Here is a 72,089-nt window from a genome sequence, read left to right as displayed (position 1 = left end):
ATTTAAAAAACGGAAGTTGACCTTCAAATGACCTTGAAAATGATCTTTACTGTCAAATCCAAGGTCACTATTAGATAGCCCCCTTTGTTTCTTACTTTTATTCGAGTCCTTTTCTTTCAAACATTGATCCTGAAATGTTATGAGAGTGGAACTTTTAAAATGGGACACCCTGTATATATATATATATACATCGTATGACGTTGCTGTCACGCGCGCGTCCGCCGGATCCCTCCCCGATCGCTGAGCGCGGGATAAGCGTCCGCGCCACTCTAAAATCGCGAGAACCGTACCGAGATCTCCAGAGCTATTTGCACTATTTAAATTTTAATTCCGATTTGTATTTTTGTCATTACGCCGTAATTTGGGGAGCCTCATCGGAGAGGAGGAGGAGCGGCCGGAGAGCTAACAAATTAATACCATTTGGAAGACAGCAGGCGGGAAGCATTGAGGCAGCCGGAGAGAGCGGAAAATCAACCAAATTCTGGAAAGCGCGCGAGGCGCGAGAGACGCGGGGACGAAAGGATCCACGCACCCGGACAAGGATCCGATCGGACACTGTAGCATGTACTTTGTAAGTTGTAAAGCGAGGTCCACCCTACTTACCGACGGGATGGGTGCGGGAGGGGGGCCAAAGGCCCCCCTTGCACGCCCCCGTGTGTGTGCGCGCGCGCGCTCCTGTCCATGTATGTATTTTGGTATAGCGTCTGTGTCCGATCGGGCCTGTATCCGTTCTAGTCTGTGTCCGATCGAGTCTGTGTCCGATCGGGAAATTTTGTCGTGTCCGATCGGTAATGTACACAATCAAGACTCGCTCAATGGTTTCTCGGGTGTAATTGGGTGTCATTGACGAATGCCATATTCGCATTAGTCTTCCTATTGAACATTCAAATAGTTATATAAATAGGAAAGGATTTCATTTTATAATTACAAGGAATTTGTGATCATAGAATGAAATTCATCGATATTTTTACCGGAATTTGTGGTAGTGTTCATGATGTCCGAGTTTGGCGGTTAAGTAATATAAAACATGACAGAACATGATGTAGAAAGATATTTTCTAGAGCATAATCATTTGTTAGCTGATTCTGCATATTCGCTCTCATATGCTTACCCCATATTGTGATAATGGTCACTTAAATCGCATACAACACAATTATAATACTAAATTAAAAACTCGTATCACAATTGAAATAGCGTTTGTAATGTTAAAAGGACGATTCCGAAAACTAAGATATGTATATATGTATAATATAATACAGATATGATACCATCACACTAAAAAAACCTCACAAAGGTAAAAAAAGTACGCCAAGTACATAAAAAATATTCCTTGTACGCAATAAAATGTTGAAAAGATGTGAAAATTAAAAAAATATTTACTTCTAAAAAATAACTTATAAAAAAATTGTTCCCTAAAAAATAAAGCCTCTAAAAAATAAAAACTAAATGGGAAATCAATAATTAAGCCAAGTAGAAGGAATTTAATTTGTGAAGATTTATAATTTCAAATAATATTTGTCATCAAATCAACGGAACGAAAGGGTTAATATTAAAGTGACATATAAAAACTTGGCGTGCCTGAAATATAAATTTGCAAAAGATTATTAAAAATCATTATCAATATTAATAAAAATGTATGACTTATAATGCAACTCGAGCATGTGTTTTCTCGAGCACTAGTTTTCTTGTACCGAGTGAGAATAGGAGGGATAAATATGTCTCATCTCAGGTCACTAAAGACACCTTGTGCAAGGTCTTAAAACCGGCTGACTGTAGTTTAAAGGTCAGGAGGATATCTTATGCACGAAATAACGGCGTCAGGATTGAGGCATTCTCTCTTGACATTGAGAAGATCAAGGCTCACCCCGGTCTTGCGGGAGCTAAATTGACGGTGCGTGAGAACTTGAAATTGAATCCTTGGCTCATTGTACATGGAGTTCCTGCTGATATGTTGGCTAAAGAAATTGAAGATGAGCTTTTGACTCAAAATCAGTGATGTATCTGCGAATGACGTGAAGATTGTTTATATTTTTACGTCAAAACAAGACAGGCGCATTACCAGCTGTATAGTGGAAGTCACACCAGCGGTACGCAGGATCTTACTCGGAAGTAGACGGATTTATCTGCGCTACTCTGCCTGCTCATTTGCGGATCATGTGAGAATTGTGCAGTGTTATAGATATCTCTCGTTTGATCATATTGCTAAAGATTGCAAAGATAAATCTTCTTGCGGACATTGTGCTAGGGCTCATGAGATGAAGGACTGCAAGAATAAAGATCAACCACTTAAGTGTCTGAACTGTGAGCGTCATTATGTATCTCATGGTGACTTGGCTCACTCCACTATGGATGCTGCAAAATGCTCGATACTGGGTAGGAGAGTTAAGGACAAAATAGCCAATACCAGCTATGAATGATATAGCAAATGATTTTGAGGACCTTAAAATTTACCATGTTAATTGCCAATCGCTATTTGCGCATTTGAAGGAATTTCGTCACTACTTCTGCGGTGCTGGCTTTCACATCATCTGAATGTCGAAGACATGGCTTCGATCTGCTATTACTGATGCTATGATCAGACTGCCTGGATATTTTCTCTTTAGGTGCATAGAGTTGGAAGATCGAGTGGTGGAGTTAAATTTTATTTGGCGGATCATTTACGCGCCTCCATTCTTTGTTGCTCTGATGGGTCTGTTACGGGTAGACCAGAATTTATTATGGCGGAGATCTTATTTAATGATATATCTAAACTCTTGCTAGCTGTGGTATATTGACCTCCAAACTCAGGTTATCTGAACAAGTTTTTTCAGTCATTCTTGGAATTCCAGGTAGGGTACAGGCACTCGGTCATCCTAGGAAACTTCAATGTTGACATGAATCAAATCATCTTTGATAGCTAGCAGCTTGGCTCCTTTATCTTTGCGTCGAGCTTATATCTGGTACCGTTCATGTCCACTCATCTTAGAAATTCCAGCATGTTGTTAGATCTGTGCATTATTGATGACAGGGATAAGCTTAAGGAATTTAGTCAGCATGGAATAGCATTTCTATCAGTTCATGATCTTATCTTTAAAGTACGGAATCAAACTTCAGCGTCGTCATGGGAGGCTTGTAGTTTGCAGGGATTGGAGTGGTTTTGATGCAACATCGTTCCAATCTGATGTTGGTGACATCGACTGAACTGACGTGTCAGTCTCGAATAATATGGATGAAAAAATTGAAATATTTGGCACTAAATTACTCAACATATTTAATGTGCATGTGTCTTTGAAACGATGATACTTCAAGAATTTGCCCGCTCCATGGTTAACTGATGAGATTTGTTTGGTGATGCGCAATAAAGATTTGGCTAGAAGAACTTGGCGCAGACATAAAAATGACGTATTTTATGATCGATACAAAACATTGCCCAACAAGGCACAGTATCTTGTGCGTTCTGCAAAGCGTGAGTATTATGCCAACATCTTCAATCAGAAGGACAAGGCATCTGAGGTTTGGAGCAGGCTGAGACATCTTGGTCTGATTAAGCCCAGGGATACTGGAGTGCGTCTTTCGCACTCTGTTGAAGAGCTTAATGCATTCTTTGGACATATGCTGATTGTGTGAAGGGTGGCTTTCTGGGGGAAATGCTTGCAAGTGATTTTGATGATAGAAACTTCCACTGGAATTATGTCGTGCCGCGAGATATAGTGAGGGTGACTTCCAGAGCCAAATCAAATGCGGATGGAGGGGATGGCATCTCATTGAGATTGTTGAAACTGACAATCCACGGTATACTACCTATTTTGGAGCATCTATTCAATTTCTCCTTGATGAATGGAGTGTTCCCAGTGAAGTGGAAATCGCTTTTTATCTGCTCGATTTCCTTAAAGTCAAGAATCCTACATTGGTGCAACATTATCGACCAATATCGATACTTCCTACTTTGTCAAAGGCGTTGGAGCGGATAGTTTGCGCGCAGATTCGTGTCAGTCTGCTTATCGAAAGAACCACTCTACGCAAACTTGTCTGATTAGGATGCTGGACGAAGTGAGACACGCGGGCAGACCGTAGGATGATTACTGTGTCTGTATTCTTCGATTTTTCGAAGGCTTTTGATAGAGTGGATCATCTCCTGCTAATCGAGAAGTTAAAGAGCTTGAACTTTTCTGAGAGTGTCGTTTCACTGATCTATCCGCATGTTGATTATTGCTGTGCAGCTTATACGGAATGACAACTGAACATAATCTGAGACTTCATAGAGCAGTGAATGCTTGTGTCAGATTCATCTTTAACGTGTGGGCCGATGAGCACATTACACTTTATTATGTAAGACTACGTTGGCTTAAGGTCGATACTAGAAGAGTTTACTTTGTTGGATGCCTATTGTATAAGATATTAGAAACTAAACAACCAAGTCTTCTACACTCCAATTTTAACTGCAGGATTACAACAACTGATCGTGCCAGGGCTCCGAGGGATATGCTATTTCTGACACAATGTAGGTCAGAACTGTATAAACGTTCGTTTAGACTCACATCGGCTAGATTTTGAAATGGTCTCTCTTAGTCTATTTGGAGTGCGACGACACTGATAGATTTTAAACAAAGACTCTATTCGCATTTGCTCGCTTGTGCCTCTTCATGATGAGGGTTTAATTCGGAATGTTTCTTAGAATGCTCAGTATACTCTTACATCTCTCTCTGGCATGCCTTAGGAATGAAAATTATCAGTCATAATGTACACTTCACACATAAGCATATTCTTTGCTTGTTTATGCTCATTGAGTACACTCATATTTGTACATTTATACATACACATATATACATACATACATACTCACCCACACATTTTTTTTTGTATATAGCACTATTATATTACTTTTAATGTATTTTTATTTACGGCGCTTGAGGGGATTTTATCCCAAAATGCTTAATAAATGAAGCTCTCTCTCTCTCTCTCTCTCTCTCTCTCTCTCTCTCTCTCTCTCTCTCTCTCCCGTTTTCTCTTTCTCTCTCCCTCCCACTCTTTATTTTGGCGATACTACTGTCAACTGCGTCGCTTGATACTACATACATATTGTCTCTCAAGGCGTATTTGCACAAGCGAATAATCGTACATGAGCGCTGTAAACGCCTTGAGGGACAAAATCACTTTGTATGTGTGCGTGCGGGCATACGTACGTGAGAAGTCTGAAAGTTGAAGAAATTTTTTTCACATTTCTGAACCTAACGATGATCTTACCTCAAGATTGACAGCACCAATCTTATTGAAACCGGTTGCAATCGAAAGCTTGCATCCACATTATATGATAAAAGTGCCATTAGATTTTTTATTACAGCTTTAGTTCCTAAGGTATTTTAATCAAAAGTTTATCAAAACTATTATAGACGTAAAACTCCGGACAAGCTACTTGGCAGCGCCGTGGCCCCTGTACATTGGCAAACTCTTTACATGCCAGAAAATTTTTGTCATGTATTTGACGATTTTTTTTTATGAACTTGGCGTCGCGACGCTACCGTGTCACTTGATACTTATATGTGTTACTTATACTTGAGTGTTGCGTTTTACATTTGTATTGATAATGAGGACAATGAACATGAGTCATTTGACATTTTCGAGTCACCGGACAATGAAAACAATAATCTTAATTATGCATTTATACAAGCCAATGAAAAAATTGAACTTTTTGCGCAATTACTTTAATTTCTAACAAAAAAAATGTGATACAAATAGTGCACAATAATGCAAGAATTACATCAATTAAAAACATTAATTTTTATTCCCTGTATAATGGCCTTATATACATGTATATAAGGCCATCATACAGGGAATAAAAATTTATACATATATATATATATATATATATATATATATATATAAGTTATATATAAGATATATATAAGTTTTTGCTAATATGTATATATATTATTATATGTATATATATTATTACCACATATTATTAACACATAATATTATGTAACTGATTTTATAATGTTTTCACTGTGCTTTTACTGACAATGTCTAAAAGCTAAGAAAAATTTTAACTACAACTGATTGCTCTATGTTTCATAATAAATAATTACTGAACTATAATTATTGTAATTTTTTTATTACAAAACAATGTTTGACTTTTATTTATAATTTATTTATTATTTTTTTTAGTTTTTTTTATATTAATAAAGTTTTTATTAGATATACAAATATAATTTAAAAATATGTTTGTATGTGCATATAAAGTACAAAATTATAATTATATTTTTTAAAAGTATATAGGTAATAAATGATATAAGTATATTATTAAATAAAATATATTTAATAAATTTGTAGCATACATTAAATAAAAAACATTTATTCTGTAAATAAATAATTTTTTTTAAACATGAAATTGACACATCATCTTTCTCTCTTTCTTTTTATCTATTTATCCAGCTTTAAACTATAAAAAATAAAATAAATAAATTGTAACTTATATATGAGATATTTAAAATACAGATATTTAAAATACAGATTAAGTAATATCACTTTTTATTTAATACTTATTACTTAATAATCACAATTTTAAATTTAAGATCATTTTTCTTGTGAATATAAACTCAGAACAATTTCTTATGATATAAACTCAAAAAATAAAAAATAAATCATATTTTTATAACATTACGTTGTACTTATAAACTTATAAATTGCAAAAAACTTATATGTGAGACATTTAAAACACAGATTAGGTAATATCACATAATATCACTTTTCATTTAACTTATTACTTAATAATCACATTTTTTAATTTAAGAAACATTTTTTTTGTGAATATAAAGTCAGAACATTTTTCTTGTTATATAAATACAATGTGTTTAACAATTTATTTCTTTCTAGAATTTTACTAGTAAAACGTATATACTTCTATTATTAATAAATATTTTAGAAAAAGTAAAGTATTAATATTTAGAATAATATAGTTTAAAATAATAATGAGGTACATATCTATTTCTTTACTTTTATTAAACTTATATTCTTCTTTTGCGACTTGTATTCTTCACGATTTATTTCAAATCTAATCCGATTATTTTTGAGACAGCACAAACACGATTCGATTAATCTAGGGGATTTTTTGATATGAACTGATTGGGTTCCACTGCTCGATCCGATTGGAAATCCCATTACTTGTCGTAAACACCCCAAGCGATAAGAGGTAGACTTTATTATATGTTGTAACGTCCTACCAATTTAAAAAAACTATATTTTAGCTAGTAATTAAGTATCGCTTTTACCCCTGCAAAATATCTTTGGAATATAGAACAATTATTTAATACATTTGCTTTTATTTCAATTGTTAACTAATCTCATTAATCGCTCATCGTTCTAGTTCCATATGATTATTTAACTTAAAACCGAATATATTTTAATTCTTTTAGTAATAATAATCGATTGAGCAAGGAATTGAGAATTCATTAGATCGACGAATCAGGAAGCATTATTAGAAGTAGCTAGCTGTACAGTAGTGATTTTCTAGAACTAACCTGCTGATTACTTTAAGAACGGACTTGCGAGCGAGTTTCGCATTCGATAATATCGATACTAATATCTAACTTTTAAGATTTTAATAATTAATCATACAGACAAATACAAAATAATTATTCACTCTTAAATTAAGGAATAAATGCGCCGCACTTTATGGAATCTTAAAACGTATACAATAATAACTTGTTGAAAATATTTATAATTCTTTTATATACTTATCCAAAACATCACATACAAAATTTTCGATACTATATCCAATACAATTTAATCTTATAAATAATCAAAATTATAATAATTAAAACAGATTACTATATAATGCTTCCACAAAGAAATGATCTTTATAAAATTAATATGCTTTATTGTAGTATCGATCAAGCGACCATAAATATAAGAGAGTTATATTCTATGGAATCATAAATTATATACATTACATATATATAATAGTTATTTAAAATATAGAACTATTTTTTAAATTATAGAATGTTGTAATTTTACAATTACCAACTTATTATCAGAACTGAAATAAATAGAACAAATGATTCCATAAATAAATAAGCATAAATATTAACCATATTATTAAAGATTTTATATCATAAAATATTAATTAAGTTGAAAGGAATGCATAAAAAGCCTCATATCGGTGATACCTGATATTGCGAGCGATAAGTTGAAAGGATTCGCGACGACTACGACCCCGCCGAAACTTAAATGGCAGATAAGCATATCGATCGACAATTCTCAGAAGAATTGTTGCTAAAAATCTTTCTTCTCGGAAGTTTTCTACTAAATCAGCCTAAGAACATTCCAGAGCGGAACGCATAATCTGCACACGGCCCGAAAGCCCTTCGTTTCGACAGTATGTAAGCCGGCGATTTCGAATCTCATGAACCTCAGGAGCATTATTCAATATTTCATAAGCATTATTATTTTACGAGCATTCAGTAGTCGCGCTTTATTACTATTTCACTATTCCGATTCATTACTATTTCATGACTATTTCGTACATTATTGTTCAAGTATTTGCTTCGTATTATTCATTCATATTAAACTCATTCATTCACGAACTCATTTTCGAATCATTCATCCGCTCTGCATCTGGTCATTGTTTGCGTATTCGTTACTATTCGCTATACAATTTCGATTAACACATTAATTGCTATTACTGTCGATTCAGTGTTAAGTTGTGTAAAAATTAAAGAAATAATAAAAGACTTTGTGCATACGTCTGTGTACTTTTATCCGGCCTCATCCATGACCGAGGTCTTGAAGGACGAAAGAAGGGACTAGCAGAGTACGACCAGGACTTGAATAGAAGGAAGGATTTTCCTGCCACATCACGGTAAGTACTTACAATTACTATAAACCCCCGTCTTTCCATAAAAATTAGAAATTTTATTTCAATTGACTGACAACCCCCTAATATCATTCAATTACCTTTTCATCCTCTAAATAATAAGAAATCCCCTGTCAAACGTTAGCAAGTTGCTGACAGTTTCCAGTCAATCAACTTTAATCTATTATCCTACTATTATTTGAAACACCCCATAATATCAATACTAAGTAAGATTTATAAATTCTATGCCAAATATACACTACTGTTGTCATTTGAACCTGACTTAATCTTGCAACATTTTGTTCTTTTCCCCGAAAATCCAAAGTTGCCGAGCGCTTATTGTGCCCTTGGCGATCCCCTCCTTTCCTTCTGAATTCTTGATATAACCTTTAAACCTAGTTGCCGAGCGCTGATCAAGATGCCCTGGCGACATTTCCTATCGATTTAAAAACTTCCCACAAGAAATGACAACAGGAGATTAAATTGAAATCAAAATTTATTATCTAACTTTCTGAGCACAACCCAATCTTTGAATCTAGTTGCCGAGCGCTGATTACGGTGCCCTGGCGACATTAGCCGTTCTCTTTAAAATTCCATCGTTGCCGAGTGCTCATTACGGTGCCCCTGGCGACATTTGACCTCTTTTCTAAACCTTTTCTTTCTATCAGAAATTTAGAGTCATAATATAATCAAGTATTGATATTAAATAAAAGACTTTATTCCTTAGACAATTCTCATAATAAATTAATTTGATCTAACTCTCTATTATTTAGTGTCCACAATTTATTAGTCACCCTTAATTTCTATTATAATGTTTCTTTTTAAATCTTAATTCTCTAACTCTTATACGGCTTTTAATTACATATATATATATATATATATATATATATATATATATATATATATATCTTAAATAACAAGCCCCTTGCATATAGTGAACCCGCAATATAAGCGGGCTTGCCGTAAATAACGGAACCATAGATCCGGCATAAAGAAACGCGTCAAATGCATTTCTAATCTGTCTCAGTTTAAACATTCTACTAGTAGATCAAAACCTTGTATAATATCTTGCAAAAGGGTTTCTTTTTCTTTAACCACTATAAATCGCTTGAAATTTTCTCATAGATTTCATAAAGACATTCAAAAGCATTCACAAATAAAACTTTGTAATAAAACTGACTTAATTAATAACGGTTTCTATCTAATAAGTGATCCTACTGGTCTATCCATGTATATGCCAGAATTTATATTACTAAATCAATTATATCAAAATATAACACATTTTAAGGAAAGTTATCAACATAATTTAACAGTTCCTCCTCGTGAGCTAAGCTCCCAATTAAAATATCAATTAACTGAAAATCATTTGAACATAGACGAATATATTAGATATTTTGATACATAATCGATATCTTTCTTTTATTATAATATTAAAATCTAATTCTTTAAATTCTATTAATCTTCGAATTACGTAGTAATATACATTGCGTTTATATCCCTAAGATACCTAAATCCTCTAATAACTAACTAGTTCGCGTACGTCATTCCCCTAGATCCACTAGGTTAGTCCTTGCTCTTGGCGTCTCTGGAGTATAGCGGGTGGAAGCAGGTTGCGCTATAAAAGTAGATGTTACGTCTCAGCGACGCTCTTTTTCTCTCTATACCTCAGTGAGAAAAAGATTGCTCTTGTAACGTCCTGCCAATTTTAAAAACTATATTTTAGCTAGTAATTAAGTACCGCTTTTATCCCTACAAAATACCTATAGAATAATTATGTAATCCATTTGCTTTTATTTTAATTGTTAACTAATTTCATTAATCGCTTATTATTTTAGTTCCATATGGTTATTTAGCCTAAAACCTGAATATATTTTAATCCTTTTAGTAATAATAATCGATGGCGCAAGGAATTGAGAATTCCTTGGATTGACGAATCAGGAAGCATTATTTAGAACTAGCTAGTTGTACAGCAGTGACTTTCTAGAACTAACCTGCTGATTACTTTAAGAACGAACTTGCGAGCGAGTTTCATACTCGATAATATCGATACTAATATCTAACTTTTAAGATTTTAATATTTAATCATACAGACAAATATATATATATATAATAATTACTCACTCTTAAATTGAGGAGTAAATGCGCCATACTTTATGGAATCATAAAACGTATATAATAATAATTTGTTAACTATAATTTGTTGAATATTTATAATTATTTTATCCAAAACATCACATATAAAACTTTCAATACTATATCCAATACAATTATACTTTATAAATAATTAAAATCATATTAATTAAAACAGGTTATTATATAATGCGCGAATGCTTCCATAAAGAAATGATTTTAATAAAATTAATATGCTTTATTGTAGTATCGATCAAGCGACCATAAATATAAATTTAAGAGGCTTATATTCTATGGAATCATAAATTATATACACTACATATAATACATATAAGTTATCTAAAATATCTATATTTTTAAACTATAGAATGCCATAACTTTATTTAAATTGCCAACTTATTATCAGAACTGAAATAAATAGAACAAATGATTCCATAAATTAATAAGCATAAATATTAACCATATTATTAAGGATTTTATATTATAAAATATTAACTAAGCTTAAGAAGAGAATGCGCATAAGAGGCCTCATATCAGTGAAACCTGATATTGCGAGCGATAAGTCGAACGGACATGCGACGGCTACGACCACGAGCGCCGAAACTCAATAGTCAGATAAACATATCGATCGACAATTCTCAGAAGAATTGTTGTTAAAAATCTTTCTCAGAAGTCCTCCACTGAATCATTCTAAGAACCTTCCAGAGCGCGACGCGTGTGCTGCGCACAGCCCGAAGACCCTTTGTTTCGACAGTATATAAGCCGGCGATTTCGAACCTTCGGGACAGTCAATTCGGAGCATTACGTTCAGATCATTCAGTCATAGCATTACATTCAGATCATTCAGCATTGCATTGCAGTCAATTCGGAGCATTCAGTTCGGCAGTAAAATCGGGGCAGTCAGTTCGGTCAGTCAATTAAGAGATCTTCAAGCATTCGAATCATTTATTCTTAGCTAACATTATTCATTACTAATTCCTTACTATTTCGTACAAGTATTCGCTCCGTATTATTCGTTCATTGTTCGCGTACTATTCACTATTCCATTTCGATTAATATAATTGTCGATTCAGTGTTAAGTTGTGTAAAACTAAGGAAATAATAAAAAACTTTGTGCATACATCTGTGTATTTTTATCCGGCCTACTTCATCCACGACCGAGGTCTTAAAGGACGAGAGAAGGGCCTAACAGAGTACGACCAGAACTTGAACAGAAGGAAGGATTTTCCTGCCACATCACGGTAAGTACTTACAATTACTATAAATCCCCATCTTTCCATAAATATTAGAAACTTTATTTGAATTGACTGACAACCCCTAATATCATTTAATTACCTTTTCATCCTCTAAATAATAAGAAATCCTCTGTCAAGCATTAGCATGTGGCTGACAGTTTCCAGTCAGTCAACTTTAATCTATTATCCTACTATTATGTAAAACACACCCATAATATCAATACTAAGTAAGATTTATAAATTCCATGCAAAATATATACTACTGTTGTCATTTGAACCTGACTCAATCTTGCAACACTTTGCTCTTTTTCCCGAAAATCCATCGTTGCCGAGCGCTTATGGTGCCCCTGGCGACTCCCTCCTTTCTTCCTAAATTCTGAATATAATCCTTAAACCTCGTTGCCGAGCGCTTATGGTGCCCCTGGCGACTCCCTTTTTCCTAAATTTTGACCTCGTTGCCGAGCGTTTATGGTGCCCCTGGCGACTTCCTCCTTTCTTCTTGAATTCTTTATATAACCCTTAAACCTAGTTGCCGAACGCTGATCGAGGTGCCCTGGCGGCGTTTCCTATCAATTTAAAAACCTCCCACAAGAAATGACAACAGGAGATTAAATTGAAATCAAATTTATTATCTAATTTTCTGAACACGACCCAATCCTTGAACCTAGTTGCCGAGCGCTAATTACGATGCCCTGGCGACATTACACATTCTCCCTAAAATTCCATCGTTGCCGAGCGCTTATTACGGTGCCCCTGGCGACATTCGACCTCTTTTCTAAACCTTCCCTTTCTATCAGAAATTTAGAGTCATAATATAATCAAGTATTGATATTAAATAAAAGACCTTATTCCTTAGACAATTTTCATAATAAATTAATTCGATCTAACTAACTCTCTATTATTTAGTGTCCACGATTTATTAATTACTCTTAATTTCTATTATAATATTCCTTTCCGAATCTTAATTCCCTAACTCTTGTACTGTTTCTAATTAATATATATTTATATATATCTTAAGGAATAAGCCCCTTGCATATGGTGCACCCGCAATACAAGCGGACTTGCCGTAAAAAACGGAACCATAGATCCGGCATAAAGAAACGCGTCAAAAGCATTTCTAATCTATTTAAGTTTAAATGTTCTACTAATAAATCAAAACCTCGTATAATATCTTGTAAAAGAGTTTTTTCCTCTCTAGCTCTTATAAATCGCCTGAAATTCTCACATAGATTTCATAAAGACATTCAAAAACATTCACGAACGAAACTTCATAATGAAATCAACTTAACTAATAACGGTCTCTATTTAATAAGTGACCCTACTGGCCTACTTACGTATACGCCAGAATTTATATTACTAAACCAACTATATCAAAATATAACACATGTTAAGAGCAGTTATCAACATAATTTAACAATTCCTTCTCGTGATCTAAGCTCTCAATTAAAATATCAATTAACTGAAAATCATTTGAACATAGATGAATATATTAGGTGTTTAGATACATAATCGATATATTTCTTTTATTATAATATTAAAATTCTATTCTTTAAACCTGATTAACCTTCGAATTACATATACCTAGTTGCGTCCATATCCCTAAAATACCTAGTGAAACTTCCTAGTAACCAACTAGTTCCGCGCCTACATCATTCCCCTAGATCCACTAGATTAGTCCTAGCTCTCGGGCGTCCCTGGGGTATAGCCGGTGGAAGCAGGTTGCCCTATAAAAGTAGAGAGCAATCTTTTTCTCACTAACTGAGGTATAGAGAGAGAAAGAGCGTCGCTGAGACGTAACACTCTCTACTTTTATAGGGCAACCTGCTTCAACCGGCTATACCCCAGGGACGCCGAGAACTAGGACTAACCTAGTGGATCTAAGGGAATGATGTAGCGCGGAACTGGGTTGGTTACTAGGAAGTTTCACTAGGTATTTTAGGGATATGGACGCAACTAGGTATATGTAATTCGAAGGTTAATCAGGTTTAAAGAATAGAATTTTAGTATTATAATAAAAGAAATATATCGATTATGTATCTAAATATATCTAATATATTCATCTATGTTCAAATGATTTTCAGTTAATTGATATTTTAATTGGGAGCTTAGATCACGAGAAGGAATTGTTAAATTATGTTCATAACTTTCCTTAACATGTGTTATATTTTGATATAATTGGTTTAGTAATATAAATTCTGGCGTATACGTAAATAGGCCAGTAAAGTCACTTATTAGATAGAGACCGTTATTAGTTAAGTCGATTTTATTACGAAGTTTTATTTGTGAATGTTTTTGAATGTCTTTATGATCATATCTATGAGAGAATTTCAGGCGATTTATAAGAGCTAAAGAGAAAAAAACTCTTTTACAAGATATTATACGAGATTTTGATTTATTAGTAGAATGTTTAAACTGAGATAGATTAGAAATGCATTTGACGCGTTTCTTTATGCCGGATCTATGGTTCCGTTTTTTACGGCAAGCCCGCTTGTATTGCGGGTATACCATATGCAAGGGGCTTATTACATAAGATATATATATATATATATATATATATATATATATATATATATATATATATAATTAGAAAATAGGTACAAGAGTTAGGGAATTAAGATTTGGAAAGGAATATTATAATAGAAATTAAGAGTAATTAATAAATTGTAGACACTAAATAATAGAGAATTAGTTAGATCAAATTAATTTATTATGAGAATTGTCTAAAGAATAAAGTCTTTTATTTAATATCAATACTTGATTATATTATGACTCTAAATTTCTGATAGAAAGAGAAGGTTTAGAAAAGTGTCGAATGTCGCCAGGGGCACCGTAATAAGCGCTCGGCAACGATGAAATCTTAGGAAGAATGAGTAATGTCGCCAGGGCACCGTAATCAGCGCTCGGCAACTAGGTTCAAAGATTGGATTGTGTTCCGAAAATTAGATAATAAATTTGATTTCAATTTAATCTCCTGTTGTCATTTCTTGTGGGAGGTTTTTAAATCGATAGGAAACGCCGCCAGGGCACCTTGATCAGCGCTCGGCAACTAGGTTTAAGGGTTATATAAAGAATTCAAAAAGAAAGGAGAAGTTCGCTAGGGCACCATAAGCGCTCGGCAACGAGGTTTAAGGATTATATTCAAAATTTAAAAAGAAAGGAGGGAGTCGCCAGGGACACCATAAGCGCTCGGCAACAATGGATTTCCGGAAAAAAGAACAAAATGTTGCAAGATTAAGTCGGGTTTAAATGACAACAGTAGTGTATATTTTGCATGGAATTTATAAATCTTACTTAGTATTGATATTATGGGGGTGTTTTAAATAATAGTAGGATAATAGATTAAAGTTGGCTGACTGGAAACTGTCAGCAACTTGCTAATACTTGACAGGGGATTTCTTATTATTTAGAGGATGAAAAGGTAATTGAATGATATTAGGGGTTGTCGATCAATTGAAATAAAGTTTCTAATATTTATGGAAAGACGGGGATTTATAATAATTGTAAGTACTTACCGTGATGTGGCAGGAAAATCCTTCCTTCTGCTCAAGTTCTGGTCGTACTCTGTTAGGCCTTTCTCTCGTCCTTTAAGACCTCGGTCGTGGATGAGGTAGGCCGGATAAAAGTATATACAGACGTATGCACACAAAGTTTTTTATTATTTCCTTAGTTTTACACAACTTAACACTGAATCGACAGTAATAACAATTAATATGTTAATCGAAATTGTATAACGAATAGTACGCGAACAATAACCAGAAGCAGAGCGGATGAATGATTCGAAAATGAGTTCGTGAGTGAATGAATGAACGAATAATACGGAGCGAATACTTGTACGAAATAGTAATGAAATAATAATGAATAATGCTGACTAAAAATGAATGCTTGAAGACTTTTCAATTGAATAACTCGAATGCTTGAATGTAAGAATTGAATAACTCAAATGCTTGAAGACCTTTTAATTGAATGACCCGAATGCTTGAAGACCTTTTAATTGAATGCTTCTGAGGTTCGAAATAGCCGGCTTATATACTGTCGAAACAAAGGGTTTTCGGGCCGTGTGCAGATCACGCGTTGCGCTCTGGAATGTTCTTAGGATGATTCAGTGGAGGACTTCCGAGAAGAAAGATTTATAACAACAATTTTTCTGAGAATTGTCGATCGATATGTATTTGCCTATTAAGTTTCGGCGCTCGTGGTCGTAGCCGTCGCGAGTCCGTTCGACTTATCGCTCGCAATATCAGGTTTCACTGCTATGAGGCCTCTTATGCGCATTCTTTTCAGCTTAATTAATATTTTATAATATAAAATCCTTAATAATATGGTTAATATTTATGCTTATTAATTTATGGAATCATTTGTTCTATTTATTTCAGTTCTGATAATAAGTTGACAATTTATATAAAGTTATGGCATTCTATAATTTAGAAAATAGATATTTTAGATAACTTATATGTATGTAATGTATATAATTTATGATTCCATAGAATATAAGCCTCTTAAATTTATATTTATGGCCGCTTGATCGATACTACAATAAAACATATTAATTTTATTAAGATCATTTTTTTATGGAAGCATTCGCACATTATATAATAATCTGTTTTAATTAATATAATTTTAATTATTTATAAAGTTAATTGTTGTATTGAATATAGTATTGAAAGTTTTGTGTGTGATGTTTTGGATAAAATAATTATAAATATTTTCAACAAATTATTATTATATACGTTTTATGATTCCATAAAGTACGGTGCATTTACTCCTCAATTTAAGAGTGAGTTATTTTTATATATATTTGTCTGTGTGATTAAATATTAAAATCTTAAAAGCTAAGTATTAAGCGGGGAGCACACACTTTTGCATAAGCGCATAACCATAAACATAAAGAAATTGATTGGTCCACAAATGTATGCATAAGAAAATGAACCAATCAATTTTCTTATGCTTATTGTTATGCGCTTATGCAAAAGTGTGTGCTCCCCGCTTTAGTATTGATATTATCGAGTGTGAAATTCACTCGCAAGTCCGTTCTTAAAGTCTTAAATCTTAAATCAGCAGATTAGTTCTAGAAAGTCACTGCTGTACAGCTAGCTAGTTCTAAATAATGCTTTCTGATTCGTCGATCTAAGGAATTCTCAATTCCTTGCGTCATCGATTATTATTATTAAAAGGATTAAAATATATTCGGTTTTTAGGCTAAATAATCATATGGAACTAGAATGATAAGCGATTAATGAAATTAGTTAACAATTAAAATAAAAGCAAATGGATTACATAATTATTCCATAGGTATTTTGTAGTGATAAAAGCAGTACTTAATTACTAGCTAAAATATAGTTTTTAAAATTGGCAGGACGTTACATAGAGAGCAATCTTTTTATCACTAACTGATGTATAGAGAGAAAAAGAGCGTCGCTGACGTACACCAATCAAAAGCCAAATTTGCTAGATCCGTGTTGCGTCTGGCTCTTGATTGGTCATCGCAGTATTTGTCGGAGCCTTATCGCATGTATAGAGCAGAGCTGTATCTTTGCTGAATGTAGTCAATACTTTTAATTGCTTTCCTATTTCCGTCAGCACACTTGGCAACGTCTTTCCTTTGCTACTTTCGACTAACAGAATTATTGCGTCAATTTGACATAATTCAAGGTACCTAAAAATATTTAATTCGTATCCAATCTTTCTTTAGTTCGTGCTAACATACATTGACTAATATCGCTATAAGAAATATATGTAAATTTAAGGATATTAACTTGCAGTTCGCGATGTATTGCACATGGTTCAGATCAAGATGACATAATAATTGCTTTCCATTTATATGAAAATTTAGATAATTCTCACTTATAACAACGTCATAACTTAGTTTAATGCACGTTCCTTTTGATGCTGATAAAGTGAGATTCAACTGAGTTTCTGCACACGATCGAGACCGTGTGCTTTAGTGAGTCTAACAGACTCACATACAAAAGTAAGGTTATGAACCTGCAATATCGCGCGTTCTTTTTATTCATTGAACATTTGACATTTTATCTGAATGTGAAATACTCACATAACTGAGTGACTCAGTATCACTTGAGTGCAAATGGAAAACAACTAATGTATAGTACGTCCAAGTTTTGAGAAACTATCAGTTTGTCGAATTCAAGATATTAAAATTTATCGATCTAATTAATCAAATAGCTATAAAATTATATATATATATATTAATTTTAGCGAATTTCCAAACATTTTGGCATTTCTATAGAATTACTAGTTGTTTTTTGAAGTAAAATATATATATCGTTTTACATAACTATTTAAATTACTAATAATTTTATAAAATAATTGATTAATGCTAGTTCATAACTTTCACTATATATAATATTGTCATTTTATTCAAATATAATTATGGAAATAGTTGTTTTAGGAAAATTTATGATTTTTTGTAAAATACCTAGTATGTAGTATCTCAAAAAACATTTATTTTGATACTATAAAGTCAAGTTTGCAAAAAGAAATATACAATTAAAGATCTTTATTTATATAATATCACATTTTACACGCAACATTTAGTGTTGTTTAGTTTGAATCAATTACGAAAATAATTAAAATTGTTGCTCAACATTAAAAGAATTATGACTTGTTAAAACTATTTTTTTTTAAGATTAAGAAATTAGTTGTCATAGATAAACATGCACAGAGTTATAATATAATTAATATTCTTAAATCAGTATCAGACTACAATATGAAGAATTTGACCAATAATAATGAACAAAATCGCTGTTCCGATTGATTAAATTAAACTTCAATTATGTATGAATATATAATCTCATACTTTATGCATTATTAATATAATGATTTATTTGAAAGATAATTTATATTAAATATATTAAAATTTATATTAAAAAGATAGGTATCAAATTTTCAAAATATTACAAATTTTGTAATGTAGAAAATTAGAATAGAATTCTATGCAAAGTTTCTAATTAAGTAGAAAAATTATATAAATAAAAAAATAATTACAAACTAATAACATACTTAGGAATCTATGCTGATCCACACAATCTAATTTTATTATACAGTAGTGTCACATATGTAGTGCATATGTGTACATCCTTATCGCTTTAAAGAGACAAAAAGAAGTTTTTACTAATATATCACTTTGTGAATATAGCATATGATATTTAATATTGTTGCTCTATAATATTAAAAAAAAAAAAATTAAAAAGATCTTAAAGTAATTTTTCTTAGAAAAAAAATATTTTACAAGAATATAAATAATTAAGTATGATAAATGTAAATATATATAATATGCTTGCATAGGATTGGTTGATGCCTGGTTTCTTCATTACAGGGATTCTTTTTATCAGAATGTCAACGTTTTTCGGACTTATCGAAGAAATACCAGGCATCTCAGTGGATCGTTTTGATGGAGAGAATTCAAACTCCTCTGCATATTTTCTTAGTCATTGTCACACTGATCATATGCAAGGCTTAAATTATAAATTTTTCAAACATTTGCAACAATGCAATAAATATCTTTATTGCAGTCATATTAGTAAAACTATCTTAGAAGCAAAATTTAAATATTGCCACATAGAAACCTGTGTGAAAGATATTGCTCTTGATAAGAAAGTTTTTATAGAATATAAAAACAAAGATAATGATAAAAATACTGACATTCTTTTTGTAACATGTATTTCTGCTGGTCATTGCCCTGGCTCTGTGATGTTTCTTTTTGAAACTGATAAATTAATATTATACACTGGAGATTTTAGAATTAATCCAGAAGATTTCGCAAAGATAGCTTCATTACATTCATACAAAAATTTAAATATGTATCCAAAAAAGCTAGCAAAAATGTATTTAGATACAACATTTTTAGATCCTAATTTTGCCTTTTTCCCAACAAGAGAAGAAAGTCTAAATTTGATGCGTAAAGTTGTCAAGGAATGGCTAGAGAAAAGTTCAAGAAATGTTGTTGTTTTAGAATGTTCCGCTCTGTATGGATCTGAGTTTCTCTATGTAGAGCTATCAAAATTTTTGAAAACATGTATTCATATTAAGGATCTTGTATGCGAGAAATATAATTGTATCTCAAGTATAGCAGATTATATTACAGATAATCCACTGGCTACACGTATACATGCATGTATGAATAAGTTTGATCGTTCAGGTTTAAAATGTCGCAGTGATATCTTAAAAAAAAACATCTTAACTATTGTAGCATCTGCATTCAAATGGAAGGGGAAAGATACAAGTGTAATCGGAGAGTGGGATAATGTTAGAGAAAGGACATTTAATGTATGTTATTCTACACATGCATCTTTTGACGAACTTAAGAAGTTTATACAATATTTTAAGCCAAAAGAAATATATCCCTGTGTTTGTTCAGAAGAATTAAAACATAGAATATATTATTTGCTAAATGAAATTAAAAACAAAACTGAAACAAAAGGGAATGATGCAATTAATAATCATGAAAGATATACATTACAAGTCCTTAAGCAAGAAATTATAAATAAATCGTAAATTAAGTATTATTATTCCAATAATTTTCTCTAACGATTGTGTTAATCTCTAATAATTTTTGTATTTGCATTGCACAGATGATATGTCGTTATATTATACTCAAATAATTTTGTATTTTTACATAATAAATATATATGAACTATATATAAATATATATTTTATTAATTTGTCTTTATTCTCTTTTAAACTGATTCTTAACTATAAAGACTGGTTTGAAGAATATTTTTATTATGCAAATTAGCCTTTTTTTTATGCTTCTTTCATCTTCTTTGCAGAAATTTATAGCATTTTGCTTCACTCAAAAAATAAACCAAAACAATGGCAACTGCTACTTTGGTAACTGCTGCACTGGCTAAGGAAAAGGTATGGTTTGATAAGCCATCCTACGACAAAGCAGAACGACTATATTTTGAAAAAATGGCTAAGGTAAGAAATATACTCATCTATTACTTACTTAAATAGAGTTATGACTAAGTGAAATAAAGTAAAAATGTTTCAATATTTCTGTTTTTGAGAATATTTATATGTACATATACATGCATACGTATGTATATATATATGTACATGCATATACATGTATATATACATAATATACATAATATATATTCTCAAAAAATATAAACAGAGAGAGAAAATCTTTTAGTATGTTATCTGAAATTGTAATTATATATTAAAGATGGATTTAAAGAATCATTGAATTTATTAAATGTTTGTATGTATATATGTTATTTGATAAAATCAATTATAATTTTTTTCAAATTCTTCAATATAACTACAAATTAAATATAAAAATAACATTTTTTTTTATTTATATTTTGCAAAATATATTTATAATTCTTTTGTCAAATAAATTTACTCTTGAATTTACTAGTCTTCATAGTCTTTATAGAAAGAATTGGTATTATAGCTAGAGTATTGTTCTCTTATATTTGCAACATATTTGTATTATACTATCTATAAGTATTACTATTTACTAACATATTCATATTTCTAACACACACGGGAATATCTGGTATTAACCAAATTATTTTTATTGCTTACTCATGCTTTTATTCATGCTTGTTGGGAAAAATTCTGTACAATGAGAATGCTTCCCTGATTTTATATCTCACAAACTTATTTCTATATTTTTCTAACATAAAACAAGCTTATAAAATAATAATGATAGGTAATGGTAGTTTTTTTGTATCATATGTACACACACACACACACACATATATAATATAATATAAGTCATGTTTTATTCATATTTTTTGAAAACACTTCTCACAAATATTCTAAAATTATATAATATAAAATATGTAATACTTATACGTCCTATTTGAACATTATGTATTACATAAATATTTAGTTAGTTATAAATTATACACATATACACACATCTAGTAGATATTTTACATATATTGATTATAATAGAAGAGAAAGATTATTTTTTACTTTTTATGTTATTGAATATATTAGTATATATCTGCATAGCTTGAACTATACATTTCAAGGTAATGTCTCATAAAATTGCGGGAACCTGTATGCTTAAGATTGACAGTTCTATAACTGATATGTATCAAGATGTAATCAATACTAAGACATTGAAATTTAAAGCTGAAAAATTAAAAGATAACAAGCTAGCTGTCGAGAACGAATTAAACATGAAACGTTCTACATGTCAAAGAAGAAATATAAAAGCTAATAAACAAACTGTAGATGTATGTAATATGCAGAAAAAGGAAAATATAATAAAAACAAGCGAAAAATTTGATAACACAAATGATAACGCGAGGGAAAAAGAGATTATTTTTCCGAATGAGAATTCTATAAGATATAACGCGAAAGAAAATAAAGAAAAAAAAAATAAAGAAGATACGAAAAATAGAAATAGGGGAAATAAAGAAAACGATATTGGAGAAAATAAAGAAACTGCAATGGCATTCACAAGGACTAAAGAACAATATTCCGATCAGGTACATGTTTTACTGTATAGTTTTTTGGTTACTACAGTATTAAGTGTATCGATATAGAAATAATTATATTCGGCTGTTAATTTAATTTTCCCACGCTCTTTTTCTTTCTTTCTTTTTTTTTTTTTTACAGAAAAAGAATTTATTATATTTTTTAATCAGAAGAATGGCATTTTTGTTTCTTTGTTCCATTTTGTATTATTATTTTGTATTGAAAATTTTTCTTTCTTTGTATAATAATATCAATTTATTAGTAACTTCAGCTAAAAGCTAAGAAGGTTTACATGAATTCCTTAACATATTCATTCCAATTTTTTTTTCACATTTATACCTCATACCTTTACAAATTATCTTTACAATTTATATTATTATCTATCTCCTCCCTTCGCATCTTATCCTATGTCATTCTGTTCTATTCTCTACGTACTTCTTTATACAAATTATACAGATCATACAAATTATTACTACTATCCTCGCTTTTATACTCGCATACTTAAACATTTATCTTCTCCCTTCATATCTCATCCTATATTACCTTATCCTCTATGCATTTCTTTATACAATTTATACAACTTATACAATTCATACAATTTATTAATGCTACAATTTACTAATCCTCGTCTTTATAATCAAATACATAAAATACAAAAAGTACAAAGAATACACAAAATACATACAAAAATACATATAAATACACCTTAATAAAAATATACCTTCTTCCCATCTTTACTTATTTCCTTATCTTACTTATATCTAACTTATCCTTCCTCTTTAATTCTTATATTCTTAAATATCTGTTTCACCATTTCCATCTTTACCTTAACATATAATACAGTCTAATATAATTACTCCTTACAACTCTTCTTCCTATAGTTAAATACTTATTATCCTAATTTTACAAATTTATACTTATCTCATATTTTACCTATGTATTTACCTTCCTCTGTTTTTATATAATAATATCATAACAAAATGTGTCAGCATCATATTGGCAGTATGATAACAGATTCAATCATGACTTTATAGATTCCTATCCACTGGATTTGCAGTTGTTTATTTTCTACTAGCATAAACTGTTAGCCTAATATGAAAACACAAAACAATTGCCATCACAATGCGATAGGAAAAGCAGAAATCAAGTATAACCTATTCTTATAATGTGGTACAGACAAAACATATCTGATAAACACAATTACATTAATATAAATATAACAAAACTAAATATTACAGCTATTATTGCATAAATGTTATTGATAAGTCGTCAATTACTTGTAGTTTTCCAGTTATAAATATAATATTTAATGTATAACATATATGTTCTATTGCGTAATTATTTTCTACATAATATGAATAATTATAGTTAAATAATTAACAAAATAACATTATAACAATCAGTTTAACATTTTGAATCTTTTATTGGAGTCGTATCAGAAATTAAACCAATAAAAATAAATACTTTTTTAATCTTCTTAGCCTTGCTTTGCAGTTTTTATATTTGATAATGATAGAAATTTTAGGAGATATATGTAGCAGTAACTGAAAGAACTATAACTTAATATAATATATTTTATCGCTGTTTTGCCATTATTTCGTCATCTTCTTCTTCATAAATTATAATAACACTGATGAATACTCATTCAAACGACCAACAATTGACAAGAGTTTGTTCTTATTCTTTTATGGTTTTCTTATATTGGCATCAACAAACAAAATCACATTCATCTTACTGTCATCAAGTGATTGAAAGAATGAGAGAGAGTGTGCTTAGACCCTCTTAAGAAAATCCTATTTTTTGGCTTTTTCTGAAGATAAGTAAGTGAAAGAAAGAAGTAAATAAAAAAGAAAATGAAGAGTGAAGGAAAAATAAGTAAGTGAATATTGTAAAAAAAAGACTGAGAAATATTGGGAAAAGTCTAGATTTAAATTTTACAGGATCTGAAAAAAAATGTATTGCCAGAAGAAAATTTAAGCAATTTTGATGTATTAAGCGAGACTGGAGAGAAAGCTCGAGAAGATATCTCGAGCTTTCTCAACGAATCTATATAGATTTTCTTTGTTCATTAAAAAAGAGCATAATTCAGAGAATGTGATTTTGACGCAGAGTTCTGTAGGAACTTCTCAGATCTGGAAGCAGATTGCACCGATATAATCAGTGATTGAGTTCGTAATGATCGCCACTTATTTTTATTTTGTTGTGATGCATTTCCAATTCAAATATTTGAATTATTTATATGGTTTAGGATTAAGGTCTTTAAAAGGCTAAAAATATTTAAATCTTTTGGGTCTAGTTTAAGATTTTATTCAAATTAATAATATAGTTCTGTCTCAGAATCGAAAAGAGATCCGAGAAAGGGAGCGATCTTATTGACATTGACTCTATGACTTCATCTTTTAGAAACTAAATCTGCAGTTTTATTATCCAGAATATGGTGAGCGAAAAACAATCGAAACGATTGTATTCTCCAATCCAGCGAGTTTAATATCAATTAATATCAATTATAATAAATATAAAATCAATTATAAAATTTAACATAATTTTTTCTTAATATTAAATGGGTTATCTAATTGTAAGAATGGAGAATAAAAGATGAGAGAGATCTTCAATCACAAAAAAATCTATGAAGATGATAGGTTTCTGAATGGATGAGTGAGAATATATTCCAGAGAATGAGGAATCGCGAGAGTTTTGTTGAGACGATTAAAAGCAGCAAAATGGATTTTATATCGTAATTATATGTTAAGAAAAATGACAAATCCTATAAATATATACCTGAATCAATCTTGGAGGCATATTTAAAAAAGGGAATATGATCCTGTAGGAATTAATATAAATTAGAATCATATAAATTAGAAAAAAATTAATTGAGAGATGGGAAAGTCTTAGTAATATTTTTAACTTCAAAAAAGTCTGTAATTTTTATTGCAATTTTTATCATTCGTGAAAGAAATAATCAATAATAATCAATGAAGTAGACTGAAGAATAAACAAGTGTTGCTTTCCAGCAACGAAACACAGTGATATACAGAGATACATTGTGTTATACATATCAACTTGTAGTTGAAACGCTGTTTAGATTTTTACTCGCTGCCAGAATGCAGAGCAGTTAATTTACGTACATTTGTCACTAGATATTTTAGTGTACATACTTAATATATAAATATATATGTCAATTAATTGTAATAATTTAATATCGCAGAACATACTTTTGTTGCAAAAGTTAATATTTTTTAACAAAAATTTTATCGGAATTTTATTTCGTAGAAAAAAAATGATTAAAATGTTGGTATCTATGGAGCGACGACACAATCTAAGCATTTTAGCTATGGATGATTGTATCGACTTGTGTCATAGTTTGAAAATACTGGATTGTACATATGTTACACAGTGTCGCTTGTGTTGCTGGAAAACACCCAAGATTAACAATCAGTTTCTTATATTTTGAGTAGATATAGAATGAAAGACATTGTAATAGGAAATAGTCCGATATGTCTCTTGCGAAAACCGTGGATACCATTGGAGATAATATAATTTATCCACTAGGATAGGTGTCTAAAGAGAACATTTTAAAAATGTATCTGGAGAAGAAGATAAGAAAATCTCATTTTAATCGGATCCTCTCCGGCTTCAGTTAATAAACACTAGTGAGAGTGGTTCTTTTGAATCCCAAGCAGAATCAGAATGCTTTAAATTTAAATTGAATGTTATAAGAGAATATTAAGCATTTATATTCCATCGAGTTTTTAATAAAGGCTTTATAGATATTTAATAAAAGGCGAGGACAAGCTTCCCACCAAGTATTCTTTAATACTCCAAAATATTGAATAATTAAAATACATTCTTCCAAAGAGGCGAAAATATGCCTAAATATTTGCATGAAGAGAAGAAATTTATGTTATGAATATATGATGAACTCTGATGAAATAGAAAAACGGATCAACACGTTTCCTTGAAAATAATCGAGGAGGATTTAGAAGGAGAAACTGTGAAATTTTTGAAAGGGGAATTTATGGAGTAATTTATGAGCAGGATTACTAATTTTATTTCCGAGAGATTGTTTTACTTAAAAAGAGCTATAGTACATTGCTATGTCATCTGCGAATTAACTCGCAATCTTTTTTTTTTTTGGTAAATGTTTACCTTCACACACTCCACGCCAAATGATTTCCGGTTGACCTTGACTTCTAAAGAGTTCAAGACCTTTTCCGTCGCTTGATTAGTAAAAAAAAATTAAGGATAAATGCATTAAAGAAAATCAAAATTAATGTTACAGGAAAATTTCACAATTTATTCATCAATTAATACAGGATTAACTAACGGATACAGAGAGCTCTTATAAAACTGAACAAAAAAAGTTATGTACATCTTTTACATAAACCTATTATTTTAGATGTTATGCGATAAAAATGCGAAGTGAGGTTCCACATGGGTTTATAAGAAGAAATTGATTTGGAAATCTACAACTAAAGAAAATCTATTAATATATTTCCCTATGAATCAGGTCCGATAGATTGTATTAACACGATAGCGTTAAAATTATTTTTATCGCGTAATTCCTAAAATAATGAGTTTATGTGAAACATGTGTAAACTTTTTTTGTAGAGTTTTTTGAGAGCTTCATTTTTTGTCTGAAACTTTTTTCTTTAAAATCAAATATTTTCGAAGATATACAGAAAAAAATGTTTGGAACTTTGACGAGTCATAGGGGGGCAAACGAGACAAAAAACCTTCAAGGTGCTTTATGCTCAAGTCAAGGACAAGCTTTGCTTAAAAATTCAGCGCAATCGGAGGTTTTTGGAACTTTATTCAAAGTTCCAAACGTCTGTGAATCCATGTGAAAACGTATAATTATAAACTTTGTTTTATAACGTCTGAAGCATGTGTGATATGGATTAAACCTTGCTTTGCGCAGAAAGTTGCAAACTCATATGTAATTATAAACTTTGTTTAAGTAGCCAGATTTTTTTTTTACTAATCGAGTGACGGGAAAAGTCAATGACCTTGAACTCCTTAGAGGTCAAGGTCAATGTCAAAGTCAACAGAAAGTCATTTGGAGGTGAGGTGTGTAAAGGAAAACATTTACTCTTTTTTTTCTTTTTTTAAATTTATATTTGTAAATATTTGAAAAAGTGGAGCTTAGGACACTCTTGTGGTACTGTTTTTAAAGGAATGAAATTTTTTAGATAAATCTAAATCAATGTTATCAAATAATGTTAATGGAAAAATAAATTTTTTTAAAAGAAATAAAATAAATTGTAAATAAATTGACATGATATCGGGGAGAGTCCAATCTCTCAGATCCTGTTAGGATTTATTACATCATCGTTGGAAAAATCTAGCAAAAGATAATGACTTCTCGAACAAAATTAGTGTGAATTTTCGTAATAAGAGCAAACATTATCCTTTCAGACATGATCTAAACTTTCTGAAACCAAATTTAGTAACAGGCTTATGATTATGTTCCAGCCACCTATCTATTCTACGAGCAATTAGTTTTTAGAGGTAGTTTTAGATATCAGGAAGTCTAGAGAACAATGTTTCTATTCTGAAAATGAAAGAGAATGAACTATTCTAAAAAAAATTCTGAAAGGATTATTTGATTGAAATAATAGTAATATTGAAGAATAGTAATAAATGATACTTATGTGAACAATATTTAGCATCTCGAACGGTTTCGAACCTTGCGACGGGATTAAAAATCTTTTCAAAATCCCCTTCTTTTTTCTAAAAATAATCTTTAACGACAAGTCTCACCTTATAATTATTGATAGTTCTATCTTAGTTCGTAAAATCTAGTAATTTTCTAATTTTTTTACCAATTAACAGATCTACGAGATCAAAGACTTTATTTTCCTTAAAAAAAAATTTCTTTATTCATTGCACGGCACTATTGTGCGGATTTCAATGCTTTTTGGATATTCGGGATTTTTTCAGTAACATATAAGCATTTAAATATTTTGGTTTTATCTTTATTCTCTAAGATCTTTTCGTCAATTTTGAATCTTTTCAAATTTTCCTAATTTTTATTTCCAAGAGATACATTTTCTACGAAATCTTTCTCTTTTTTAGCATTTTCAAATCCCTCAGCAGTGATGTCTCATTTGTTTATTTTATTTTAAGAGCAGGCAACTTAGAGGAAACAGTCTTCAGTGTCTATATCATCAGTAAAATATTTTGTGGATTGCACATTCAACTTCTTAGTCTTGAATACTACATTGCACGACGTAATTATTTTGTTACGAGTAAATATAAGATAATCATCTTTTTTTTTTAATTATCTATTAAAATTTTTTGTAGCTTTTGGAGATCATTTTTCTCGTTTCTGCTTCGGTAAATACATATAGATTCAAATATTCGGAAGTAATTAATTTGACATGAAGTCATAAATCAATAGATACTTTTCGTTAATTGCTGATGGACTTGTATGGTTGATAATATGGCTCGCAGTGTTTATTATTTCTGCCCTACAAGCCTTTTTGGAAGTTTATCTGCAACATCAACCGTACATTCTCCACCAAAATTAGCATTTTCTTCTCCGTTCCTATATTTTTTTTAAGTGTGTATGGCATTACGGTTTTCATATTGATGTCCCATCTACTTAGAATCATCTTTATAGTACAATTAACAAATTCCGTTCTATCATCACACATTAAAGTTTTTAATGATGTGACTAACTGTTTTCTTAGTAAGAAACGTTCCGAGACATTTTGCAACTCCAGACTTATGTTTAGAAAAAAAATATTCGACAATCTTGAATTATCATCTTTGAAAAATACAAAGTAGTCTGATCCACCGATTGATTCATTTTCCATAGGTCCATAAACATTTTTGCTGTATTGATAGATTATGCTGTACTCTTGCGGCGTTTTTGCTGCAACATGAAAGCATGTCATATTTGATTTCTGTTATTTCTCTACCATCACTATTCATTATGAGAGGTCTTGCTCGATATTTGCTATATATTTGTTGACATATATGATATGATAGCAGATAATGCTCGGTTTTTGTTGCATTTCTATATTATATCGACAAGCTATACTGTCGGAATTTGATGAGTTTATTGAGAAGACAAAAATAAAGTTTGTTGTAAAATCATGATTGAATTTACTGGCACATTATTAGTATGCTATCTTGATACATGCACATCTATCAAGAAGTCTTGTATATTTAATAATTATGTTATGATAGTATCTCAATTTCTAATTGATTATGTATTCTCGTCCAAGAGTATTTGTTGAAATAGATGACATAAAAAGTTCATAACCATTTCGAAAAAGTCGATACTAGGTATAAGCAATAGAATATGCAATAGAAATTTTGAATTTTAATTCAAATATTTTAAATTAACATTGAAATAATCTTGTTATCTGTATTGACTTGTATCTATACTGACTTATAAAAAATACGATGTTAAACTTAGCTAAACAGATCCTGTCTATACAGCAAATGCTGTCTTGTACTCTGACCTCCGACCTCTGACCTCGTCCCTCCTTTGTTTTCCGTTGTAGAGGCGCTGATTAGTTAACATAGTATAACAACGAAAAGAAAGCTCAGATCAAAAAATGGTAAAAGACTTTTCTGTTTAGTTTACTGTGCTCTACCCGCTTACGAGCGTTGTAATAGATGCTCTCAGACACTCTGTATATATTTATAATAATATTTTACTAAAATCTAAACATTTTATTGGATTTTTTAACATGTCTGCTTTTAAAGAGCTTAAATAATTAAAAAAAATTGTATATATTGAATTGTTTATTGAAAAATTGTTTATTAAATTATTTTGTATTTTATTTGATTATTAATGATAAGTAATGATTATTTATATTTGATCTTTACTAAAATATCTAGATATAAAAATATACTTTGATCTTTTTTTTTCAGTAGGCAATGTTTAGTATTTTTTGAATGCTTATATCCAATAATAACAATAATTGCATGTTTATTCGTAATTAACTGCTTTAATAATTCAATAATTTTCTTGGATTTTTTTGTGAAAACTAATAAAGTATAATAATAACTATACTTTTTTTATGTTAATTGGGTTTGTATATACATTTAATCTTTTAGTTTTTGTAGAGAAAGAAAATAATCACACTATTTTGGTGTTAAAAAATATAATGGTACTCTTATTAATATTGCGAATTTAGTATCTCATTGCACAATATATATCTCTACATGTATTACAGCTTACCAAGTTTCTGATTAGAATTACATACATTTAACCAGTCCAAATATATATGATTAAATTTAATATATATAGGGTGTATCATAAAGTAAAAAAAGGTGCCAAGTTCATGGATCCGCTCAAAAAATGTTGTTATATAAAAAAATGTTAGTTTATAATATATTTGTTGTTGGTTATATATTTATTGCTTTTTCTATAAAAGCAATGTAAATATCAAAAAATTGTGTCAATTGATAATAGAAATTATGCATTATATAGAAAATTTAATTGTTTAATTGTTTCATTATTATGTCTTAATATTCAAATTGTTTTATTAAATTTGTTTTATTAAATAAAGTGCAATATATATATATATATATATATATATATATATATATATATATGTACAGGTGTTCTGCAAAGATTGTGCCAACGCTCGTGAGCGAGTAGAGCCTTTGTAGGACACCTGTATACTTATATATACAGAGTGTCCGGTCTCAATCGCATCACTCGTCGTATGCAGATAGAGCAGGTAAAACTGAGAAGAAAAATCATGTACCATTTTTTTATAACGCTTAATAAGAGAGTTATTATTGAGTAAAGTCTGGCCAATCATCGCCGATTTTTAGACGCACGTCAGTGAGGTACTGTAAATAGTTGAACGCTCACGCACACATATCAGGCACGCGGCTCATTGACGTGCGTCCAGCTAAAAGTCTGCGCTGAATTGCCAGACTTCACTCAATAATAACTTTTTTATTAAGCGTTATCGAAAAAATACAGGACTTTTCTTCTCAGTTTTATCTGCTCTATCTGCACACGACGGGTGATGCGATTGACACTTTGTATATTATATATATATATATATATATATATATATATATATATATATATACTGGAAGTCCGGAAACTTTTGATACACCCGAAATGTGAAGGTAGATTGGCACAAACTGAGTCGAAAAGTCCTGTACCATTTTGCAAAATTCGCAATATTGCGTTATTATTGCGTTATTAATTAAAATATGAGAACACATCCAATGAGCGCATTGGAAAGCGGTAGGCCGGTATCATCAGGCATGTACGATGAATTACTTGTATACATCTCTTAGTATCGAAAGCATCATCTAAAATTTTAAATCTAAGCGATAGGTGGAATCACGCAGTTACCTCTTGCTTAAATGATGCTTTCGTTGCTAAGAAACATACACACGTAATCGTCATACATGTCTGCTGATACCGGCTTACTGCTTTCCAACGCTCATTAGCTCACATATTTTACTTAATAACGCAACAATTATTGCGAATTTTATAAAATGGTACAAGACTTTTTGACTCAATTTGGTCCAATCTTCACATTTCGGGTGTGTCAAAAATTTCCGGACACCCTGTATATTTTATTATTAGCTTTATTAATATTTATAAGCATATTATTTATAATAATACTTGATATAATATTAAACGATGCAATTGATATTCTATTGATTCAATTGACTAATCATATTGATCAGTAATATTAGTTATTACTATTACTATTTTTGTTATACAGGGTGTCCTGCAAAGATTGTGCCAATGCTCGTGAGCAAGTAGAGGACAGTAAACTGAACAGAAAAGTCCTTTACCATTCTGCAATTTTCGCAATAATTAGTTGAAATATTAATTAAAAAGTATTAACGAATGAGCACGTGCTTTGCGCGGCTATCGCGCTAGACGTACGCTTTAGGCGTGACAGCGGCAAATTTCAGTGTCGCACGGCAACGAAAAGTTTGGCTTCGCGACACAGAGTGATACACGTAAGAACAAACACTTTTCGTTGCCGTGCGATACGATGAAGCTCGCCGCTGGCACGCCTAGAGCGTACGTCCCATGGTCTAGCCATGCGATAGCCGCGCGAAACGCGTGCTCATTTGCTAATATTTTTTAATTAATATTTCAATAATTATTACGAAAATTGAAAAATGGTAAAGGACTTTTCTGTTCAGTTTACTGTCCTCTATCCGCTCACGAGCGTTGGCACAATCTTTGCAGGACACCCTGTATAATTATAACTGCGAGCATGCTATAATATGGCAGAAACTAGAAACGTATGTTTTTTTTGCTGTCGCTAATGTCCAAGAGGACGAAAATATTTATATTTTTTAATCAGAAATTTTTCTGTGTTTTAGACTTTGCATCATATCATCGTTTAGAGAACATATAAAAGGAAAATAGACATTTTTCTGATATATTAGATCCAAGATAATTGAGATCCAAACTATCGATTAAACTTATTAATAATTTGATTGATTCGGTCGTTATTGAGATTCCGATTATTTATTCGTAATTGAGTTTGCGTATAGATATATAGGCCGCCTTGCTGCTGTTGCGCGTGACTTTTGACTATATGTAGCTTGGCGCTATACACTGTCGTGTATCTTGATTTGTCCACAAACTATATAACTACATAACGCTGTTTTTCAATGGAAAATAAATAAAAAAGAACTGAATTTTTTTCTGGGATGCTTAACGAAAGAAGAAAAATTATATAAGTCATCCAATCAACGCCGTTTTTTAGGCGGATATACATTTCCAATCCAAAATGTAATCGAATAATATGCACTCATATTCAACTCGATATGCGGTTAACAAACAGATGTTTATCTAAAAAGCTGATAAGGTGACATTTATTTAATAATTTTTCTTTTTTTAAACATTGCAGAAAAATGGTTTAGAACTTTGTACCTACTTTTTCATTAAGAAATAATATTACATAATAATGTTGGCACAAATAATGATACGCTCTATATATACATATACGCGCGCAAGCGCGCATATATACACACAGGGTGTCCCATTTTAATGAAAACAAATGTATATCTCTTAAAATGTAGAAAAAAAATGTTTTAGATAAAATTTAAAGAGTTTAGGGAGAAATAAGTTGATAATCTTATTTTAATTATGGTCATTTTTCAAGATTATGTGAAGGTTAATCTAGTTTTTTAAATTATTTGAATTTCTTTATATAAATTGATTTGTTACAATATTTGGCAAAAAAATAAGAAGAATAACCAAGTAAGTAGAATAGCCAATAATTGAAAAGCTTACAAGATATTTTATACTTTAATTTTATACTTTATTTAACTTTATTATAATTTATACTTAATTTTATATTTTGACATAATTTGATATAAACTAAATGTAGCTTGGCACAATACACTATCTTGATTCCCACAAACTATATAACGCTGTTTGTCAATGGAAAATAAATAATATCGTAAAATATATCGTAAAATTCATGCATAAAATAATGAGAAGAATCAATTGGTATACAGAAAACAATTGTTTTTAAGAGAAAGTATGTAATTTGTAACAAGTAGTTACATATTAATATTTAGAAAATATTAAAAAAAAAACAGGCTTTATTAGAAAATTTTAAAAACATTTTAACATATATCAACTTTAAGAATGTGTAATAAAAAATGGAAATTTTTATTTAAAAAAATCTGTGTTTTGAATTTTTAAAAGATCACAAAACTAAGATCAGCATCATATGTCATTCTTGAAATCAAGTAATGTCAGACATTTTTTCAAAATAATGCATTTTTTTCAAAATATTTAACATTAAACTAAAATGGAACACTTTGTATAGACCCATACATCTTTTGCATATATACATAATAAAATTAGTAACAAAATTTAATTTTATTTGCGTAAATGCATTTGTATATTTGCATCTATCATTTTGTTAATATTAATGCAACGTTATGGAGATATGGCATGTAATTATTTTGAAATAATCAAATTATGGTGTGGAGCTTATCCTTTAATCTCAATGTGTGGTGGATGCAGGGAATTCAACAGTCTACTTGCCCAATCTTGCCTGCTGTTGGAAGTTTAGCCAATGAGGTCGCCAAGGCTCGGCAGCATATTAAACAATCTTTACAGTGTGTGAGTACTGCACTGTCCTTGCTTACTCTTTATGTAATTTTCATTCAGCTTACTACTAATTTAATGTTTAACTTTATAAAAATTTATTTTTCTATCATTTTTTATCACTTTTTAAATATTTTAGAACAAAACAAATATAAAAAAGATTTTTACAATAAATATTACATAGAATAATTACAGCGGTTTAAATATTTTACCCAGATAGCCAAATGTGCCAAGACATGTATCACAAATGTGAGTTACATATATTATTATATGTTGGCAAAATTCTGGTAGCAGCCAATAGTTTGCCGTTTTGCCAAATAATGTCTGAAATGCTGCGCAAAAATTAGCAGTCCTTGTGTCATGGTATGCCATAAAAAATTCTGCAAAAATTAAAAGCGGAAATTTTTTGATATAAAAGCAGTAAAATTTACACATTGCATTTTAGCAGAAATACATAAATTACGTAAATAGAAACTAAATGAAAATTAAATATAACATGATGTTATGCTATAGTGGTTGAATATAGTCAGAAATCGAACATATCTGCAAACACGGCATGATGAAAAAAAATGCGACAAAAATTAAGGCTAAGTTATCTTAATATTTAGATAACAGCAAAAACATAGTAGAAACCTAACCTGATTTGTTATAATAAAATAACAAGATAAGAGACAGGATGGCTGACAATAATCGCCCCACCCGTAATGTGATAGAGGGGATTAAACTAAGCAGAAAAATCCTTTACTTTACTGTATAACATTTAATAAAAGAATTATTATTGAATAAAGTCTGGCCAATCATCGCCGATCTTTAGCCTGGCGCACGTCAGTGAGCCGCGCTGTGACAGCTGAACGCTCACGCACACCACTAGACGTTCTATATGCACATTACGTGTGTGTGTGTGTGTGTGTGTGTGTGTGTGTGTGTGTGTGTGTGTGTGTGTGTGTGTGTGTGGTGGTGGGTGGCGGAGGTGTGTAGTGATGGTTGAGTGTGGATGTGTTGTGCATTGTAGAACGTATAGTATTTGGAAAGTCTGATCAATCAGACTTAAAAGATGCAGTTGATGTCAGATGAATTTGACCATAGGTGGCATTCAAAGTCAATCAGGTCAACTTAATTCTTAATGGAAACCCTGTTTTATGATATTCATGTAGCTATCTTGAGTTTCAAACACGAATAGTATTTTTATCTTTTGAGTTATTTTGTATTTTAATCTGGCATATTTTAAAATAATATTTTAATATCTCGAAAATTATTTAGTTTTCGATAATTGTATCGTAATACTTTTATATACAGAATAATAAAATGAATCAAAATGTACAAAAAATAATTGTTTTTAAAAAAAAGTATGCAATTATTTGCAATAAATTTTTTATAATTATTTATTTTTTTTACACCATTTGATTTATCTTATTATTCTGTACACAAAAGTATTACGATACAATTATCGAACATTAAATAATTTTCGAGATATTTTATATTTTATATTAAAATATGCCCGATTAAGATACAAAATAACTCAAAAAGTTCTCAATGAAAAAATACTTTATTACAGTGTTTTGAAAAACTCTCAAGATAAGCTACATGAATATGCAATAAAAAATAGGGGTTTCCATTTAAAAATTTTAAGTTGACCTTGACCTGACTTTGGCAACCTATGGTCAAATTAATACTGACATTAAATGCATCTTTTTAAGCTTTACAACTTTTGTCTGAAATATTTTTTTCTAAAATGTAACGTTTACGAAATATTTAAGTGTATTCAGTCTTTTGACACACCCTGTATATATATATATATATATATATATATATATATATATATATATAAAATTAATGCATTAAATTTTATTAAATGTTACAAATTTCATGCTAAATTATATATATCTATGAGTAATAAAACGTATCTATAATATTATTTATTTATTCAGTTACATTGATTATACAATACTACAATTTTTATATTAGACAAACACATATAATGCATAATATTTTCAAAAAATTGAATTATATTTTTTAGATGGACGATATTGCTGTACTTGCACATATTGCAAATCAAGATGTTACACCTCGTGTTGTCAAACTTGAAAAAGAAAATCAAGATCTGCGAAATAGTATGTATAATATATTATTATAATTAATAACAAATGGTATATCTATATGAAATAATATGAACTATAACGAAAAAAAAATAACGTAAAATGTACAAAAAATAATTTAATATTTATTATACTTATTCATTCTTTAAATTAATCCTGTTTAATCTAACTTTTCTACAAATATATTTTTGATCTTGATATATGTTGATATACATATGTTGATATACATATGTTAAGATTAATGACTTTCAGTAACATCCAGAAGAATCCAAACTTAATTTCACTTTTAAATTAGAAATAAGTTTTATTTAAGTTAGAATTTCTTAGAGTGGGAATGCAGAAGAAAGGGTTTCTTTTCTACTCATGCATGCATATGTTTTCACTTAAATACTTAAATATACAACTAATATAGAATTTATGTTCGGAAAAATTTAGATTGTCACATTTAAGGATGTTTTGGCTATACAATAATAGCAAAATCTGTCAAAATTAAAAGAAAAGTATTTTATACTGTTTGAAAAATCAAATAAATAAATCCGGATTATGAAAAAAATTAAAGTATCAAAATTATGTGATTTTGATATCGTTGTAAAAGAAAATAGTTGTGATTAATTTTCCTAATTTATGGTAAAAACTTTTGATTATGAAAATAAAAATGTGAAATCAAGTGCAAGAAACAACAAAAACGAATAATTTGCAGAAAGAGAGGAAGAGATAGATAATATTTTTCTACAATTTTTAGTAAATAACTTTTAAACGAATAAGTGGATTTATATTTTTTATAAGAATCAATAATAATTTTAAATTTAAATAATTTCCAAACGGTTAAGAGAATTGTGCTCAGATTTTGCACAGATATTCAGAAGAAACAGAAATCTACGAAATGCTGTTGTCGTATTTCGACATATTACACACATGTCCTTAATACTTGTTCTTATTATTAATACTTTAATTATCAATAACTTTTTAATAAACAACGAACGATTAGTTAATATCTTTTGGATGTTATTCATGTTCATGTACTTGACAAAACATATGTCAAGATTGGATACCTGTCAATTGGACATTTTTTTAAGATAGAATATTATGTGCGCATGCGTGCGATTATGTCTTAAATATGTACATAGAGTCATATATAGAAAATTACATTCTATTCATTAGACTTATTTTGTTAATAATTTTTTAATGAACAATGAGTGACGACTAAAACTTTTTAAAATCTTCTCAAATATATGAATTAAAAATGAAATAGTTATTGTAACGGTGAAATTAAATCTGGAAAAAATAGACTTTTAAATAAAGCACTTTATTACGCTTCTTAAATTTGTACTGCATGGTGCCCGCCCACTACGCCACATTATTGATCAAATTTTTAATTTATATCTCAATATTATACGTCAGAGAAAACAATGATAAAGTTTTCAGCTCAGTTAAGTCTCATAAATATGTTAGAATAATGTCTCATTTTTTTCTTTTTTTAATAATTAATCCAAGTTTTACTGATATCTGTGTTATATTAATATTTTTATGTTTATTTAAAAAATAAATGTTTTTGACTTATATTTTTGATTTTTTTACTCAGTATGGTGTGTTCTATCTATCGTATAAATATCGATTAGTTTTTTTAATACCTTATATCAATAAACATTTTGATGGTTTTTTGTAATACTCTATATCAATAAACATTTCAAAGATTTTAAAGATTATAATAGATAACGATAAATATATAATTAAAAGAATCTATAAAACCTAAAAAATATTTTTAAATAGATATTTTTAATAGATATTTTTAAATAGATATTTTTTTTAATAGTGATTCAGGATTTGAAGAGTTCCTTTGAAAAATTGGTACAACATGCGAAAAGTTTTGAAACATTGGAGCAACGTGTGGAGAGTCTTGAAGTACGCATGCCCTACTTAGCAATTTGTCCTGCGAAACCCAAGGAATTATTGGATACAGAACAAGAATCAGAACGTAACAAACATCAGAAGCAAAACAAAGACAAAGATGATGATAATGATGATGTTGATCTATTTGCTTCAGATTCAGAGGTAAAATAATATAAATAATATAAAATTGGTATTAATAATATAAATATAAATAATTGGTATTAATCGGTTTCTTTATTTAAGATGAATATTTAAGTTTAATTTTATATAACATTAATAATTTAATATTTCTGATATTTCATAATTAGTGAATGCTAGGAGATGTGCGAATATATTATATATTATATATTATATACATTTATTATTTGGCATACACCAGATATTCCCATAATACTGATTCATCTCATACTGAGTATATATGATATTAGTATATTCTCTGATACTAATACACTGACAGAAATAAAAAAAAAGAACTTTTTATAGATGTTATACAAGATGAAACACAGACTTATATATATATTGCGACGATTTTTCCCTCCGCGAACTCTGCGCGCGCCGTCGCGATCTCTCCGGCGAATGTTCGGTTGCGCCGATGAATGGGAGTATGATTCGCCGGATAGGAGATGCGGGAAAAGGGATCGTCGTTAAAAAAGAGAGATTCGGGATATAATTACACGCCGAGAGGGAACGTGGTGGAAGGTGTTTCGCGATATAGGCGCGAAAAAGACGCGAAAGAAAGAAATAGATTTCGTCGCTAGCTCACCTAACGGTAGAGGGGCAGAGCGTATGTTGAACGAACGCGATATAGAGGCAAGAGACGACAAAGACAGAGCGACAAATACACTAAAATGAGAGTAAACTCGTGAGGTAACAAGAAAATAACAAATTTATTACTGTGAAAGATTCGTGTCCAGATGGATAAACCATAAAGAAGCGGTGAATTCGCGCGGTTATTCGGCGATGACAAATTCGCGGAAGCGAGACTGGATATGAGATCGATAATATATCGCTCGCTATTTTAATATGCCGTACGTTCACCACATGCATCCAGTGCACTCCTAAGCATGCACCGCGCAAATATAGCTCGCAACGGTCTGTATTTTACGTACCAACCGCGAAATCACTCTATCGCTCATCCATTTCACGCATAATATAATTTGACAAAATAATAAACAGAGATATATTCGCACGAAACACACTCACACGCGACGGCTAACAAAAGAAATACATAATCGCGAGACACACTCACACTCGGCGACAGACTACTCACGCATACCGGATTTAGACGCTAGACGGGCGAGAAATTTCGCGACTACTATACTACGTCGTATTACCGATCCGCGATCTCCAGAGAGACGACCTATGCGGTATATAACGCGCAATATTAATTGAATCCGCAAAACCAATACGCAGGACGCTTCGGGGCTCGAATCGCTTGCCAACGTGGCCGTGTCGCAGTCGCAATTACGCTAAGGACGACGCAATAAACACTAAAATTCCGAGCGGAGCTCGAACGCAAAAATAACACAAAATTGCGGTCACGACGGCAGAACGACGCAATTCCGATATCGTTAACGCGCGTGGCTAGGATACAGTGGGACCTCACCGGCAACGCTGCTCTCTTCTTGACAGTTCGGGAGTCTGGCGGCTTCTCCACGTCTGGCCTCGTCTTCGGGATCCATCGGGATCCAGCCGCAAACTCTCGCTCTCGTCCGGGATCTTTCCACCCTCGCTCACGCTTGTCTTGTTCTCGATAATTGTCCTCGCCACACACACGTCTATCGCACGCTAACGTCCGCGCCAATCTGATCAGGAATCGTCGCGATCTAGAATCGGTAACGCCGGGCCAGCCGGGGATGCGCAATCGGAGTGCGTGTTATCACGACCAATCGCGTGATAACACGCGAGGCAGCCGCTGGGCGATATGCTCATGATCATACTGGGGGCGCGCACACCCCAAGATCGCGATCAATAATTTTCGCAGGGCCCATCTGAGGGGGCATCGGCGAGTCCCGTCGGAATCTCGGGATCGAGGTACGCACTGGCAGTTCTTGGCGACCCCTTTTTCTCTCGCCGCGCCACGCGGCGGTGACGCTCCTTCGGAGTCCTTCGGGGACACGTCTTCGTACAGTCCTGCATCCAGGCGCGAAGATCCCCTTGTCCTCTCGCGCTCCTCACCTCACGCTTCCGAATTCGGCTGTTGATAATTCCCTTCCGTCTCACGTCCTCTCGAAGGTCTTCCCCTCGTCTTCTGAGCTGTTTTGATGGTTGTTTTCCCGGCTGCTTTCGCGCTCCTTCGATAAGGCTTCCATATCGTATAGAAATAATAAAACAATAATTGAAATTAAAAATAACGAAATAAATCCAACAAATAACGCCCCTCTGGAGATTTCGGTACGGCTCTCGCGATTTTCGATTGGCGCGGGCGTATATTCCGCGCTCAGCGATCGGGGAGAGATCCGGTGGACGCGCGCGGGACGGCAACGTCACAATATATATATATATATATATATATATATATATATATATATATATACACAGGGTGTCCCATAATTCGCGGATCACCTCTCGGGTGCATATAAAGCATGTTAACCTGCATAGAAAAGTTCTCTACTGTTTTGCGATTTTCACGACAATTAATGAGAAATTAATTAAAAAAGATAGGCCAATCCGCGTCTTGCAAGAGCACAAGCGCGCGACGAAAAGAGACGTCCTACTGTAATGTGATACTAGGCGCGCGACGAAGCGGTGGGAGGGACGCTCTATGAAGGCTACGTATGAGCGTGAACACTCTTCTCACCGCTTCATCGCGCGCCAAATATTGCATTACAGTAGGACGTCTCTTCTCGTCGCACGCTTGTATAAGGCGTGGATTGGCCGATTTTTTAAATGAATATCTCAATAATTATTAGGAAAATCGTAAAATGTTAAAGGACTTTCCTATTCACTTTGACATCCTTTATATGCACATAACGGGTGATCCGCGAATTATGGGACACCTTGTATATATATATATATATATATATATATATATATATATATATATTGCGACGACTTTTCTCTTCGCGAACTCTTCATCGAACGCGGCGCGCGTCCGCCGTCGCGATTTCTCCGTCGCACGGATGTTAGGTTGCGCCGACAAACGGGAGTGAAATTCGCCGTGCGGAAAATGATCGTTGCGGGAAAAGGATCGTTGTCAAAAACACGAGGCAGAAGGAAAAGATATACATGGTGGGAAGGTACGGGGTGGAAGGTGTTCCGCGCGTGATGAAATCTTTAATAATTTGCGAAAACGTTAATTGGGCGCCAGATATGGTTTTTTATGTATTAAGTCGATAGCGGGAAGCGAATAAACTATATTATTTCAATATATTATGAATGTTAAAAGCTGCAGATTCTGCTTGTTTCTACTGCCAATTTGTCATCAGATTGTGCGCGTGCAAATCTTGCTCGATTCTGCCGATAATCGGACATCAAGTCATATTAGCAAATCTTGCTTGATTTCAGCTAACAATCTGTCGTCAGATTGCGCGCGCGCAGATTCTGCTCGGTTTCTGTTATCTGATATCAATTTATGCAGATCCTCTTTGGTTTCTACTTGAGTCATTTCAAAAGTAATGTACGTTGTAATAACGCCGCTGGATGGTGCATCCCAATGAAATTTTTGGACACTTGTAGTGGAGAACGTAGTCTAACTTTTATAGTGCGTGTCATGAATTGACAAGTGTTAGAAATGGCTTTTGCAGATGCTTCAGATACTGTGACGCATGAAGATCAAAAATCGTAGATAAAGATTGAAATTTTATGTGGTCAAAAATTCAACAGACATTTACAGCGCTGTAGTGAACTTTGAGATGCTCAGATAGTATTCCATATCTTGATGAACAATTTACAGAAAAAAAAAATTTTGGCCCAATGTACGATAGTTGATCTTGTTGCGTCACAGAATCGTTTGCAAAGACCATTTCTAATACTCATGAATTTATAATGACACGCACTATGGAAGTTTTTTAGATTAGGTATTGCTTCCTCAAGTTCTCCACTACACAACTGTCCAAAAATTTCGTTCAGATTGCGTCATCTAGTTCACGGCATTACTGCAATGTGCATTACTTGCGAAATGACTCATATATTTCCAATCTATTATGACAATTCTATCGTGCTCGGTTTTTGAAGTGAGTCTCTATTGCGCACATTACCGATCGGACACGACAAAATTTCCCGATCGGACATAGACCCGATCGGACACAAGGCCCGATAGGACACCGGTTGCAATTGGATACAGGCCCAATCGGACACAGATGCTATATCAAAGTATATGCATGGACAGGAAGCACGAGCGCGCGCGCACACACATACACAGGGGGGAGGGGAGTGCAAAGGGGGCCTGTGTCCGATCGGACCGGTGTCCGATAAAGCGAGCCTGTGTCCGATCGGGAAATTTTGTCGTATCTGATCCGTAATGTGCGCAAACGGGACGATCCCGGTTTTTGCTACTCTTCTGCTCTCAAATTATGTCAGCAGGTTTTATAACATTTTTGCTGACATTCTGCTATCATTATCTGATATAACAGATTTTGTATACAATCTAGAATCTTTCTGCTGACAAAAATTTGTAAGACGTTTGGCAAAATATGTTCGAACAGACTTGGCTATCTAGGTGTGAAATCTTAATCCAAGATACTTTTAACCATTGAACTATAACCATACTGGAACATGCACAGCTCTGCTGATTGGCGATCATAAATGTGGGATTGCGAGAGTTGTAACTTTTCAGACCTTTTCTTGTCTAACTACGTCGACCATGTGATCAGATGTACTATCCGTTCTTTATCTGTGAAAACTAAGTCCTATGTTTTTATCATCGACATATAGTACTGGACAGAGCAAGCGGCAAGATTTCTTTGATTTTTCATGTTGAGAGACCTAGAAAGAGAAAAATAGATGTGGGGGCACGGATCTCTCACTCTATTCTCTTCTCATTGACTGAGTTTTATCTAAAGAAAAGAGGAGCAGTACTTATAATTATCCTTATAAGAAACAATCTTATTGCTACTTATGTATATATAACGTATATAAATGTTTTTATCATAGCTTAATGTGTAATTTTTTAAGATACACTTTACCATTTTTCATATTTATTTTAATTCTCTGCTTCTTAATGTTTTCAACCATAAAAATAAATGGTCGCATGGCATCAAAGATCGTGTGTAATTGTAGGACGATGTTTTCAGTCATAGTAGTTCACGGGTAAAAAGAGACAGGTTTGAAAGGTTACAGCTATCCTTTAGTGACCGCGGATAGTAGTAGTGGGGGCATGGCCGTGCGCGTTCAGTATGGTATAGAGTTTAGTGATTTTAACTGAACAGCTGGCGTATAAATATACAGCACTATCTCGCTATTAAGTTATGAACTGATTATGAATTATACTGCACATAATTTGGGGTGAGATATTATTGTATCTTTTAATTCTAGAATGGTCTTCCGCAACGATATTCTTTATAATGTTCTTTTTTTCAATATCTGTGAGTGTATTCTCATATTTATATAAATCTAGTACATTCAATCTTCTTCCGTGACTTATTAATTTTCCTTTGAATTATTACTATTTTCGATAAAAAGTTTTACTGTATTTTTGTAGGGAGAGGATACTGAAGCTGCTAAAATTAGAGAAGAGCGACTTGCCGAATACGCTGCCAAGAAATCCAAAAGTATGTAGTATAAATCAGTATCATTTTCAAAATATATTATTATTGGTTTTTTATATTACAGAACCAGTTTTAATAGCCAAATCAAACATTATTTTGGATGTGAAACCATGGGATGATGAGACAAATATGAAAGAAATGGAAAATGCAGTGCGAAAGATCGAAACTGATGGTCTTCTTTGGGGTGCTTGTAAGTTTTTGTCAATATATAATTCAATTTTACATGCGAACAATATGAATGATACTTATATGTATTTTGTAGCTAAACTTGTACCACTTGCATTTGGAATTCATAAGCTACAGATTTCGTGTGTTGTGGAAGATGACAAAGTATCGGTGGATTGGTTGGTGGAACAGATTCAAGAATTAGAAGATTATGTGCAAAGCGTCGATATTGCAGCTTTTAATAAAGTGTAAAAATATTACATGAGTTAAATTATAAAGATATCGGAAATAAGCATAAGTTTCTGTGCCATTTCTGCATTCCATTAGTAGTATTTATAATTGAAAATTATCTTACAGTCGTAACTTGTTCTATTGTTTGAATTAAAAGATAATGATATTCTAAGAAAATTCAATATATTACAATTTAGCTATTTAAAAGTTAAGCGGCATATAACAGATTCAATAAATAAATAAATTAAAAAATGCATTATAGTATTTGATAGTATTTTAAATATCAAAGTTGAAGTTTACTTTTTCCCTCAAGATTAAAAAATTTTTTTTTTATTTATACATATTTCTGATAAACTAAAGTGGATTATATATATTAAAAATAAAATTATTTAATTATAATTTTTTCATATTATAAATAAATATTTGTTGAATATAATTTTTATGCATTCGCACATGTACATATGCAGAAGATCCTGCTGTCAAATTATGTTAATTTTATAACATCAAACTATCATATGTTTATATTCATATAAATGTATATCCATACATGCATCAAACAGCATATTTTTGAGTACATTGAAAGGTGACTGAAAGGTTACATTATCTTTAATACTATTAAGAAACTTTTGTATACAACTAGCACTTCAATCGTTTAATGCGTATTTAAAAAATCAATAGATGTGTAACGCGACGTCACATTTCGGAAATTGATATAATTATAGTCTCAATTTGTGTAAATCAACGTATTTACAGAATTCCAAAGAATATTTTTGTAGAATATTATAGAATTTTGAAATTCAAAGTTTACATTTTAAAAGTTTGAATTCTTGGTGTGACTAAGTGAAAAGACATAAGCACATAAATATATTTTTTTATTAAATTAAATTTTGTGATTATATATAATAGTGTTCTTGATTGAACGGATTTTGATCATACTAAAGTTAATGACATCATTGCATCATCTCTGTCAATAAAAGACTTGAGTTTTTGGTAACATAGTGATTCAAAATGGATCAAAATCTATTTACTTAAAAATGCTATAAAAAAATAAATAAGTATAAAATATATACTTGATAGACTAAAAATCTGAATTATCTTGATAAATTTTAAAATAGAAACAGAGGATTAAAATTTTGAAATATGTTAAAATTTTGAATTATGGTTTTATTTATTTAAAAGCTATTTTTTGACCAGAGTAGACCCTTAATTTTCAGCAAAAGAATGAGAATATCTTTAAAACCTAAAAAGCCCAGTTTATTTTAGACTTAAAAAAGTTGATTTTTTATTTTTACATTTTTTGAAAGAATCATGTATGAAAAATATATCTTTTAAATTTTATTAAAAAATTTGCAGAATTGATGGAATTATAAGATTTTAAATAAAATAAGTTTATTTATAAACACGTTTTTTTGAAAACACTTTTTAAGGATGTTTTTGTATGTACAATAATAATGTAAATAATTAACAAAATTTAAAAGAAAACATATTTCTTACATTTATATTGTTTAAAAAATCAAACAAATAAATTGGAATTATGAAAAGAATTAAAGTATCACAAAATAAGTATCACAAAATAATATGGAATTTTAACATCTTCCTAAAAGAAAATAGTTATAATTAATATTTTTCTTAATTTATAGTCAAATCTTTCGATCGTGAATATTTCCTGAAATCTGCAAGAAACAATGAAAAACGTGTAATTTGCAGAAAGAGAGATAAATAATATTTTTCTACAATTTTTAGTAAATAACTTTCAACGAATAAGTGGATATTAAGTTTTGCATAAATATTTATTAGAGCTTTCGTAATATATGTGAAAATTTTTATTTTCACATATTGGTAATATTTTTTCCTTGTCAAATTTGTCAATTAGTGCGATTTTTCATAAGAATTGTAACTTTAAAACAACATATTTAAATATAAATGCGTGCAATACGAGTCAAGCGCGGATATTGTTAGCGCGTAAAAATTTTTTATTTATTATTGTAAAACAATATATTTTATTTATTATTGTAAAACAATTTAGCGGACGTTTCAGCCCTTTTTGGGCCATCCTCAGCGCAAGTATTAAATAACTAAAGACGTAGTATTACGTTTAAAACGCATAATAAATTAACTTTAAAAAAGTAACTTTACACTTAAATAATTTCCAAACCGTTCAGAGAATTGTGCTGAGAGTTTTTGCACAGAAGATATATAGAATATTCAGAAGAATAGTAGAACAGTTTATGAAATTTTCATGCTTTTAATATTTCGATGTATGACATCCTTAATTCGCTGCAAATTAAAATCCTCATAACTTTTGATCACTTCAGTGAATCGACTCAGAATTTTTTTATAAGTTTCTGAACATTTGTAAGAACATTCTGTACAATTTTGATTAAATTTCTAATATTTCAAAAATAGATACGAAACATCCTTAAACTTAGCAAAATATTAATAGCATGCCAGCAAATTCAATTATGACTTTGTCAGATTCCGCTCTGTTGCATCTTCATTAAGTTTAATTTCTGGCTGCACGGTTTGCCGATATAATATAATAGAGAAAATTGGAGCAAAAATCGAGTATTATTTGCTATTACGTTGTGACAGCAGAAATGTAACAAAAATCGAGCATAGCCTGCTGTCACAATGACAAAAAATTTTTCAATGAAAAATATAATATCCCAGATAATAAAATGTTAGCAACATGCGCGCAGATTTGCAGCAAATTTAATCACATATTAAAATCATAACTATCTATGTCCGCATTAAGCTCATGTTTTATCAACAAAGCTTGCTGACAAACAATATAAGCAGATTGGCAGCAGAAGCCACGTAGTGCCTGTTTGCTGATAAATTAGGTTTCATGAGACTCGAAAATAATAATAGTTGATTATTGAACATCAACATTTATGGGACGTCATTTTCTGATGTTTGCATTAATAAGATATAAATATATGATATTAATAACAACAATATATATCGAAAAATTTGAATAATTTATTTTATAATATTGAAGATTATTTATATGGAAATTAATTTCTAAAGGGCACAGTATACATATAACCAGTAGTAGCACTCCGTATCGATCTTTTTGTTGTTTCGAAGTATTCGAAATCACCTGTCATGCCGCCATGTTCTTGGTGATTAAGCGCACTAATATTTAAATTGTGAGAAGAAAAGAGACAACTATAAAAAATAATTCTTATATTGTATAAGCAACCGCAATTTATATTTCTTTAAATCATAAATATCGCAAATTTGCAAATGTAACATTAAAGTAATGCAAGTAATCATATAAAAATAAGTAAAAAATGAAATTTTGAAGGCTCCTGAGTAGTAGCCACGGAACTCTGAGGTGGCGACAGAATAGATAGATAGAAATAAAAATGTTGCGATAGGAATAAGTCCTGGTCCACAATAGATGTAGTAAGCTTTAAGCCGTAAGAAATTAATCAATCACAATTGAAAGTGAGAAAAATAATCGAATATGATTACTAGACCTATTGTGGACCCGGGCTAAGAACTCTATCCAACGACTTATCATATAAGTGAAGTGTGTTGGGAGCTTACTAACACAAACATAACGCTACGTCATCTATTTTTCCGCGATTATTACCTTATTATGCATCATATACGTATACACACACATACACAACATTGTCTCTCGAGGCGTATTTACACACTCAAGCGAATATCGTACATGAGCGCTGCAACTCACAAAATCGCTTTGCATGTGTGCGTACGAACATATGTACATGAGCATCTGAAATCAAAGAACAACGAAAAATGTCACAGTTCCGATACTGATTAATATTATACCTCAAGATTGACTGCATCAATCTTATTCAAACTGGTCGCAATCCAAAGTTTGCATCTATATTGCATCTATATTGTAGTTATATATATATATATATATATATATATATATATATATATATATATATATAACTAATATACTTTACTTACTTGATAGCACCAAATATATCTTCTGACATATATGATAGTTATCATAATATAATGTAATTTGATATTTTTATTTATGTTCTGTATTTTTCCGTGATTATCTTTATTATATATTATAATTTTATTATATATTATATATGTCTCTATTCATTAATTCTACTTAAATAAAACTGTACTGTATTATATTGTATAAATAAAATTATACTGTGTGTTTCTACATAAATAAAACTTTATTATTATAATATTTTAAAATAAAAAAAAAAAACTATTAAACTTAAAATAAACATAAAAATAAAAATATAAAACTCAAAATATTAAATTAAATATAAATATTTAACTATTAAATTGAAAATAAAAAACTTAAATTAAAAATATTAAACATGAATAATTTAAACTATAATAATTATAATCCCTTTAAAAAAACCTGATAAAGATAAAAAAGTACAACTTGTAGTCGCGCTTGCAACACAAGTCGCAACTTGTATGTAACAAAAAGTTTAAATATAATTTTAACAAAAAGTAGTGATATTCCTTAAAGAAAACCTTATAAAGGTAAAAAAAAGTACGCCAAATAAAAAATAATTTCAACAAAAATTAAAAATAACTTTAAAAATAAAAATTAAAATTAAATAATGAAATCAGTTAACTAGTCAAGTACTTAGAAGCAATTCAGTTTGTGAGGATTTGTAATTTGAAATATTGTCATAAAATCAATCTTTATAAAAGTATTTTAGATTTAGACAGATTCTCTCTTTAAAATTAAAACGCATTTTTATTAACAGAATGATTTTCAAAATAAAAGTTAATTTTGAATAGTATATCACAAATTACATTGTTAATGTTAAGAGCAATTAGAATTCTTTTAATTTACAAAGTATATTTTATAGAATATATAATTCAAAAGAAAATTTTTCGTAAACTCTAAGTCGGAGCGCGCGTATAAAACAAACTTACAAAGCAAAATATAAAAGCTTGATGTGCCCGGATGTAAAAATTACTTGCATCATTTATCATTATTAGTGCAATTAGAATTCTTTTGATTCGCAAAATATATCTAATAAAGTTTATATAGTTATATTAGGATTCCTTTGATTTGCAAAATATTTTTTATAAAATATATATAATTATATTAAGATTCCTTTGATTTGCAAAATATTTCTTATAAAATATATATAATTATATTAGGATTCTTTTCATTTTGCAAAATATATCTTATAAAATATATACATATAATTATATTAGGATTCTTTTGATTTGTAAAATATATCTTATGAAATATATATAATTATATAAAAATATGTGATATGACATGCAAATAATTTTCATATAACATGCAATATTATATATTGCATGTTATATGAAAATTATTTGCATGTCATACAATATTGTATATACAACACAAAACTGGGTCCATATGTTTACGATCCGGGCACGCCAAGTTTTTATATTTTGCTTTGTAAGTTTGTTTTATGTGCGCATCCCGACTTAGAGTTTACGAAAAATTTTCTTTCGAATTACATATTTTGTAAAATATACTTTGTAAATTAAAAGAATTCTAATTGCTCTTAACATTAATAATGTAATTTGTGATACATTATTCAAAATTAAACTTTTATTTTGGAAATCATTTTGTTAATAAAAATAAAATGCGTTTTAATTTTAAAGAGAGAATCTGTCTAAATCTAAAATATTTTTATAAAGATTGATTTTATGACAAATACTACTTCAAATTACAAATCTTCACAAACTGAATTGTTTCTAAGTATTTGGCTAGTTAACTACTGATTTCATATTTAGTTTTAATTTTTTATTTCTTAAAGTTATTTTTACTTTTTGTTGAAATTTTCTTTATATACTTAGCGTATTTTTTACCTTAGAGAAAGATTTAAAGTAAGATTTTTTTAAAGAAATCCCCCTTCTATTTTCTTGCAATATATGCATTTTCACGTAATATAACAGAATATATGCAAATAGTTAGAACAAATTAGAATAAAAATATTTATATTATCTACAATAAAATAAATAAAATTTATCTTCTATTTTTTTATATTAGAGAAATAATTTAATAATAAAATAAAATAAATATAACAATAATTATAATTTTAAATAAAAATACGGGGTTTATAACTTTTATTATTTAGATATATTTAATACGCATTACACAGAGAGTAATTGAACATGCATGGAGCACATTAGATATAAGACAACAATCCAGATCGAAAAGTTCTAAACATTTTTTGATCTGAGTTTTCTTTTTGTTGTTATATAATATTAAAATTAACTAATCAACCTCTACAAAGGAAAACAAGAAAGATATGGCAAGTGTTGAAGTATCGAGATGGCTTTTTGCTAGTGTAGGCGCTAATTAGCTAACTTTAATATATAACAACGAAAAGAAAGCTGATTGGAAAAGTAAAAAATAATTCAGGACTTTTCAATTTGGATTATTGTTCTGCATTTGATAGTGTGCTCCATGTATATTTGTTCAGTTACATTCTGTATATGACTGACATGTTAGATAATAATTATTTAATTTCTAAAAAATACATAAATTAATAGAACAATAAATTCAGATAAACACAGTTTTATAACGGAATAAAAAAATTATTAAAAATTGATACAAAAAGATTTAAGAAGCAAATTGCGGATTTATGTGCATATATTTAAATTATAATCAATACATTTAAATTATAAACAAATCTCAAAAATTTTTAAGATTAGAATAAAAAAGAATAATAAATTTCAAGAAATTCTAAACATTAAATGTTTCGGTCTGGACTGTCTACAATAAGAACAAATTAAAAGAAGGAGAAAAGATTCTTGTTAAGATTATTGTTGAAACGCATTTTAACAGCCAGCGTAAATAAATTAAAAATAAAGAGAAAAAACTATATTAATCATCGATTGATATAATAATATTATGTGATATATTATATTATGTGATATATTATTATGTGATATAATATTATGTGATATATATTACTGTGATATTATTGTTATAATATTATTGTTGCATTTCTTCTTCATCGTCATGAATGCAATGTTAAGCTGCTTTTTCGCTCAAGTAAAGATTTTTTATGTTCTATCGTCATGAGGGTTAGAAGTTTACACGTCATTGCTAGCAATTTTAGTGCGAGCAATTTTATAATTAACTCCTAAAGCATATTTTATAACATAAATTGAATTTAATGTGTCAATGAACATATATTATTTCTTTTTCTCATTTTAGAATTATTGAAAATGCACGTTCAGCGTTTGAAAAATTCTTACAATGCTTAAAAATGATCGCAAATTTGGAAAACGAATTTTTTCGTCGTCTGTAGAATATAAACCAATTTACATCTATATGTTATCGAAGATCAGTCAAACTTTCTGTAGGTAGATCGACTTTATATAAAGATTTCATGAATCATTTGTAAAAATTCACATCTGACATAACATTTTCAATAATTTTAAATACGAAAAAAGAAAAGTAATATATCCATTGAGACATTAAATTCAATTTGCGTTATAAAATACGCTTCGAGAGTTAATAATATAAAACTGCTCGTACTATGACATTGAGTACGTTTACACGGCAACGTCTGGTTTAATAACAATCGTAGTTATCTCCTAAACTCCTTAAGGGTCGATAAGAGACATAATGGAAACCTCTCGCGGGTAGCCGTGAATTACAAATTCATAGTTTACGTTTTACGTCCAAAATAAAGAGAAAATCGCACTTTAATTATGATATTTGTAATCAGCATCGTTTTCTTAGACGTACAGAACGTTTTTTTGGAAAAATGAAAATAAAAATAAAAATTGACAAACTACATATAGCTGATCGCTGATCAAGTGTAGCTGCTCCCGAATTTATATTGTATTTATTATAAATTTTTAAGAGCTACATTGCAAAATCTAGCTCTGTACGATTAATTCTGATGTAAGGAATATGTCAAAACAAGTAAGACTAATTTCACATCTGTATCTAAGGTGCAGCTAACAGCAGAACATGGGAAATATTTCGTGGTAACACACTGAACGCCTGACAAAGAAAGATGATTACGTCATCTTTCTCTCTCTTTCATCGCGTATATGTAGCATCCATGAAGATAAACACTGATATGTTGAGCGCACGGATATGAGATCGGAAGATCGGATGCGATGTTGAAAGATAATATCAGACAAGGAGTCAATCGCGCGCTATGTTCCTCTAGCTCTAGCGTATCGCATTACGGCTGAGATACAGCCTGAAAATGCTTTCTGACATCTCGTGGCAGAAAGCAGTAATGCAACACGACTAACGGGCACCCATTCTTTGAGAATTTTATATTTGCGTATATACATATGTGCATATGTATTTAAATTATAGTTAAAATTATATATGCAATTAAATATTGTATGATGACCAATAAAAATAATAGGATAATAAATAATAAAGTGAACAAATATACAATATATAAATCGCGGGGCCTGTTAGACTTGATGATTTTTGTTGCTTTATTACTGTTGATATTTTGTGTATCATACTAATGGAATAAAGAAATTAATTGACATTATTTTTAACAGTCGTAATTGCATGCTGTAGTTGATGAGTACTGGTAGCATGATCGAAAGCGTAAATAATACATGTAATAGCTATGTGCAATATGTTCAAGTTTATCACGCAGTAGACAGTCAAGTTCAATTTCACTGACGTCTCAACAAAACTTTTTTATATATTTTGGTATATAAATATTCCATTTTGTGTAAGAATTATATTTAGAACAATTATTAAATTTTTTTAAATATGTTAATACTAATATATGTATTATATTTAAGATAATAATATTTTTCCTTTTAAGTTATTATTGGTTTATTACAAGATATTAATGTATACATAAAATAAATTTTTTATATGTATACATACATATATACATGTGCAATATGTGCAGTTACAAAATAGCCAATACATTTTCAAAATTTTAACAATTGTTTTAAATATAATTTTCACACAAAAAGATAATAATAACGTTTATACAGGGTGTCCTGCAAAGATTGTACCAACGATCGTGAGCGGGTAGAGGACAGTAAACTGAATAGAAAAGTCCTTTACCATTTTGCAATTCTTGCAATAATTATTAAAATATTAATTAAAAAGTATTGGCAAATGAGCACGCGTTTCGCGATAAACGAAAAGTTTAACCTCGCAACGAGAGAAATACGCAAGAGACCAAACTTTTTCGTTGCCGTGCGACACTATGAAACTCGGCGCTGTCACGCCTAAAGCTACGTCCCATGGTTTAGCCGCGCGATAGCCGCGCGTAACGCGTGCTTATTCGCCAATACCTTTTAATTAATATTTCAATAATTATTGCGAAAAATTGCAAAATGGTAAAGGACTTTTCTGTTCAGGTTACTGTCCTCTACCCGCTCACGAGCGTTGGCACAATCTTTGCAGGACACCCTGTAACAAAAAAAATTAAAAAATTAAAAAATTCTTTGAGATGTCTGTAGATTTGAATTTACTGCGTCATAACCTGAACACTTTTGCACTGAGCCATTACACATTTCTTGTTATCAATATTTATGCAACAGATGTTTGTACATGATAACATTGTTATAACGAAAAGAAGTCAAGATAATATATTTGTCGGCCTTTAAATCTATAATTGTTGAAAGATAATGTCAATCAAGAATTAACATTTGTGTTTTCTTTGTGTCGCTCTATCGTATTGACCATATATAAAAATAAAATATCGATAAAAAAGCAACAAGTAAAAAAGCAATAAATTACAAATCTAATAAAAGTGCCCGTGCTTTATATACTGTATACTGGTTTACTTTATGAACTGTTCCACTGTTATTATTTTTGTAATTACTACTGTTATTATTATTATTACTATCATCATACAATTTTTAATCATATATGTCATTTTTACATATTATTAATATATGTTATTGATGCATTATGTGCATGAACAAATATAAAATTTTCAAAAAGTAAGCGCTTGTTTGCCACGAGAAGCCGAAAAGCATTTTCAGATCGTATCTCGATCGTAACAATATCAACAATACGTTAGAATGCTAGAGAAACAAGGATCGCATCACAGTATAAGAAAGAACAGTAGGCTCACTCATTGTCGGCACCTTTGATCTGAAGACTAAAAGATCGCCATATTGTTGATTGTGCGTAGGCTATATTTTGAAAGGCAATCGATACAATCAGAGAGAAATATATATTTAGGCTAGGTTCCAAACAGTGAAAAATTTTCTCTGCGAGGAAAATTTTACTTGATGGCCGGCTTGGACCAATCAGAAACGCTTAAGAAAGTTTCGGAACGGCCATTGAATAAAATATTCCTCGGAAAGTACGTTTTAGAATGCATCCCTAATAACAATATAACTATATAACAATATAACTATAAAAATATTATGAAGAGGTTTTATTAAATATTTATTTTTAATTAAAATACAATTTTATTAAAATCTCTATACAAGTATACAATTATCATTTACAATAATTATCCAGTTAGTAAAGTCTTAATAAATTGTAATAAATATATATAAAAACCTATAAATTAACAAACTCACAAAGAGATAAAAAATTCAAAAAATATGATAATATTTTGATAATAATGATAATAATATTGATAATGTTTTTTATCAAGACATTTTTAGTTTCAAATTATTATAGTGTAAGCAAATATAATATATACAAATAATTTTACTAATGATTAATACAATATGTATGCATGTGCGTGCGTTCGTACATATGTGTGTGTGTGTGTAAAATTATAAGACATTAGAAAAATATAATCTAATAGATATAAAATATACAAATATGTATTTTCGATCAGTTATAATCTAAATATCATGTCCAATTCTTCTTTTCTTTTTAATTTGAGTTTATTCATGCATGTTGTGCAAACCTGAAAAAATATATAAGAATATTAATTAATTAATTAACATAACGAATAATCAATAAATTATACAAGAGTAAATGCGAAACAAACAGACATTTTTAACAAACCATGCATGTCCCGGAAAAAAGTTTGAAAAAAGTTTAATAACAAATAAATATTTTTTTAAAATTTGTAAAAAAATTAGAAATTCTGCGAAGTGTTTTTATAAATTGTAAGAAAATATATATTTCGGCAAAAATTACTTTCAGCAGAGGTTACTTTCACCAGAGATTACAAAACAAGGATTACTTTTTTGTATAAGTTTTGTTATTGAGTTTATTGAGTTTTAAAATGATATAAGTATTTATTAAACGGAATAACATGAAGTATCTCTATATAAAAAAGGCATGTAAAGTCGAAAGTCTCGAAGTGTATTGTTGTTGCTTTTCTGCGATGCTGATTGGTTCTGTCATTGCGCTTACTTCGTGAGCTGTCATTGTATATTTTGACAATTATATTATGTGTATCAAGGTGTTAATAGTGTATTGAAAATTGTGTATCAAAGGCAAAAAGATAAAAAATTGTGTATCAAAGGCAAGAAAATAAAAAAGTTGGTCAATTCGCTTACTGCTTAAATCATGTTTATCATTTATCAAAGTATTTCCATGCCATTATTGCTTATTATTATTATTTTATTTATCTATCAAGTATATGTGAGATTAATGATGTAAATGGATTCGAGAAATGGATTGATACTTTTGTGACCATTTATTATATTACATATAATTGATATTATAAAGTTTTCGTGTTTAAATAATGAGGATGAGAGGAATAATTCAAAATGAAAGAATTAGAGAATGTAAAAAATATAAAAATAAAAAATTAGTTTTTTTATGTTAAATGTTTTTAAATATATATAAACGCGAGTTATATATATGCAAAAATAAATGTATTTAAAGGATTAAATCTACAAAAGTTATTTCAGTTGTAATTCAGTATCTCTTTTACATGAAATCATACATGTCGATATTTCATAGTTCGACTATCTTATACTTAATATAGTCTTAAGTACTATTTTAAGATGCTATATAGCTATGCTATATAAGATACTATATCATTTCATTGGCTGGATAAAGCCTTAAAACTGCATATGATCGGACTTAATTAATTAGACTAATTCTGATTTGAAACAATAATTTGGAATAATAAGCACAGTTCTTCTAATTTCTTGAAAGCAATAATTAGAATATACTATATAATATTTTATGTTATATTTTATTTTTAATGTAGTACGAATGTAACATATAATTATTATAAATAAACAAAAAACTTGTTACTTAATTTTATAATAAATAACATAGTAAAAATTTTTATATGCAAATGTATAACAACACGCACAAATATTACTATATACTTTTATAACAGTATAACATATAATTTTATAATTAAAACTTAATATTTAATTTTATAATATATAACACATAATAAAAGTATTTATAGAGATGTCCATTACAGAGAGTTTCTCTTTTTCTTTATCTGAAATATAAATATTGTAATTAAATATATTTGAATATTGCAAATACTTAAATACTTGCTGTATTATATTATTATTTAATAATAAATTTACTTATTGCGATATATTTTCTTCACTTTTTCTTTTCTGTGGTGTTTGTATACCTTTTAATAACATCGGCAATGACATACGTCCATTTTAATTTTCGTATATCATTTAAGTCATTGACAAGTAAGTACATTGGATCAATTATAAAATTTGTATTTAAATTTAATTTAATTTTAATTTTTAGAAATGTAAATAATAATTTTATAGTTAAAAGATTTAAAAAAATGGTGTAAATAAGATAAAAATAATATATTAATTGTTTATTATAGCATTAAAAAAATGTAAAATAAAAATAAAAAAGAATAGTTACGAACTAAGCATTGCAAAATTTTAATGTTTTTTTGAATTTGAATGATCCTGTAAATGTTTTTCGATATAAAGAATATTGAACATGGAAAATTGTATTTGTCATAAATAGTATTTGTTATAAATAGTATTTGTCATAAATTGTCTTTGTCATGATGAATAGATATATGTGCGAAGTAGATTTAAGATAATTTATCTGTATATAGAGATGTTTTCTTCCTTTACTTGAAACATTCATATGCGTATTTATTTAGCAAGTTTTTGGACAAAATATTTTATTATTTTGTCCAAAAACTTGCTTTATTATTTTTAATAAAGCATAATAATAAAAGAATTAAATGTTGTGATAAACACAAGTTAAATTTCATTGTCTTTATTAGATGTACATATACCTATACATATATGTACATATTGCCTGTTTGTATAACGCCTTCAACTTTATCGCCTTTATTTATATTATGTTTCAAATAGTCATCAGTCATGAAATTTATAATATGTATTTTTAATTTGAATATCCCATCTGTCACTGAACCGTAACCAATATATTTATTTAGTTTGTTATCATGTATTTCTGCGAAATTTGTTTTTATGTACACTTCCAATACTACAAAAAATGGAATATAAGTAGATATTAAAATATAAGAATGACTAAATTAATTAAATAATATGTTTAAATCTAAAATTTAAAAAAATACGAGAAATTTCTTAGTTCAAAGAGGAATACTTTTCTACTACTTTAAACATTCCGTATATGTATATAAAAATATCGTAAGATTTGATTTATTCGGGAAAACATGATTTAATTAATATAAAAAAAACAATATCATTAAATATAAATAGAATTATATAATTTAAATATTTATATTATGTAAAGAATAAGATTAATAATCAAGAAAGTGTAACGATGCATACATCGTTACCCGGCCGTCCACCCGCCAGACGCCGCCGCCCGACGACCATCGGTCGGCCCAACTCGCGTAAAAATACCGCCGTCCCATGCCCAACAGTCACGGAACCGTAGAGCGAAGGCGCTATGCGCTCCATTGTATCAAGATCGTTGAGCGAACATAAATATTTGTTTATATTTACGTTATACCACCGGTTAAGCATACCGTACCGGAGCACGAGTCGCGTGGTCGAGAAACCGCTCCGACCGTTTCCGAATTCCCGAGCCGCGAACGGGCTCAACCGAATTGTTTAATAAACAATTATCGCGCCGACGCGATACCGCCGACACCGGGTATAAAGAAGCGCTCAACTCGGTAAAAAGACAGAATCTTCTCCGCCGCTCTTAAGTCAATACGACGCTCAGAGCATCCTGAAGAATCCGCACGCTTGAAAAGCGAGATCGAGGTTGGGAGTACTCCGCCTCTGCTGGGTTTTCCCAGCATCCCGCACGCAAAGCCTTTCCGATCAAACCTTCGATCGTCCGGCAATATTTCTAGCGGTGGAAATTTACCCGCCACCGCGAATATTCCCGTCTGCCGGACGCTCCTTCTCCGACTGCGAACCGCTCCCGTTGATCCCAGAGTTTCGTGACATATCTCGCAAACCGGCACAAGCCGGCCAAGACTCGCCATTGTTACGGCGACCGAAACGGCACGCCGAGGGCCGTAAGACCGCCCTACGTGCCGAATTTGTCAACACACGATTCGCCCCTCGCGGGGACAGCACCGCGCGCCATCGCGCTATCCATTCGACGGGTGACATCACCTATCGATCGCGAGCATCGATTCCCGCACACCGCGCTCCGATCCACCGCCTAGGTGCACCGTTTTCAAGTGCACTCTAGGCGTGCATCCGAGCTCTAGCGCATCCGACCGCACCCACGAAATGCATACGCACATGCCGGTATACGCCGTTTACAACACGCGGCACCTGCCCGCGCCGCTCACATACATACTCGCACACTCGCATGCTCACATAAACGTACCCAACATTCGCGCACGATCATACAACTATACACATTGTAAATCACCACTCTGACCATTTGATAAAGTCAACTATTTATTTATACAAACACTCGCATTTCATACTTGCTATCCTTCCGAGCCCTGATCCCGGCCGAGCTATCCCGCAACTGCGCTCGGAAAAAACCGACCGTTACAAAAGAAAAAGAGAAAGTGAGAATGAAACATAAAATATTTCATTGTTTAATATGATTGAAAAAATCGATTAAAATAAAAAATTTATAGTTTTTTTTACAAAAACTGATTGATATTTTTGATATATTTTGTATGTTTACTATTTGCAATAAAATAAAAAAAAAATAAAAGAAAAAGAATTTTTAATAGGAAAAGATTAGTTGATGTCCCATTTTGATTATCTTTTTAATTTGAAATAATTTACCGTTTCAATTATAAAAGTAATAGATTCAATTATTACATTAAATTAATTATTTTACAAATATATATTAATATAAAATATATATTAAAATTTAAATATAGATATAACAATTCACAGACGCGTCCAGAAGTATTGAAAATCTCATTTAATTTCACTAGAATTGCTTTCTTGAACGTTTGACTCGATTCGTACTTTCCTAAATTTGAAATAATCGTGTTACTACGGTTTAATAATTTATAAAGATTTCCATTATTAAAATTAGTCATTTTTGGAATTCTTGCTTGAACTCCATCCAAATGAATGATCTATTAAAAACATATTTTAATAAAATACTAAGTTATAATAATGAAAGTAATATAATATAAATAATTTAATTATTAAAGAAGGACAAATCTTAAATATGTATTTGTTTATGAAACGAAAATAATAAGAGTAATTAATAAAATTTATATTACGATTTATTTTTCAGAATTATAATTTAAAAAAAATCTTACAAAGGTAAAATAAGTACGCCAAGTATATAAAGAAGTCGTAACTTGTATGTAACAAAAAGTTTAAATATAATTTTAACAAAAAGTAGTGATATCCCTTAAAGAAAACTTTACAAAGGTAAAAAAAATACGCCAAATAAAAAATAATTTCAACAAAAATTAAAAATAACTTTAAAAAATAAAAAATTAAAATTAAATAATGAAATCAGTTAACCAAGTACTTAGAAGCAATTCAGTTTGTGAGGATTTATAATATTGTAATATTGAAATATTGTCATAAAATCAATCTTTATAAAAGTATTTTAGATTTAGACAGATTCTCTCTTTAAAATTAAAACGCATTTTTATTAACAGAATGATTTTCAAAATAAAAGTTAATTTTGAATAGTATATCACAAATTACATTGTTAATGTTAAGAGCAATTAGAATTCTTTTAATTTACAAAGTATATTTTATAGAATATATAATTCAAAAGAAAATTTTTCGTAAACTCTAAGTCGGGATGCGCGCATAAAACAAACTTACAAAGCAAAATATAAAAACTTGGCGTGCCCATGTCGTAAACATATGGCCCCAGTTTTGTGTTGTCTATACAGGGTGTATCAAAACAAGTATAGTGCCCTTAAAGGATCGTATTCCTGAATGAATTTTAAAACGATTTTTCTTTTACGAAAATTTGATCTGAAGCTTAGTTTTTAAATTATAAAAGGAAATAGTGAGCGAATTACGGGACGGGTACATATGGCAGGGGCGGCGCAACTTACCATTCGATGCAGGCACTAGGCGCTCGCTACAGCTGACTCGAGCGCTACAGCGTATTCATCCCGTAAACCGCTCACTATTTCCTTTTATAATTTAAAAACTAAGCTTCAGACAAAATTTTCGTAAAGGAAAAATGATCTTAGAAATCATTCAAGAATACGATCCTTTAAAAACGAACAATTGTTCTAAACCACTCCGTTACAGCACTCGATCAGCTGTCTCTCTCTCTCTCTCTCTCTTCTTACTCACTCTCTCTTTCTCACTTTCTAATGCTGCTTGCTCGCTCGCTCGCTCACTCACTCATTCGCCCTCCCACTTGTTCACTCACACACTTATTCTTACCTTGTAGAGATTCTTCATAAATAAAATAATTAAACAAATAATTATTGCACGGCCGCGTATAGCACGAGCTTTTTATCGATTATTTTGTATCGATCCTTTTACATTTTTACACTCACGCACTGAATCGAAATAAATATATTGTGAATAAACGCGATCGTTATAATCGTTATAATCGTTAATCAATTGAATGAAGAATCTCTACAAGGTAAGAATAAGTGAGTGAGCGAACGAGTGAGAGGGTGAATGAATGAGTGAGCGAGCGAGCAAACAAACAGCATTAGAAAGCGAGAGCGAGAGCGAGAGCGAGAGCGAGAGAGAGAGAGAGAGAGAGAGAGAGAGAGAGAGAGAGAGTTGTCTGTGTAAACATGTATGTATGTATGTAATACGCGTACTCATATACATTCTCATACACACACACACACACACTCATCGCGTATAGCAAACAGCTGATCGCTGTAGCGGGGTGATTTAAAAATAATCGTTCGTCTTTAAAAGATCGTATTCTTGAATGATTTCTAAGATCATTTTTCTTTTACGAAAATTTCGTTTGAAGCTTAGTTTGTAAGTTATAAATGGAAATAGTGATCGAATTACGGGACGAATACGCTGTAGCGCTCGATCAGCTGTAGCGAGCGTCTCGTGTAAGCCTGCATTGGACGATGAATTGCGCCGCCCCTGCCTACCATATGTACCCATCCCGTAATATGCTCACTATTTCCTTTTATAATTAAAAACTAAGCTTCAAATCAAATTTTCGTAAAGGAAAAATCGTCTTAGAATTCATTCAGGAATACGACCCTTTAAAGACACTATACTTGTTTTGATATATCCTGTATAACATTGCATGTTATATGAAAATTATTTGCATATCATATCATATATTTTTATATAATTATATATATTTTACAAGATATATTTTGCAAATTAAAGAAATTGTAATATAATTATATATATTTTATAAAATATATTTTGCAAATTAAAGAAACCCTAATATAATTATATAAATTTTATAAGAAATATTTTGCAAATCAGAGGAATCTTAATAGAATTATATATATTTTATACGAAATATTTTGCAAATCAAAGAAATCTTAATATAATTATATATATTTTATTTGATATATTTTGCAAATCAAAGAAAATTCTAATTGTATTAATAAATAAATGATTGTAAGTAATTTTTATATAATATGAAATATTGTACAACATGAATTATTAATTTTTTATGTTTACGACCCGGACACGCCAAGTTTTTATATTTTGCTTTGTAAGTTTGTTTTACTTTAAGTACTTTTTTTTACCTTTGCAAGGTTTTTTTAAAAGGATTTCACTACTTTTTGTAATAATTATTTTTTATAAAAATTTATATTTTTTCTGCAAAAAATATATATGCATTTTTAGCATTTCTAGGCCAATTGCATTTTTGTACTTTCAAATCATTTATTATCATTCGATGCTTTTAGCACGAACTATATTTGTGTATATGTCCATCAATTAAACTTTTGCCTTGATGAAAAATTCCACTAATAACTTTATGTAATATTCGCATCGATAGATATCTTTTTTGTAGATGCTGCTTTAACTTTTAAGTCTGTTATTTTAATAGTTTCTATATCACTAATTTTAAATAATTGCAAGATGATAATATTTCCTGTTATTATATCAGTTTTTTTAAGTACAGAGACAGCACCACAATTAATACATATTTTTTCAATATTTTTCCTATGAATAATTATTTTGTATTAATTCTTGTTGTAACGACCTGTGTCGTTACGAGAGCCTCGCAGACCGTCCACCCGTCCGCAGAAGAGGCCGGCGCTTAGCGCCCCACAAAATTTCACATAGCCGCGCCGTTGCGAGGCAGCGAGCCCATTGCATGAGCCGCTGCTGGGCGATGCGATCCCCCACTAGGGCGGCGCGAGCCTAAGTAAATGAAGCCGGCCGGGTATATAAGCCGGCTCGACACGGCTCTCGGCACCATTCCCTGGTCCCGATCCTCGGGACACTAGAAGCCTCAGAGCGCTCTCTGAGTCTCCAGTTGACCGATCCTTCTCCCGTTCCTTCAACCTGGTCTAGGAGACGAGTGCTCTCGTCTCCGGCCGAGTGCTCTCGGCGTCCAGTCCTGTCGGTGCGAGGGAGTGCTCTCCCTCACACCAACCACCTCCGGTCCGGGGGACGAGCGCTCTCGTACCCTGTCGAGTGCTCTCGACAACCGGCGTTGTCCGCGACGAAGAGTGCTCTCTCGCGATACCGGCGACTTCGCCCACCGTGCGACGACCACCGGGGGTCCGCGACCGGGAGCCTTAAGCTCCGTCCGATCGACATCACGTCCGCGTCTCTGGTACATACCACGCGTAGTCCATAAGCCATTTATATTAAGTAGAGAGCCGATGCCCGCTCGTGACGCCAGGAACAGCATCTCCGGCGCTCAGTCCTTCTCAGGATAAGTCGTCAAGCGCGCCGGCGGGTCCCTAGTCCTTTTCAGGATAGACCGCCGAGCAGTGCAAATCCTCGAATCCGGGCGTCGCGTCCTGGCACGGTTTTCCGTTAAGAATACGGATTCGACGCGGTCGTTCCCGATTTTGTTAGCCGATCCCGTTCTCTTATTTTCTCGTAGATCGATTCCTCTTATATTAAGTTACCGCTTCTGTTATTATGGGCCGATCCCATTTGTTTGTTCTTTAAGTTAAATCCGCCATATTCTAGCGTTAGAAATCCGGGCTCCGTTCCCAAATTGTATTCGCGAGTCCTATGTGTGTCGGCCAATTCTATTGTACCATATATTCGCACGAATAAATCTTTATTATTTGTTGGCCAAATCGAGTGTGTAATTTGCGAGCCCGAGTCTCTTCCTTCTCCCGAATCCTGGAACCGGCGAGCCGATCCGTGGCGTCGGGAAGGGTAGTTCGTTACATTGTAAAGTATATGATTTTTTCAAATTTTCAGGTAGATGGAATAATAATATATAATTTATATGATTTTTTCTACTTATATAATTGCATACCTTACATCGTAAAGTTACATTTAATTGGTGCTCAAATAGCACTCTTTATATTATCTATATTATTAATAAGATGTATGATAAATTCACTAACATCTTGCTGAGTATTTTCAAGATATTGATGACCTGCCAATTGTCGTATTAGCATTATATTAATATTTTTATCCTTTGATACAGAACAATCAATAAATTTTTTTATAATATTTGTACGCTCAAGGCGTAATAATAATTTTCTGAGTGTATAAAAATGAAATATACATTGAAGTTAAACATAACAAGATTTATTATCGACATTTGGTAGTTCTCTTACATCCCATAAAGTATAATCATTAATATTTTTATTATCAAGTTGACATTCCAAAACATTCTTTGATATTGCCCAAGTTGTATCACGAACTTTACAGATACGTTGTTTCAAAATATTAATATTTAAAAGATCTGGCCGATATTGTGTTCGCAATTTTTTATATTCTATTAGAGCTAATTCATTTGCTTTTATAGAAAAAGGGTCAAAATTTATAAGATGTAATCCACTTAACGTAGCCACATGTGAAAGAGCGACATATATTTGTCCACAACTGAATATAGAATTTCCAGTTTCTACAACAGCATGCTTTAAACTCAGGCCTTGACTTTTGTGAATTGTCACACTCTAACTTAAACATATAGGAAATTGTTTTCTTATAACAAATGCTCTATCCATTACTTCAAACTTGATGCTTAAATGTTTTATAATATGTTCTATTTTTGATGATATTGTTCTCATTATTTTTTTTTACATCATTGTTAATTGCGTTATGCATAATTGATGTAATTGTACCAATCATTTACAAGACCTAAATATACATATCGATGTTAGAACAATATCGATATTTCTTTTAACCATTACACGTGTTCCTAATTTTGCAGTTATGATTCTTGCTAATCCAGCTGTTCGAGAACTATCTTCATCATTTTTATTTAATATCTTTATAATTTTTTTTTAAATATAGTGCACATTCTGCCAAATCTTGAGCAACGAGTTCTATCTTATCCGAAGAAATACGATTTAACATTGCAGTATTCAAAATATCACACAATGCATAAGTTGGAAGTAAACAAACTATATCCATTGGTAAGCTTTGCAAATAATTCCATAATTCTTGTAATCGACCGTCACAATTAATTTCTCTAAAAGTTATTTTTCTTGTTTTTAAAATAATTATATCTGAATCTGTTACTGTACTAATTCAAATTCTTGTTAATATATCTCGATAAAAGTTATCACCTTATTGTCGTACATTAATTTATAATTCATCATAACTGAATAAAGACCATAAATTTACAAAACCCATTGCACCAATGTATTTCTAAATTTTTAGTTTTGATAATTCAATAAAAGGTGAATCCTCATGCACAGATGGAAGTTGCAATAAATCTCCAAAAAGAAATATATGTTTATTGCCGAACGATCCATTATCATCCATCGTATTAAATATTTCTGTTAATCGTAGATGTATGTACATTAAAGTGATATTTGAAATTATTGAAATTTCGTCGATAATTATTAAAATAACATTCTTAAGTTCATTCTGTATAATTTTAAGGACTATATCAGAAAGTTGTTTATACTTGGCAGTATGATCATGTTCTACTGAAATGAACAATCTATGAATAGTAAATCCATCAATATTAAAAGCTGCTGTACCGGTTGGTGCAGATACCAGAACATATTCCAATGTTCCAAAGATAACTTCTCAACGATTTTGTTGAATTTATCTTTCCAAATGTATCTTCTGCGTTATTACTCTTTTCTGCTTTGGAAACATATTTTGTAATATACCAAGTCAGTAACGTAGATTTTTCACCTCCAAATTGAATGTTTCCTTCCCAAGCAGTAAGAATAGTTGGATTATAATTATTAATATTGATTTCATCTTCAGATCATGGTAAATCATAAAGTCTGCTTTTTTGTTTTTAACTTTTTTCTATTCGCTATTGAAACAGCAACATCTCTAATTTTCAAAATATCTGTTACGGATTGTGGAAGGCCAAACCTGTATATTTTACAGAAACTTATTTTAGTTTTTTTGGTACGTAAGTAATAATTATTATGTTTATGTCGTTGATGTGTATTTACATATCGATATAATTCAGGTAATAGCTCTTTATTTGGCATTCTACAAGTAACATATTTTAAGATAAAAGATGCAATATCTTCATTAGAAGATGTACCAATTATTGGAGCATCTTTTATCCAAATTAACAAATGAAAATATTGCATTCCTCTACCTTGATATTCACGATGCCAAAAATAATGAGTGACCTCTCCGATTGGATTATCAGGTGAGCAAATAAAATAGTTTTAAATTTATTATCCATAAATCTTGAAGTTGATACAGGATCAAGAACAATAAGCTTGTTTGCAGATTTTTTATTGGCAATAGGTTCATTTACCTCTCGGAGATATTCTATCAAATCGGTCCATAATCATTCATATGGATTAAGAATAAGGAACCAAGTAGCTGGTCCGTAATTACATATCACACAATGTAAATTACTTCTAGATATTCTCCAATATCGTTCAGTATTCCTTAACTTACCAAATATAGTAATTACCCACACGGAATAACAACCTCTAATAGATGTCCAGTAGACATCCATCATAGAGATTCAAAATCCCTACCACGTCTATGTAATCTCTTATAGACATCTACTAGACATCCACAATTCCGCATTTCTTCCTTCCAATGGGATATCAATTAGACGTATTTATAGATGTCACATGGACGTCACATGATATAATCATACATATTTCATGAAACTTTGCTGAATAAATCCCTCACAACAAATCAACATTTTAATAAGAAGTTAGAGTCACTTTAAATTGTAAGATGGTAACATTCCACGGAGAAACCTGCCATTAACCTCCCAGCAATATGAAAATGTTCATCATCCAAACTTATTCCATTATCATCCCAGAGATCTAGCGCATAACGTCGTATTAATATTCATATAATATGTCATAAATCTTTTAATATTATTTTTATTAAAGAACCCTTACAAAAAAATATTGACAAAAATCGATTAAATAATATTGATTTTCAATTAAGTTTTTTTACTAATAATTGAATAGTTCGAATTTTCTTTTCTTCAGTATATGGCATTTCACAAAAATACATAAAATTAAATAAAACTCTTTAAATCTCTTTAATAATGTATTTTTGAAAAACATATATATATATATATATATATATATATGTAATTGTACATCTTAAATAGAGAATAAAGAATAATTTTAATTTTATCAGACGTTCATATGCACAATTTTTAAGAAACGATCAGTCCAATATCTAAATTTCCTATGGTAGGAATGTATCACAAATTAGACTGATAGAAATAGTTACATTTTTAATCTTCTGCCAATTGTTCTTTGCAAGCTTTATATAATTCTCATAACTGAATCTCAAATGCGAGATAGATGCATCGCGCGTCACATAGTGGTAAACAAATGAACTAGCGATTGAATACTACATAGATATATAATTTATTGAATCCCCTTAGGGTTACAAACTCTTACATAGTACTTACATCTATCTTAATACTAGCTTACAACTAACTTAATTCTAACTTACATTACATAATCTCTAACTATCTCTAAACTACCTATACACACACACAATGCTATTTGCCCTATTCTAGCTTGGGACCTCCGCTTCCGGCTCATATCATGTATCCAATCCTTTCACACCTCTCATTCACACATCAATCTTTTTTCTCTCGCCCACTCTCTCTCTTTCTCTCTCTCTCTTTCTCTCTATCTTTCATCTCATCTTATCCACTCATCTTCCTGACTTTCCTTCTATCTAATTCTCAATCCTATCAATTTTTCTATCACTCTTTCCCCCACGTCTTAATCTCTCAATTCCTTCCATGCTCCTTCACTTCCAGATTTCCCCGACATCTGCTTATCCTTTCCATCTCTATCTGCAGTATCTTCTGACATTCCATTCCTATGCATTTTCCATGTACCTGTTTATTTCTGATCCTTCGATCCATTTCCCTATCGTTCCTTCTGATCCATCTGATGTCCTCTTTCACGATAGCTGTTCGCATTCCTTCCATTGCCTTCCTCCACCTGTCCATCCTCTGTCTTTAAGATCCATCTTTCTTCCTCCACTTCGATAACCTTCCTTCTTCCTCTCACACTCTTCCCAACACCTCCTCGCAATCCCACTCCCTCTACCTTCCTTCAATCTTTTCTCGAACCCCCACGCCCTTCTCGCGGCCCTCCCTCTTAACTTCTCCCTCTGAAATTCCTCCCTTACCATATAGCCCAGGGTTCCCCATTCCACTCCTAACACCCATCTTAGATATCTTTCCTGTAGCTTCTCCAACTCCTTCCTCTCTCTCCATCCCCAAATTTCCATCCTATACCCCATCACCGTCCACACCAGTTTATCGAAGAGCTACAATCTTCTTCCCCAATCATTCTTAAATTTTCTTTTTCCCATTCCCCAAACCTGACCCATTACAGCAGCACCCTTCCTTAATCTATCTCTTATCTGTGCTTCCTGTCCTCCATTCTTCTGCATTACATAACCTAAATAAGAAAATTCTTTTACCTCCTCTATCACCTTCCCTTTCCACCTCCAGCTTATATTCCTTTCTCTCTCTCCTCCTTTCCTAAATCTTAATATTTTCGACTTTCCTACTTTTAACTCCAACCCCTCCTTTTCCAGATAGCCTTCTAACTTTTCAATCATACTCCTCATCCCATCCTTCTCCTCCGCAATTAAAACCACATCATCCGCGTATGCCAAGGTGTAAATCTTCATCCCCCCTAATTTAACCCCTCCCCATCCTCCTCTACTCATTATCTCCTCCATATCCGTCGTTACCAAATTGAATAAGTGAGGGCACCCCTGCCTTACTCCCCTTCCTATCCAAAATTCTGTTCCCAAATCGTCTCCCCTCCTCACCCTGTTTCTAGTCTCCCTCAAAATATTCTCGCTCTTTCTGACCAGCCCTTCCCTCACCCCCCCTCTTTCTCATCGCTTCCACCAATTTCCTCCTATCCACCGAATCAAATGCTGCTTGAAGATCTATAAAAAGCGCCACTAATATTTCTTTCTTCTTGCTCAACTGTCTATTCACTAAATAATTCAGTACAAATATGTTGTCCATTGTCCCTAACTCCTTCCTGAAACCCGTCTGATTCTGCGGCACCAATTCTTTTTTCTCCACCTCATCGCTCAATCTACCTGCCTGCACCGAAGCGTACACCTTATAAAACGTCAGCGTCAGCGACACCCCCTATACTCTTCTACCCTCTCCCCCTCCCTTTTCTTTAATATCGGCACAATCACCCCCTCACTCCACTCATCTATCCATCCCTCTCCCTTCCAGACCCTGTTACATATTCTCCACATCCATTCCTCCACGTTCTTCCCTCCGTACTTCCACACCTCCGCCGGAATTCCATCCACCCCTATCGCTTTATTATCCTTCTGTCTTCCAATCACTGACCTTATCTCCTTCCTGCTTATGCTCTCCTCCTCATCCATCCTAATTCCTACCCTCTGACCTATCACTACTTTGCCACCCACTCCCCGCAATAGATTTCTAAAATATCCATCCCACTCCTCCATTGTTATATCTTCGTTCACCTTCCGCCTCCTTCTTCTTCCCCTATTCACTATCTCCCAAACCTGCCCTTCTGTTCTAATTTCCCTCAATTCCCTCTCCCATCTTTCCCTCTCTTCCTTCTTTTTCCCCTCTATCAACTTTTTATATTTCCCTTTTGCTTCCCTATAAAGATTCCCATCAGTAATATACAATAGGGTATATTTCAGCCCACATTTTTTTACCTTAAATATGTCAAAAATATGAAAAAAAATCACTCAATGGACGCTGAAAACAGTAAAATCGGTATTATTATAGCAATAAATAGGGGGTTTGAATTGCAAAACTTGATCATCATTATGCACGAGATGACGCCTACATAAATCTATCATATAATTATTGATAATTGCTTCCTTTTCATCTTTAGAGTTGTTTTTTTTGGATGTGGATTTCAAATTATTGGTTATTTTTAAATGCTTCAGGAAGATATTTAATATTCTGGGATATAACAATGGTATGTAGAAAATTGTGAAGCATTTATATAATAACCAAAAGGAGATGTTTCTATATTATTATTTAAATATACTTTATCATCGTATGGTGATAATGCTATTTTATTTGTTTAACGGTGTAAAGTTTCAACTTTTTTGATGTAATATTGTATACAGTTTCATTTGTGTTTTTATCTTCAAACAAACAGTTTTTGTACATAGCAAATTTCATTTTTCTTATATTTGATTTTTTTATTCCTTTACACACCTTTTTCTCTTTCATTTTTGTTATAAACTTTTTAGTGTTTTTACAGAACGTTCTTTCAGTTTCATCATATCTAAAGGCATACATTTTAGACCTTAATCCGACCCACTCTCTTAAAGGTATTCCAAGATATTCATCTTTGAATAAGCCGATTACTTTTTTATTTACTCGAGGCATCCAATCAATTTTATAATCACTAGTATCAAAGTATTGTATATTGTTTTTTATATCCAAGTAAATATCATCTGTTTCTACATAAATAATAAATGAATCTGTATCCGTTCCTAATAATTTAGCTTTATCACCATAATTTTTCTTCAAAATATTATAATAAAACTTATACATCAATAACTTTGACAACTCTAATACAACAAATCCTCCATATATAGGTTTATTTAATATTATTTCTTTCTTTTTTCTATACACAAGCACTTTATCATTATCTATGATTTGTCTATCTTCAAAGTTTTTACACCTTTCAAAGTCTTTATATAAATAAAACAAATCTACTTGGCATCTGTTTCTTACATTTTCCATTTGTTTTCCGTATACCGAATTATTCATGAGTTTAAAAAAGTCTTTTTCAAATCCATTTTTAGCTTCCTGTCTAAGTTTTGTATTTAAATCAATGTAGGGTTTTAACCATGCTTTTTGTTTAAATGTTATTACTTTTTTTATATCTTTTAAAATTATTCCTTGATTAAAGCATTCCTGCAACATTCGATAATCAATTAAATAATTATTCTTAGGTTTTAATGTGCACATAAGTTTAGTACCACCCGGCTTTCCTATACCTTTAGATATCAAATGCTTCGCATTCAAGAACCGAAGATTTATCAATTCTTTTTGATATTCAGATAATTCATCATAACTAGGCACATAATGTTCAGGCAACATTGGATAATTTTTAAATTTATCATGCAATTCTAATGGGATATCCAAATCAACGAGAAATATATAACCATATTCTCCATCATAGGGTAATTTTTAATTGTCTCAATATTAAATTTATTTACATCTTCATATTTAAATTCAGCTATAAGAAGTGGTTGACTAAGCGCCCATATAAATTATTAGCGTCTAAGTATAAAATATAACTTAAATGCTTTTTGCTGTTATATATCCTCTTTTCGATTGCTTTTTCTTTAGACAGTTTAACGGTCTTTCCAATCTTATTATCATAAAAGTAACAATTATTAGCTAGTGCATATCTATGCGGAATC

General features: G+C 31.0%; 1 protein-coding gene across 5 annotated transcripts; it reads left to right on the top strand.

The window, feature by feature from the left end:
- Positions 1–17,702: 17,702 nt before the first annotated feature.
- On the top strand, positions 17,703–44,889 carry LOC126854241 (probable elongation factor 1-delta). Of its 5 annotated transcripts, XM_050600774.1 has the most exons (9): positions 17,703–17,844; positions 20,982–21,132; positions 22,203–22,664; positions 34,649–34,747; positions 36,750–36,843; positions 38,642–38,880; positions 44,360–44,429; positions 44,491–44,616; positions 44,689–44,889. In XM_050600774.1, exons 2-9 carry the CDS (start codon positions 21,025–21,027, stop codon positions 44,841–44,843), a joined length of 1,353 nt encoding a protein of 450 aa, XP_050456731.1. In that variant the 5' UTR covers positions 17,703–17,844; positions 20,982–21,024; the 3' UTR covers positions 44,844–44,889. The 5 variants fall into 5 exon arrangements, with proteins under 5 accessions (XP_050456731.1, XP_050456735.1, XP_050456732.1 ...); XM_050600778.1 differs by lacking the exon at positions 22,203–22,664; XM_050600775.1 differs by lacking the exon at positions 34,649–34,747.
- Positions 44,890–72,089: the final 27,200 nt, after the last annotated feature.

The sequence above is a fragment of the Cataglyphis hispanica genome, chromosome 13 (assembly GCF_021464435.1).
Source record: "Cataglyphis hispanica isolate Lineage 1 chromosome 13, ULB_Chis1_1.0, whole genome shotgun sequence".
Lineage (NCBI taxonomy): Eukaryota > Metazoa > Arthropoda > Insecta > Hymenoptera > Formicidae > Cataglyphis > Cataglyphis hispanica.
Note: the sequence above shows the minus strand (reverse complement) of the source record. Positions and strands in the feature narration are given on the sequence as shown.

Bases quoted from the DNA above. Each gene is read 5' to 3' on its own strand.
- LOC126854241 (XM_050600774.1), top strand. From the start codon at position 21,025: ATGGCAACTGCTACTTTGGTAACTGCTGCACTGGCTAAGGAAAAGGTA. The intron at 22,665-34,648 runs GTACATGTTTTA...TGGTGGATGCAG, and splicing joins AAGAACAATATTCCGATCAG to GGAATTCAACAGTCTACTTG. The intron at 44,617-44,688 runs GTAAGTTTTTGT...TGTATTTTGTAG, and splicing joins TGGTCTTCTTTGGGGTGCTT to CTAAACTTGTACCACTTGCA.